The sequence below is a fragment of the Argiope bruennichi genome, chromosome 4, assembly GCF_947563725.1.
Source record: "Argiope bruennichi chromosome 4, qqArgBrue1.1, whole genome shotgun sequence".
NCBI lineage: Eukaryota > Metazoa > Arthropoda > Arachnida > Araneae > Araneidae > Argiope > Argiope bruennichi.
The window spans coordinates 102,070,214-102,142,302 of NC_079154.1; the positions used below are offsets into that span (position 1 = coordinate 102,070,214).

The window sequence follows — 72,089 nt, forward strand, 5'->3', positions numbered from 1 at the left end:
TAAAGGAAAGAAAGTTACTAATTTTGTAAACAATATTATGATATGGTTTTTCTTGAATTTTAAATGATAAGAAATAACATCTTACCTTTTCGTCAAATTCTGCCAAATCGTCTTCTGCTAAGACACATATGATAATCTGGAATAAATTCATAAAGAAGAAATTGTAAAAATCTGTTTTGTTCAAAGCAGTTACAAAAAATAGCAGAACATTTGTGAATGTCGTAATATTTTATTACTGCATACATACATTAATAAAGCATTTCAAGTATCATAGGTTCGCTTTTTAATTCATGTAAATGAAATGATAAATATTTTAATATAATGAAACAATTTGTTTAGTTTGAGCGTTGCATTAATTGTTATTAAATTTATTTTTGGTATTTTGCAAATATAAATATTAGTAATTAGGTTTTATTCTCATTTCGGAAAAAGAAACATTAATCATACACTATGGTGTGTGTAGATTTAGATTTTTTTAGCAGAAAGAGAATGTTTCCTGGACAATTACTTGAAATTTTTGCTTAATGAATGCTTAATAATATAGTTCATCATAGATTGATATTAACAATAATTTTCCATGTTTTATGTTTTAAGCAGCCATGTTTATGTTAGAACCTTTCTATTTTTTTCCATATTTAACTGAAAATTATGCTAGTTTCCACTCATAAAGTATAAGATTAAACCAATTTTTATATTATGAGATTTATTTAAGAGAAGTCGATGCTACATTATATCCACTAATTAATGAAAACAGATTCGTCGTCAGTTCATGATTATCAAAAATTAGATTAATCTAGAAAACAAAAATTGAATTCTTCTGGAGTATCTGGATATGCATAAGTCTAATTTTAGTTAGAGCTTTCATATCTTTTTAATTTTGGAGGAGAATCCATTAGAATTTTTTCAACACAATTGTTAGAAGTTAAGGTATAATAAATTAATCCATTAATGAGATTTATAAGGCATTTTTCATGGTTTCTTTACAAGAAAGTCCATATCATGAAAATCTGACGAAATTCAGTTGCATTGGGTTTTAATCCTTTTTAATGTAGTAAATAAGTTTGGATTCGATCCAAATCGTAAGATTCGTAATCGTTTGATTTTGCGAATATTTTTTGAAAAGATACGTAATAAGATTTTAATATCATTTTTGTGTAATGGGTAATACTTCAATAAATTCAAAAATGTTAGGAGATGTGAGAAAATATTAAGGAAAGCTAATGTGATAAAGAGTACAAATTTATTAAACTAGTAACTTTATATAAGTTACCATTAGCATAAAGTTATATAAGTTACCATTACCTTTATATAAGAGTCGAAAAATTTGATGAAATTCACTTGCAATATATTTTAACATATTTAATGTACTAAATTTGTTTGGGTGTGATTTAAAACATAAGTTTTGATTTTGAGGATATTTTTTGACATGATAAAATATCTTAAATTTTTAATACCCGTTTTGCGCAATGATTAATGTTTCTATAAATTTAAAAATGTTATGAAGTGCGAGAACATATTAACCCTTTCTAGGGCCGTGGGAAGTATGCTTCCCACCAAATTTATCAATCTTCGTATGAATTTATGTAGGTTGGCATAAGTTCTGATACATTTTTTTAGAAAGACAGAAACTTAGATGCTTTAGTTATTTATTTTACACAAAATAATGTGTCTTGATTTGATACTTAATTATTAATTAACCAAATTAATTAATTAATCATATTAAATTTATCTCATAAGCTAATTGAATCCCTCTTCTTATTCTAATTTCAAGCCTAAAAATATTTTAACATAATATGAGTAGAAAAAAATGGCCCTTTAAAGGGTTAAAGAATGTCAGTGTTGTAAAAAGTCAAAACTTATTAAATTGGTAACATTTTTTTAAACGCTGATATAAATATTGAATGCTTTAAAAGATTTGTATGGAAAGTAATAAAACTTCTCAGAATCCTGAAAAATTTATTCATTTTCATAATTTTTGAACACATTAAAAAAATTTATGACATTTTATTCAGCATGTTCTCCAGTTAAATAAGCAGTTCAGATTTAAGAAAATACAATTTAAATTGTTAGTATTAAGTATTACATAGAATTACATATCAGAAAAAAGAAGGAGAAAATAAAAGTTGAATGTGAATGAGAATGTTTTATAGCAAACCCGAAAATGACATACTTTTTTTCCATCAACTTCTTAATCGATATTATATCAATAAACACAATTAATTGATTTGATAAAAAAAGAAAAAAAACTAATTACCTGTATAAGGCAAAAAACAGCCGTGACCTCCCCTAAAGAAGATTTCATCATCTTACCTAAAGAAAAGTTCTTTATTATTCAGTGCACAAAAAATATCTTTCCCTCGCTTCTTAGAACACCTGCAAATGGGTTCCGTTGAGCGCTCAAGTCATCCCCAAGGTTGTCCTGCTGATTTATAGGCAGCGAGATAGGGGTCTTCTTCAGTGAGTGGTGACCGCACCTTCATTTATTATAAGAGAGGTTGTAGCACTTTGATCGAAAATGCATTGGAAATCTCAAGTACCAGTATTCAATCTGACAGGTGATATTATCATTAGAGCGGAAGAGTTATTCAAAATACAGCTTTAAATGACTGATAGATAGAAAAATCCGGAAGCCATTATCAGTAATTGAATGTGAAAAAAATTAATTGATGATTACGTATAGATCATTATTCCTTAATATGTAAGTTATTTGTCGATATATTCAGCTCTTGTTGAAAGCAGAGGATATACGAGCAATACGTTGCGCTTCATTGTGAAATTATGCTTCTCAGCGTTCGTTTTCTAAGGACTAAGATTTGTTCAGTTTAGTTAAAAAAACATTACATAGAAATAAAAAAAAAACCAACATAAATATTATTATAATTAAAAAGGAACATGAGATAATTGTTAATAGAAAGGATTTTTATTGCAGTTTAATGATGCCATGATTATTACTTTTTAAACTGGAGATTGTTGTACTTAGCTGAATGACTGATTCTAAATCTTCTTAAGTATATTGGTAAGAAAGCAAAATTGTTCAATATTTTAACACCAGGTATTTTCTTCCTTCTTTATTTGAGCTAATTAGACTTCTATTTCAAAATTAGACAGTTATTTTTAAAATTTTTTTTTAAAACTTATCATAAATAAAGGCGCCTTCTGCTAAAAAAATAATGTGGCTCTTGACAATTTTCAGTCATTCTTATCAATTAATTCTTTTCCCTTCCCCCCTATATGAAAATCCTTCATTGTCGATTGCTTTTGGAATTTCTGCGATTTCTTTAGTTTCTTTTATAATTGAAGGAAATCCTTTAAAATTCTCAGTAATTTCTCCCAATTTTCTGCAACTTACAATGTCTCAATGGAATTCTAGTATTGCAAAAATCATATGGAAACAAATCAGATAAAGTGTATTGCAATCGCATTTTGCAAATTTATGCTAGCCAAGGATTTAATTTACAGCAATGAGTAGAATAAAATCGTCGAAATGATGGAAGATTGCCTTTTTTTTTGGAACTGAAATATCTCGTAAACAGATTTGCAACACTTTTTTTTCCATTTGAAAAATAAGAATACTAGAAGATATTTGTTGGGCCAATGCGAGAGAGTGACTTTGTCTTTTAACGACTTCGTTTCTCTATATTTTAATTTTCTCATTATTAATTATAATTTGTTTTCTTATTAAATTATCGCCTTGGTGTCTTAATGCTTGGAATGTAAAAAGAACAATGTATGTTTACTGATTCATCGCCAATAATCATCGCCAAATGATTATTTGTGGCCATATCAAATGATCAACGATGATCATTTTGATGATTATTTGGATCCTATTCATTTTGATAAAATTCATTTGATTTTATAACAAACGCATTGCACGAAATAGAGATTAAACTTATTTAATATAAAAAAAATTTAAAAAACATAAAATATCCAAGAGAGAAAATAATATTTTCTATGCTTATCAAAGCAAAGGTTTGTGAATGTATCTGTGCATGTATTGTGTTCAACAAAATCTATCTAACATATAAGCATGAAATTTGGCTCATAGATATTCGCAATAATAGATCAATGCTATTCGAAATACGGTTATGATTAAAAATACATTTTTTCAATGATAAGAATTACTTGCCATACAATTTTTGTTTATTTTTTTTAATTTTTAAAAATAATGTAAGATTATTTTACTATAAAATATCTCATTATCGCAATAAATTCAAATCATTTTCAATGTTGCCACACATATTTTATGCTGGATTTTTCTTCTAATGTTGATTATGAAAGTATGGCTCATTTTAAATGTCGAGTAAGTGTCTGTATAAAGTATACACTAAAGAAAATTTTTTAAATTTTATTGTATTTAAACTTCACTTATCAGCTGTAATGAAAAATTTTAAATATTCGCCCATTTTTTAAATACAGCTGCCCTTTCATTTATATCAATGTATCTATAATAATATATTATTATTAATATTATAGCTAGAAAATGCTTCTTATTGTAATGTTGCTTCCCAGCACAGCTAGTTCCATCGTAAGAAAGACAGTTTTACGTACGGTTCTATTGGATGCTGAATGAATGTCGTATAAATGATACCCTGTCTTGAAGATAAACTTGGCGACTTTGGCGATAAAATGGATGGTACTGGAATCTTCAGAAATTTTGACGTAGGAACAATAGGAGACGAACTATGCCGATTCTTTGAGAACCTTCTGTGCCCCGAAGACCGAAATTGGGTCAGAGTGTGTGTTGATTCGTATAGATAATCAGTTGAATCAGTTGGATCAGTGTTGAGCGCAACTCAAACGATTAATGAATGGAGAAATAAGTCGTGCGCTGAGTCTTGGAGTCTAGTACTGAAGCAGTATTGTGTCTGCTTCAATACTAGACTCCAGCTGCGTAGCCAGTCTTACAGTAATGAGTCGTCATTTAAGTAAAACAAAAGCTAGGAGACACTGGAGACTCGAATTCTGTCTTCTTACAGAGTTTTGTCTGACAACTTTGCGGTCTTTTGTTGTTCTTTACTACAGATTACTACGTGTGAGTTGCTGTTTGTTGTAAATGCTGATGTGTATTTGCTTGTGTACGTCTTGACTGTGTTTTGCCGTCTGTGTGATAATAAATGTCTTATTTGTTACTGAGGTCTGTAGACTGTATCATTACAGTATACTCGTATATTGCAGTCAATTTTGCGAAATTTTTAAGAGAATTTTTCGTAACAATATCTATACAAAATACGAGTTTAACGAACTTTTCAACATGTAGATTCAACCAGTTTTTATTTATAATGAATGTACTATTCGCCTTCTCGCTTTGTTAATGAATTAAAAATAATTCAGCTGATCCATATTTATTTCATCTTGAGCGAGTGGAAATGTTTTTCCTTTTCTGTACGAAAGATGAAGTTTTGTTATGAGCACCGTTTAATTATAACAAATTAAAAAAATATATATATTTTTGACAGAGTTGTAAAAATTTAATTTAAAACCACTTTTAAAGGCGGAAATTAGTTATAAAATTATTTCTTAATGGGAGAATTAATTTATATACAAGAATTAACTATGTGATGCTATAGTTCTAAGTTTAACCGTCTTCTCAGTAGAATGTTTTGAATGATCTTTTTCAAACATAATTTACATATAATAGACCAATTATAAACATTGTCCTGTTAAAATTTAATGAAGATTCGAGCCTTGATAAGTTTGTCAAAGTACGATAATATTTTTGCCATTTTTGTAAAATTTACGATTTATTTTAAAACAACGATAAGGTGCACAGGCAAATTTTTTTCATATCGCCCCAATGTGCGCGAGTATATATCTAATAGCTAAAATGCTTAAAAGTAGTTTTGAAGATAATATTTAAAAATGTTTTTAAAAATGTAATAAAATTAGAGATTTTTTTCAGAAATAAAAATAATATTTATAAAATGTTTATTTTTTTTAGTTCTAAAATTGTTGAAAATAATTTTTAAGCAGGAACAGCCTCAGATGTTATTGTGGAAAAATATTAATATTATGATTAATTTTTTAAATTAAGAATCCAGCGAAAATATTAAAAATTCTTTTCTTAGTCTATACCTACTCCTAAGAATAAATACTCATCAAATTTTGTAGTTCTATACATCCAATGGTCTACACTGTGAAACATTTTGAAGGTATTTTTCATCATGAACACCTCAGGGCGCAATTTATCAATAGTATGCCTGTATATAAACATTGTCTTGTTAATATTTAATCTTTATCAGATATTTGTTTTGAAAAGTTTACAGATGTAGAAACTAAAAACTTTTCTTCTCTTCTGAAGGAAACCACAATATTCAGTGATAATGTATGAAAGTTTCACTGATTGTGATATGATAAATAAACTGTAATAAATAAATGGTAATTAACTATGATAAACTATGATAAATAAATGATAAAATATGATAAATAAATGATAAAATATGATAAATAAATGATAAAATATGATAAATAAATGATAAAATATGATAAATAAATGATAAAATATGATAAATAAGAAATCGAAATTTCTTCTTGAAAATGCCTTAATACGCCTTTCAGTGATTAATATTTTTAATTGATTATATATTTTTGCTTTGACTTGTAGAATTCATTGAAAAAATCATTAAAATCGAGAGTAAATGCATAATCCAAAACTCAATAGACATTAACTCTGTCTATACTTAAATCAAAATTTTACGCTGGAATAATAATTCAATCACAATATTATCTGTTGAATTATAAAATTATTCCATAAAGATGTGATAATGGTAATGTTCCAAGCTCTAAAACTCTCATACTTTACAACTTTCACCTGCCTATGTGATTTTCTTTTTAATCAAGATGAGTTCGGCAATCATTCATTGTCATTGCCTTTGGAGACAAGAAAATATTGGTTATGTTTAATTTCAATTAGATATCTTATACATAACTTGATATTCATGGATTGGAAACTCAAATATTTTAAAGAATCAAATGGTGACAGAAATTAAAGTCATGTTTGTGCAACACCTCTCAGATTTACATCTGTTTTGTTTATTGCGTATATCAACCATACCAATAGAGTTAAGTCCCATAAAATCCCAGACATTGAAAGCATAATTCTTTCATTTATCGTCTAACTTTCGAAGTGCCTTAACTTTATGTTCTTAGATGTTCTTATGTTCACTGATTAAATATTTAACGAAATAATGAAAAAAGTTAAAATTTCAATGCAATAATGTAATCACTTATAGAAAAATAAATTATATGAAATATGTAGAAAATATCTTTAAATTTACCAAAGAAGTTTGTAGAAATATAAAACCAATTAAAGATATATTTTTTTAATTATAAGGTAATATGAAAATCATTTTTGTGCTGTAATATTGCCGGGAGTATTGTATAAAGATACAAGAATTTTTCTTAATGTTTAAATGATTAAAATTATAATTGAAAGTTTAAAAATATCGCAATGAAATGCAATTTTCCACTTTCCAAATATAATGGAAATACTAGTCTAACGAAGTTTTCTATAGAGCACTCACTCAAAAACACTCATCTTTATTAGTAGTAAAGATAATAGTTCATTATCTCCATTAACAGATTCTGAGCAATAAACAGAGTATGATTAATTCTAATCAAAATTTTAGATTGGTACACGTCAAATTCATTCGTGCTGAATATCTTCCTGATATTGTGGAAGAAAAATTAAAGAATGAAAACTTGGTTCAAGTTTCGTCCTTGTTTTCTTATCGGAATTTAGAATTACGTAGTCTGTCCCAAACTACTAACTAGCTCATACACATTGGAGTCGATATCTAAAGCCCAGTGTTATGATTTAAAGTGGGTATTGAGTAAACACATTTTTAATTTTACAAATGTATTTTGATAGTGTAATTCTTTGAATAAAAGAAATTCACACTGCATGACAATTTGATCGTGTCTTTTATTTTTTTAAAAAAATCAATGACTTTTATTGATGATTAGTGTACAGCAGATGAGTGAAGTATAAAGAGTTCAGTCAAATGAAAGAAACTTTCGCTTTCAAACCTCTCGTTCCTCTCATTCCTCCATTTGAAGTTATAATGATGATGAATTGCTGCCCGGTGGAAGCTAAATTGGTCCCTGGTTTGATGTCTTCGCCGCAAAACCTGACATAAAAAAAACAATTTTCGTAAAAAATTCTAAACATTATCAAAACTTTTTTTACTGAAACTTCTATTACATTATGGGTATGTATTTCAAACAATATTATATTTGGTTGGTTATAAGTCGATATTGTGTAAAATATATAAACAAATAAAGAAAACTAGAAAATCAAAATAAAAAATAAAGCAAACCAAAAATCAAGCTTCCTTGGGAGGATCTATTTTCTTGTGCTACTTAATTTCTGTGTTATATTTTTATTATAATCAAGCACTCCATTTCTTTTGATTTTTACTACTGAAACAATCATAAGGCCAAATTGCGGTTATCATAAAAATGGGTATATCTAGGTAAAATAATTTTTGAAAATCTGCCTATAGCAACAGTAAATTCCAAATGAAAAAAGACAAAAATAAGAACATATTTATTCATTTTAAATATATTGAATAAAATTGGCAAGGTATTCGAAAAAAAATGACGAAATGTAGATTATTTTAGGAAGGATGGAGGAATGACATTTTGATAAATGTAGAAACTTCACTATTTTCTTTTTATTTATAGTACATATATTAAATAAGGCATAATTTAAAGTTAATACCGAGCTATAAAGGAAATTCAATGTCAATAAACATATAAAATTATAATATCTAAATGATAATAATATGAAAAGTTCGTGAATAAATATTGAAGCTACAAAGAGAATGTCATTCGTCCTTCTTTTTTTGCTTTTAGCAAGTTTAGAATAAAATATTAATCAGAGAAACCGTGTGATTTTTTTTATCATTATTATGAATATTTTTGCTAAATTGAAATAAAAATTAGAGAATTCTTAAAAATCTAACTTTTAAATGGCAGGGTTTCAAATAATTAATAAATATAATATATACACTTTATAACTGATAGATAAAATATGTAAAAGTAGAAATTAAATCTGTGCAATAATTTTATCCCTTTTATTCTAACATAGAGCTAAACCGAAGAAAGTGAAGTAAATAACACATACATGTTTCCTTCTGCCATGTTCCTGGTTCTGATTTCGACTCTTTCTGTGACGCATCTTCCTCTGTATTTGCTTGTTCGAGACTCCAGCCGAGGGTAGAAACTGAAATCTTCAAATTTAACCATCACCCGTTTTCCTCTGGGAGCCTGTAAAAGTTAGTTTGGTTTTCATTCGGTCTTCATAAAAACCTCATTATTGATATGTATACAATTAAAAATTATTTAGTCATTAATTTAATTTAGAAGAAGGAATTGCTTTGAAATTTTTCTCTTCAAATGCTACTAAAATTCAACGATATTTGTGCTGCAATTCATCCTGAGTTTGGTAGAAGAAAGCTACCCTCACTCTGAGTCCTTCGGAGGGGGGGGGGAGGCACCTCGAAATGAGAATGAGATGCTTCCGGCATGGTGGTTGGATCTCGTCACCCTGGAGGGTACACAAATAGGTGGGGGATCTGACTCCTCCCATCGATGACGGGACGTACTTCTTCGGGGAGGGTTGTACCGTGGCTGGTGACGGCCCTTAGGACTTAACCACAGTTCCCGCCAGTGTTGCTGTTGCGGTGGTCCGGTCATTCAGCCTTATGGTTTAAATCCGTGTGTCTTCATGTCGGGTCGGAGAGTTAGATGGCTGACTTACCCTCACTCTGGCGGAGGGTATGGGATAACAGAATGATCATCGTTGCGCAATAGCACTCTAGAAGGAATCATAGTTAAATGCCCTAATGGCCATTATTACCCAGGGTATAACCCCTTCTGTTGGACATATGTTCAATCATCTGTATGGAGGTAGCAAACCCTACAGTATAACTTTACTCAACAGAGAAGCGAGAACCAACCGCCATACCGGAAGCTACTCATCTCTATTTTTGAGTTGACCTGCAGGGAATGTGACTAAGGAGATAAAAAAAAAATGTTTATATCAAATATTATGACAGACAATGCAAAAATCGTTAACTTTAAATTACTGTATACAAAAAGGAATGCCCGCATTTGATCACAATTAGATACATCATAATTGGCTTGCACATTACCACCAAAATACTTTTTGTCGTGGCGGATTTAATTCAGAATGTTGAAAGTACAAACACTAAGTTTTTGTAAAAATTATCCTTTGAGTGGCCAATCATCTTTAATTTGAACTATGAGAAATGGACTATTAAAATGGGTTAAAATAATTGTAATTAATATAAACTTATTAGTTTAAAGACTTTTTTTGTTTCTAAATGTTTAAGAAATAATCCTATACATCTGAGTAACCTAGAAAACGAGAAAGAAAAAATTAAGAAAAAATTACCGCTTCAGCTATTCGGAGTGTTAAAAAGTAATTTCACTTTTTACATAGTAATTTTTCTTTTCATATTTATTTATTTTAAGAAGGATTCAACTTTATTTGTTTTTAATTAACAAAGTGTGTGTATTTGCTTTGAAATAAATAGAAAAGTTTCAATAATTGAATGAACTTTGCTCATAATATTTATTGCAAACTACTCATACATGATAAAAATAAATTATTGATTTTGATGTACCATTTTATAAATTACATTAAAATTTTCTACTCCTTAAATCTAGATTAATCTGAGTTTTCTTAATATGATGGTTAATATTTAACTATCTCTGGAAGTTTCGAAATTTGCTATTAATTGAAATTCCAAAAAGGCAAAATATTTAACTCTTATATATATATATATATATATATATATATATATATATATATATATATATATATATATATATATATATATATATATATATATATATATATATATTTAGCTTCCTTTTATTTTTTTTACAAATAATTCTTGTTTCGTCTGGAATCTTTTCTCAAATGAATACATTTTAAGTAATTTTTTATTTAATAATTAATGTTTATTTAAAGAATTCGTTACACTGTTTGAAATACCTGAATGATTATAAAGTCAATCTTTTCAAGATAAGTTCAGCTAAAGACATTTCTCGAATACCACCTCATTTATTCAAATTAAAAATATGGTATAAGAAAAAAGATGCTATTTATTCATAACGCAAATTAAAAACGTACCTGCTGCTAAATTTTGAAAATCTAACATTTGAGAAGAAAAGGAACATTTGATTAAATGCAGATATAAATGGAAATGCTTAATTTCCTAAACGTAACTAATAGATAAAATATGTTGTTGTTGCTTATGGCACTTGTCATAGACAAGCCTGCTGGCGAAGTCAGCGATTCAAGCTGCGTTTGTGTACCAGCTTCAGAGTGTAAAGGCCTCTGAGCACTCGAGGGAAGAAATCTGACTTCTAGCTCATAGGAAGATGACACTCACACACTCGCTTGCACAACCCCTTTTTACAGGGAGTTTTTTCATACATCTCACAGATGGAACACAGGGTAAAGAAACCTGGGACGCCCAAATTTCGGGGACGACTCGCTACCCCTGAACCAGGACGCTAGCATCGATGAAATATAAAAACATGTAGATATTGTAATATTTTTAACAGACAAAGAAATTTCATACTTTCTGAAATGTATGCCTCCATTCAGAAACTCATTATATAGTCAAATGGCTTATGGTATTGCCATTCATAACTTTATAAAATCGGGACTAAGCTTCAAAGTAATCTTGAAAATCTAATATAATATGCATGTACATATTTCAATTATTTCAAGTAAAATCAGTTTAAGGCAATATTCTGGAAGAAGCTTCTTGGAGATAAGACAGCTGAATATGAGACAACTGAAATGAAAATCTTATCTTTGTTAAGAGAGTCCGTTTGAGCTAAATAGTGTTTTAGTGTTAAAAGTTTTCTGATATTTTTTCCAATTATATTTACTAAGCATTCTCAAGAACAAAAATAAGATTTATGTTCTAAAATCAGTCTTAAAACTTATTATTATGTATATTATTTTGAACTTTAGAATTTTGTATTTGAAGATAGATAGCATGTAAAAACATAATTTTAAGTATGAACTTTATATCCCATATTTTTTCAAAACTCAAAGGCAATAGCTAATAATCCCATAAAATTATACAGATTATTTTTATCAGCAGTTTTTCCTTTGTGCAATGTAAGAAGGAGATTAAATTTTCCAATGGAATTAAAAATTTTAAAATCGCTTAATGAAAATAATCTTACTTGAATCCACCAGCTGCAAGAGTCATTAGGACTTTCTCTATTTGGATAACCTGGAGTTTGGATGGTTGTTTCTTCAGTAATATTTCCACCGCAAATCGGAGGACCTAACGGAAGATGAAGAAAAATGATGATAAGTTTTGGAAGTATATGTAAATTGAAACTTAGTTAAATATTACGACAGTACAATTAAACACAGAACAGCAGATTAAATAAAATCAATTTGTAAAGTGGAAAGCTCAAAAAATGACACAATAAAAGGCAGTTGCGAGCATTTAGCAGAATAAAATGACACAATGCTTCAATAAATAATGTTTTTTTTAAATAATCCGTCTCGTTGTGGGTTTATTTCTTTTTCTCTCGAGGACTTTCCGTGGAATACAATTCGGTTTTCTATATCCCTACAGTCGAATGACTTTAGTAACGAGACAGTATTCATTGTTATGAATTGTGAAATCCTGTGGCATTTCTGATTTTTCCAGTTTCTCGAAACTGCGATTAAAAGAAACTAAATACTTCAAAGTAGCAAGTGAACTGCTTTTCATATAGTTAGATTTCCATTTTACATTTGGGTCAGCTGAATGTATGCCTTAATATAATGAACGTAATATTCTTCTTCCTTTTCATACCGATTCGGTAACTTGGCTTCCAAATGGATTGCGTTTGATATCGCAGGTTACCATCCTGCATTTGGTTCTGTTAAATGCTCACTTTGTTGCAAATTACGTAACATTCTTTTTCATGCTGATTATATAAACTAGAAGCAATTCATGCCATATCTCCATAATGATTTTATATTATAACTTAGCAATATGTATATGATGGTCTTCCACATTTGTACTTATGGGTAGTAGAATCAAAATGTAAAGGGCAAGATAAACATGTAGTCTTGTCCATTCTTTTGTTATTTTACTGCGTTCATCGCCATGTCCCTCATAGCGTTTGAGCCGAAAGTATTTTTTTTTTTTTTTTTTTTTTGTTGTTGTTGTGGGCAAGTCAAAAGTTTGTAGCGGCGAGTAATGAAGTAAAACACGAAAATGCGGTTTACTATATCATTCCGATCAATATATGGAATATGAGAGTACAAAGAAACGAGTATAAGCGAGTCATTCACATGCTTTGGACGAAGGTACGAATACCACTCGCGAATGCTGGGAAATGATGAGAAGAAACACGTGGGGGTAGAAGCAACAAAATGTGTTCGAAATGCATTTTTAATTTTTGATAAGGCGAATAATTCAATATATCGTATATTTGATTTTTCAATTAAAATCTTTAGATCACATTTATGGTATTATTGTGTCTAATTTGTGAAAAAATGAAAAGCAAATTAAATTTTGTTTACTGATTTTTGCTTTATGTTATTTATATTATGCATTGTCTTAAAAAACTACTAGCGCCATCCAAAAGCAATTTCAGATTTTTTTAGTTCTTGTCTGATTTTCGTTATTTTCCCTATCCGGTTTCCATTTTCTGCTTTTGCTGACGGATCAGGTTGCTAGGATATAATTTTTAATTAAATATCTTAAGCTTAAATTTATGTAAAGTTCATGAAATAATATATTTTAGCATCAAATTAAGATGGACATCAAAATCAAGTTATTTTATCACTAGTTCTATACATATTCTACCTATTACATACTGTGCTCAACAATCTTTCAAATGGAATTTAGTCTTATGACATTAATATCCGTAATCCGTATTGTCGCAAGCTGTGTATTTGTAATATATTTCAAATTGCCTACTTTAATGTAATTTAAATGTAATTTCTTTAATGTAATTTAAATTTTTTGTTCCTCATGTAAATTGAGCAGATAATTATCAGAATTTTTCCTCCCTAACTTTTAATAACGAAAGAAAAATACGTAATTAATAATTCGATGAAACAATGAAAATGGTTGTAATTTATTCCATTAAAAATAATATAGTATTAAAAATTATGCTAAAATTTATTTTAAAATTATCAAAATTCAGCAAAGAATTATATAAATAATTAAATTTTTATTATTAGAAATATTTTTTAAAATTTTACTTACCAATCCCTTTTGTCAGAAACATCTTTTGATTTACATGGTTGTAATATCAGAGATGTATAATTAAATGAGTAATTAAGCTCAAAATGAATACGTTTTAATTGGACATTTGAAATAAATACTTAGGAGCAAAATATGCTGAAGAGGTAATTTATTTAAACGAAATCACTAAACAATCCCTTTAAAAATCTCTATTTTAAACGTCTTTTACATGACTTAAAGAATGAATTTAATTTATTGTGTTAGATAAGTTTTAATATTTTTGTTATAGATAAATAGTTTCAATAGTAGATACTTAAAAACAATTGAATTTATTTATTTATTTTCTTTCCTTCTTTCAATTTTCATATCGTCTCTCTGTAACTTGATGGAATTTGTAAAAGTAATTTATTGATCCAAGACATTTGTTATAGGTTAGCTAAATCTGCTTTCAGCTTTTAACTGATTGTTGTATATTACCATAAAATATCATTCTTCCAGCTGCTATATCATTGCATGTATAACAACATTTTAATATACGATTAATTTTATATTTTAATATGCGATTTTTAACATATTTTATTCCGGCATAAAAGCGACGATATCATTTTCGTACCAAAAAAGAACTATCTAGAATAACTAGCACTCATTATTAATTAATGAAGATTATTTGAATCATTTGATGGGTAAAATCAATATAGCTTTGGAAATAGGTTCAATTTTAAACTCTTTTACTGTTCAAAAAAAGAACAGAATTAAAAAAAAACTTCTATTAACCTTCTTATTCAAAATAAATATTTGTCAATAAAATATTAGTTTGAATTTGCATCAGCTTTCAGACCAAAATATCATTGAAGAAATGACAGTGTTTTTAAAAATTAGTTCTCTAAAATTTTGCATAAAACTAGCTTCCTTCTTGCCCACTTACTGGTTTGCTGTGAATAACGTTTGCTAAAAATTTTAATTAAATATTTTATGCAACTTGGTTCCAACATTTTGAGCAAAGTATCCTTTTTTTTAAATTTCAGATTTTGATAGACGTATATCAAAAATTATTTTAGAAGCCTAACAATATTCTGTTCATTGTGTTATGCATATCCCTAAATTTTTGTCAAAATTTTTATGCATCTAATTATATTATATGAAAGAACAATAACTGTCTTTTTCAAAATTTAAAACTTATTCTAATAATTTTATTAATTGATAATTTCCTCATAAATTTAAAGAACTTATTTGAAACCTTCCTTGTACTGAAATCTACTCAACATGAAAAAATAAACCAAATTTTCATTTTTTGATTATCAACAATGAAATTAAACACCAGGATGAAATATAGTAGCAAGAATGAAAGTGATTTGAGTTTCTCTTCAACAAAGAAATATACTTTAAAATGGTATTATAGTAATAGTATATACTTATAAATATAAATTAAAAATAAAAAAAATATATATGACAAAGTTTATTTTGAATTTTAAAACGAAGTGAAAATTATTTTTGAGCTGTATTATTTTTGGAAGATATGGTGAAAAAGAATAAGAATTTCGGCTAATTTTTAATAAACTGAAATTATAATCAAAATTTAAAAAAGAATTCCTAGATGCGAACTGCCACTCTCCGAAGTACACATGTGCTGAGTTTAATTATTCTCGGCTAAAGGGCTTGATCTATAGAGCATCAGAACATATAGACATTTATATTTATTATTAGCAGAGATAAAGTTAAAGAGTATATTAATAAAGAATTGGACTTACTGTAATATTCATCTGTGATAAGGGTTTCACAGAATTCTCCCGTTGCACCTGGAGGACAAACACAAGGACACGGCTGGCCATTTCCTCGGTAAGGAGCCATGTAACCATCATTTTGGCATTGCTGCGTCTCGTTCAGAAGATTTGGACAAAAAGCTATCAAAATAAATACAAATAAGTATTCATTTTGCCAAAATTAATTTTCAAAATGCTATCGATCTATTCCATCTATCACAAAAACCACATTACCGCTACAGGAATACATCTTGTTGGCGAGTTTTGCATCCCTAAAGGAAATCACTCTTCCACTGCCAAGAAGTCTTTGGTAATGAGGATTTTTTGTCACAATAGTGTTCTTGACAAAGAGCTGTTTGGTAAAAGCCTGGAAAGTAAAATAGATTTTTATTTCAAAATTACTGAACCTGCATTAAAATTCATCACTTTAAATAAAAATTTCCCGCGATTCCTTCATCAAATGTAAAAATTTTCATTAATTAAAATATTATTTAATTTTTTTAAAATTTTTATTTAAGTATTATTTTAATTTGCATTCGATAATGGAAAATTCTTAGTTTTAACAACAAATTTTAACATAAAAGAGATCTTCAGAAGAGCACAAAAAAAAAAAAAAGATCGGTTTTAAGTTTGAAAGAAAACAAGAATAACTAAAAGGCTATTTGGATCGTTAAAAATGTAGGTAAGATTATTAAATTTATTAGGTAAGAATTTTTGTTCTCAGAATCGAAAGAGGAATACATTAGAGAATAGTACACTATAATTCAAGATTTTGTTGAGATAAAGAAAAAATTCAAAATCCAATTTCTTTTCAAAAAGTGATTCGTTCAAATTACCATGAAATGTCGAAAATGTTACAATTTTATATTCTTATCCCAAAATGTGTGGTATACAATTTAACGTGTTTTCTTTTAATAATTATATTATTTTTATCAATTTTATCTTGTTTTAATTAAATCCCTCCAGGCGCTTCTTAACAATTAGGATTGGTTTAGCTCTTTTGATGTCATTATGAAAAAACATGAAATTAGTTTTGGAATGGAACTATTTTTTCCAAATGTTGTACGATGGCGATGAAGACACCTTAGCACTCCGAATTTCGTTGTAGAGTCAAATGGTTGGCCTTCTATTATTTGGCTTGCATCAGATCCTTAAATAAGATAAAATATTAAATTTTGTCTCAAAACCTCTATTTTAATTCTGACCTCTTCCTGTACCGTTTAATAAAGAAAATTACTTAAAATATTCGATGGTGCTAAATTCGTATTGCATTCCAAATAAATAACAAGATCACTCTTTGTTACAAAAGAAAATATTTTCTGATCAAAAGCCTGTGTTTTATAGATTTGATTTTGTGAGGGGAAATTTGTCGAGTAGAAAAGTTGTTGGAGAGCGTAAACTGGAATAATTTTTATGAAGCCACAGAACAACAAGTGTCAAGATTAATAATAAAAAAGCAATATTAACTAGAGAATCGATAGAATATTGTATGAGATATGATCCAGGTATAATAGAAAAAATGATCCTGTAGAGGGTACCACTTTTATTTTTTTGTCACATATCCAGCAAGCAAGATAACTATATTGTGTTTAATTGACTGTATCGTCTGTAATCTGTAATTGACAACGTCGTATTGTAAACGTCTAAAGTTCGGTTACAAATATTCTTTCCTTTATGAATATTCTTCCCTTTATTTATTTTCCCTTTAGGAGCTGAATAACTCCCTATTATCCTTGGAAGGATAAGCTCTTATAGTCATACCCTACATTGTGTAAATAATATCTAGTATTGCATAGTTTGATCGAAATATTGAGATTACTTGAACTAAAATTCCAACTGATATAATAAAATATTACACCAATATCATCTTCTCGGTAGCGTCTAATGGTTATTTTTATCTTCTCTTCTTTATTCTTTTAGCATATACATAATGATTATTTAAATGGGTGAATATTTTGTCCTATTGTTCGAAGAATTTCACTGAAGAAGTTATTAAAATAATCTATCAATTCAATCTCTTTTTCCTTGGATATATTCTTAAAATCAAAATTGTATAATTGGTTTCAATTATTTTTTTCTCTTTAGATGTCTGTATAAATGCATTCAATTTAACTTATTTTATATATAATTTTCCAACTACATTCGAGTATTTTGAAATCGGAAGAACTTGAATGTTTCTGTTCCTAAATAATATTTGATATTAATTTAAACATTTTAATAGCTATATATTACATAACTTAGATATAAATAAAAAATCTAATAATGTGAAACATTTTACAATATTAAAAAAAACTGTTTAATTTCAAAACAATTGTATTCTGTTAGATTTATCAGCAGAAAAATGTATTCCACATAAATATTTCATAACATTTCTTAAGATTCTGTCATAATTACCATTGAGCTGTAATGCATAACTGATGTGTAATCATATTCTACTCCCCTAGGATAGTCCATATTCGTTGAAAATTGTGATGTTAATCCAGACGGAATATTGTTCCAAAGGATTGTGACATACCCATCCCTGTCTAACCGGGATTGCTCATGGAACATACCTATGGCATGTCCGATTTCGTGTACAATAACAGGGACCTAGGAATCACACAATAAAAAATTTTAGAGCATAAAATTTCAAAGTATTGAGAAATGCTGTATTAATTTACTACTAAAATTTTGAAAAAAAGTGATAACAAGTAGTGCTGTGTTACAAGTAGTGCTTACTATCAATCAATAAATTTCAGTAAAAACAGTTTCTTTTTTTAAAAGCTCAAAAAACAAGTGAATCATCTTCTTTTAGGGTTTACACTTTTTACATTTTCGGGATTGTGAAACTACAGTAGGAAAAATGACGTTTGTAGAAAAGAATTCTAATTCATGTTTTATAGAAACAATATTTATTGCCATAGAAATAACGAATATAAAATGACATCTGGAAATGCACATCTATAAGAAAAACAATGTTAAATCATTCTCGATAGTTTGTTTTCTTTCTTTCTACCTTTTCTGCAGAAGAAAGGAATCTCTGCAATTGAAGCAATCTTTTCTGCAATGATTCCTTCGATTCAATCTAGTATAAAGATATTCAGTTCTTCCAGTGTTTTAGACTTATTCTAAGTAAAAATGCGGTTTAAAGTACCTCTAAAGATAACCCCCTCCCCTTGGAAATGTATTGTCGTAGAGAAAAACATAGGAAAAGCAAAAGAGTATATCAGTACAAGAAATACACGATTAAAATAGGTAGTTTGATTTATATCCATGGAAAAATTGGCCGTGTAAGTAATGGCATAACCTTGTTGAATTGATGCATCATTCTTTCCTATTGAATAGTTATTTCTGAATATTTGATTAAAAGCTTTTTTGAATCATTCTGTTCATATAGTTGATTAAGCATTGTTATGGCTTTTTCTTAAAAAAATAGCCAACATTTTTTTTACATGCCAATAACAGACTATTGTTTTAAACTTTATAAATGTCAATTGAAAAACTGGGAAAACAGCTAAGAATGATGTGAAGGCTTAATAATCTCACTATAACATTCTACGTTGAAGTGATACTTGAAGAGAAGTTGCTTTTTAGATATGAAATCAACAAGTTTAATAAGTGTATCATTAGCAAATAGGAGGAGGCCTCAATGACATAGGCCATCTAGATGGCACAGCATAAGAAACCGCTAAAAATTATTTCAAGTCATTTCCCTTACCAGCAGATTATAAATTTAAAGAGACCACTAGATTACTGAGCATTATTCTGAGCAAGGAAGCACGATAAAATAATATCAGAGAATCGTTATCAAGAAAAATCAACTTATCTCTTTCATTTTGTTTAATAAATAAAATTTTTCTAGTTAGAGATTCAAATTTCTGTATAAAGTGGAGAACATATTATTTTGTATCAATATTCAATTGTAAATAAGGTTATTACTTAATTCAAAGGATATATGAACCAAAACATGACAGTTATCATTGTTATTTATATACAGTAATCCCATTTTTTTATTATTCTAATTATATAAGAAATCACATTCTTACTCTTTCGCATCCAGGTCCAATAGATACATCTTGACCAGAAAAAAGTCTATTTTGCCGACCCACTAGAGACCAACAGCTGTTTTGACAAACGAAAATATTATTAATTATCCATGCACATAAAAGAGGAATGTAAGACCTTATAATAAAGGCATTTGTTTACCCGCTTTTATCTGTTCTGAATCTTAAATAATTGAAATCAATAAGCGTTTCGTGGAATCTCAGGCATGTTCTGTTTTCCCATTCATCCATTGCTAATCGAATTTTTTCTCTTGTGTCTTTGTTTACAGCTGGAAAGAAATGAAAAAATTCTATTATTTATTGCACAATAGTTTCAGATATCGATATGAATTTTTTATGAATCGAATCAAATTTGTATCGTAAGTAAAACGTTTTATAACATTTCTGAATCTATAATTATGTATGGATTTCTAAAGAAAAAAAATATTCAGCAATACACAATTTTGCGCTTAAACACACACATGTATACATCTCTCCCTCTAACTTTGTTAGTAATAAAGATCATATGTATAGAGTGTATGTGTCTGTATGTGTATGCGGTGAATCGGATTTCCAACATGTAACTCTCCGCCCTAGAAACCGAGAACTTGCCATAATACCACCACAGCCATGAGCAGAAAGAGAGAGAAGACAAATTCCTCAATTCTTCAGTGTCATGATGAACTTAAAACTTTTGATTTCTTTGGCAGTTTAATTTTAATCACTTATAATTTCTTCAAATCTTATCCATTATAAGGTATAAATGCATTTTTGTAAGTTTTGGTAGCAAATTAGGGGGAAATTGTTGATATCTCTTAAGTTATTTGAATAGGAGACGATTTATTTTTGTATATCAAAGCTTTTGTACAACAAACAGATTTTGTAATTTTTTTTCCATATATAGGTATTTTAACATCGTGATTTAAAATTTTTTCACTCAGTTCTCATTAAGGAAAAAAAACCGTATTTGGTATTCTGCATGTCAGTTTGCTGAAATATAAAAGAGAAAGTTCATATGCGGAAGGAGCTATGTATATTATTTTTTTATACGAAATCCGTCAAAGATAAGACTATCCGTCTTTTTCTCTACATGCTCATGAAAACATCATAACTGTAAAACACAACAAGTGTTAATTTAAATTTAATTTTCTTACAAATTGACTCAGGAAATGAATCAGAGTTATTTCGAATTGATGTCTATGTTTTATATTTATTAAGGGCTCCGACTGATTTGCTTAAACAGAGAATATCATTTATGCTTAAAGATTTAAATCTTCTTCACAATAGGGTTTAGAAAAGAATTTAGCACACTTCCCAGATAACACATATATCACGAGCGCATACAGAATTCAACTTCCTGCTTCCAATAATCCAAGAATATTAATTAGTCACTAAAGAAAAAAGTAAAATAGAATTTGGATTAAAAGCCTTTCAGCAGGTTTCCTATTAGCGTTCAGACGATTCTTCAAATTGTTAATGCATGAAACTCAGTACTTAATTTCATTATTAGAATTTTAATTAAAGAATTGAGGCTAATCCAGCTCAAGATTAGTTATTCATCGGTCTTTCTGTTCGAGAATATGTGGATATATATCCTTGCTTGTTTATGCCTATATTTAATTGTCGTTAAGACACACCAAGCAAGATAAATAAATTAAATATATAACCCTTATTAAGATTTATAAGTTAAAAAGTTTTGATAAAACTTGTTAAAGTAAGAATATAAAACAAATTCTAGTATGGGACAGATAAACAAGGCCTTATTTTGTATCCCCAATGAAAGAAAAACATTCAATTTTTATATAAACGTAGGTTTATTTTGAAAACAAAGTATTCACTGTGAGTGGTCTCATTGTAACTCTCTTTTTTACTACCTAAAAAAGATGTTATCTTCTCTTCTCTTACTTAAAAAAATGGTGTTTGGACATGGCCATAAAAGTCCCGAGTGCTCAGAGTTTCATTTTCAGATTCCCGCTCCATCTGTCCGAATATATCTTGGTGGATTTGCTTCAAAATTAGATACAAGCGTTAAATCCGTGCACCAAAACATACAGGTGGATTAAATCCCTAATTCTTCTCCAAACGTTTATTTCTTATTATTTATTTATTTATTTGCGCTTCAAATGCAAACTCCAGGCATAAAACTTTTTTGTATTTTTTAGATGGTTTCAACATTACAGTACAATAAAAAAAAAATCTGGAAATTACTTACACGAATGAAAATTATAGGCAACTCTTCCACTCGGCCATAGGGACAAAATATTAAGAATTCCTTTTCTAGGTTGAAGCTCATCATCTACGTCATTTCCATCTTCATGATCCACAGGTGGGAGAACCATATCACCTTCGACCAGTGGCTCCCCCTCGTCTGTTTCTGATGGGTTATTTTCTGTAAGAATATCCTGGAATATAAAAAAAATCATAATTTAGGATACAATAATTTAGGATATTTAAGGAATTTGAGAAATGAATATCCCCAGATTAGAATAAAAGTTCATTAGATCTTAGAAATAAAATAGTTGTTTCTTAGAAATTTCATATTTAAATTAATAAGCTTTTTTGTAGAAAGGCTGAATCCCGCGATAAAGATAAGACGCGCCTAATTTTAATTTTAAATACTATCCCTGTTAAAAAAAACAGTATATCGTAATTATACATTGATTTCTATTATATTTTATTTAATATATACTTACATTACCTTATTTTCTGACTTCTGCTAGAAATAGACTTTGCAGTGAATAAAGCAAATAAACAGTAAGTTTGCAAATATGTCTTATTACACCAAATAAAACTAAAATTAATAATTGTATAAGATATATGAGAGATATTTCAAAAATAATCAGATTTGAAAATAAAATAAATTTCAAAAATAATTTATTTATAATCATGGATCATGAAGTCATTTTTTTATAGCCATGAATACTTTAATTCATAGATGCGCTATTTATAAGCAAGTTTTTCTGTCATCACAGCTTTACAAGATAATCAGCATTAAGAAGAAAGTATCCAGAAATGTCTCCCAATATTCTTCATAAGTATTAATACTTTGATTCTTCTCTATTATGATGAAACATGTTTTGGATCCATTTTCTAACAAATAGTTCATTTATTCCATTTCTAGTTCGTGAAGATTACTAGAAATCGTCGCTCTTTCTGTACTATTATTGTAATTCAAGATAATGAATGGCCTCCAGACTAAAATATTTAAATTAATTATGATTGTCTAATCAGAGCAACGTTTTGAAAATAATGTAAAAATTTGCCCAACATATCTTTAAAATATTTTAATGAAATTATTTTTTTTTCATTGTTACCAACATTGAATCATGGACGATATAATAATGGATGCATGGATATAACTTTATCCATTTCTAATAGATGGCGTTAGTAGTATTTCTTGTTACTTTACATTATTTCATTGCACAGATATTTGTAGAAGAAAAGAAGAAATATATGATTTTTGCTGGACATTTATACGAATGTGTAAATCAAATCCGCTTACAAATAATGGTTTCGGCGATCTAAGAATGATAATTACGATACAAAGGGCTAGGATTTATTATTAAATGATACAATTTAATCAAACATTTGATAGTGAATGATACAGGCGATAGTTTATCAATTTGAATGAAGCATCGTAGAAACATTCAAGATATACGCAAAAAACACGGCAAGGTTATTTTCAATACCACAATGCTCGCCTACATGTTACCAGACCACTAAAAGATGGCCTAGACCACTTTTGTGGAACCTTTTACTCCACTCAGGGAGTTCACCAGATATTCTTTCATAATAATATTTGTTTTGCTCTTTGAAACTCTTTCTGCCGAGAGGTTGAATTCCTATGCAAAAATTGGCTTAATAACAAGATTGCATCTATATAAACAGACTTTTCTCTTTTCATGGAATTCGTTTGTTGCACAAAAAATGGAAAACTACTATATTTTCTGAAATTAAAAATTTTGAATAAATCAATCCTTATTTTGTATAAAACAGTTATTTCTTAAATTAAAAAAAAAGGATGAAATAATCTTTATACATTCAATAATATATTTGTTACTTATTTTAAAATATCATTTGAAAATATTTTTTTTTATTATTTTAAAATAAAAAGAATGATTTTAAACTAAGAATTGACAAGATAAACGAATAAAATCTTTATTTATAAATTTTTGTGACATTATAGGCTTTGCATTCAACAAAACAATAATTGGTTTAAGTAAATTGAATAAAAGCATTCAATTTCGTAAAATTTCAGCTAATAAATTGCAAATTATGTTTGGTAACCCAGATAAGATTTATGTGCAGTTTTAGTATATATTAGATATCCCAAACATAAGATTGGAATTTTTTATTCAGACTTTTTCTGAACAAAAGTCAATCACTTATATATTTGAAAAGAAATTAATTATAATTATTACTCACGTAAAGAACTGGATAATCCATTTAAATAAATAATGTTAATTAAAACCCACCTAAAAATTTTCTCATGATCAGTTTCAAAACTTTTTTTTTTACCTTACTACAGAATAAATCTTAAAGAAAACTGCCTATATATTCTATACCAAACTTATAATCTGGTTAGATTCAATAGAAATTAAATAAAGGCTTTTAAATAAAATTATTCTTAAACTATCGATATAACGAAAGAATTGTGATTCTTTAAATATAGCTAAAATCACACATTTTACTATTATGAAATATAAATTTATTATTATGAAATATATTTAATACAAATATCAAATAAAAATGTACTCATGCTACTTGAATAGAAATTTGGACTACGTCATCCCAAAGCTAAAAATGAAACAAATTTTTTATGAAAAAGAAACAGAGTTAAGCTTTCTAAGTGAAACAAAATTCTAGATCCTATCTGAATGTATAATTTTTTTTTTTACTGATGATAAATACTTGCAAAAGAAATTATTACCGTTAATATATTTGAAAATTGTTAAATAGAGAGAAGATTACAAATAAGGGTAAAATTATAATTTAATAAGGTACAAATTAAATCATTTCACTAATACATAAAATTTATTAATCAAATCTTTTTAAATCATTTCCCTCAATACCGCAAATGAATACAGGATAAAAAAAATCATGCGCTATAAATTCGCGATATTTTTCTCTTTCCTTCCGATCCTTCTTCTTCTTTTTTTTTAAGCCTATAGTAATATTTATTACATGCAGATGAAAATATAGATATAATATTTCAAAGAAGGAAAAGAAAACATTTTACTTAGCACCCATTTGTGTTCATTTATAATATTTATGAATTTATCATCGATATCCAAAAATTATTAAATTAAAATATTTAATCTTATATTAAATGGTAGTGAGTGTCATATTTCATCATATTTTATTTTACTTGATTTTCAATGAAATGTAAATAGAGTTAAAAATATTTTAACTGCAATCTTAAAATAAACCAGCGTTACCACTTTATATTAAAATACTTAAGTTTACATGTATTGCTTACCATGTCTGAGAGTGGTATTACATCATCAAAGCTGTCAATAGGTTGGCTCCGAGCAACATCGATTGGATTTAACAACAAGGGCAATGCAATGCTCAAGAACCACATTACATCCATTCCTGAAAGTTCTTAAAGCAAGAAAAATACCAGAAAACCCCAGAATTATTCCAGCCCCAAACCTCTTATAAAGATTACGTCAGAGCACCCCCATAATATCAAATTCAAGGTTCTTATCTTCGTTCACACTATTAGATAGATAGGATGGAGGTTTAATTGGAGTAAAGAGTCAGAGAAGATTTAACATGTCATCGTGTCCAATGTTTTTACGACTTTTTTTTTCTACTTTTTATAGCTGATTGCCTATAAACCCAGAGAAGTCTGACACGTGTTGACAAATAAAAATGACCCCTCCTTTAGTTTGATCATGAAGATTAATTGCTTCTCCAGCAGAATTCGCGAGAAAAAGTTAATTATATTTCTTTAATAATGTTTCTCTGTCTAGATAGAAAGAATTACGTCTTTGAATGAAAAACAATGTGACCTTAGTAACTATTAAATGAAAACCTTAACAGAGGTATATTTTGATATTTTCAAACTTATAGGCAAATTTAACTACGCAGTTGTAGGATTTTTTTTTTCATTTAGAAATGAACGCTACGTTGCCTATGTAAAGAATTTTTACATTCGTTTCTTATACAAGTCATTGAATGAAAAATAATGCTCAATGGATAATTTTTTTTTCTTTCAGGCAAAACATTAAACCTTAATATCGATCTGTTCAGAGTTATATGTAAATTTAAATAATGTCGTAATTTAGATATCTTCAGCTAGAAACAAATTTTATAAATGTGTTTATTTAACGATTTTTTATATAAACATAATCTTCAGACATTTTTAATAGCACCGTTATTATACATTATACTTCAGGTGGAAAAAAATTTTTCTTATTTACCGAAATTATCTAATATATATTTGAGAATATAAATTTAATTTGAATTTTGAAAGTAAAATTATTTAGTGTATCACTAGTAGTAGATATATTAAGGTTCGTTAAACCAAAAATTGAATATCATTTTTTACATACCGATTTAGTTAATGTTGTATGCTTCATTTGCAACATATTTGTATGTATTGTTCATTCAAGATTTTTTCTTTTTTATCATTGGAAGTAAAAAATATATTCTGAAATGTAATTACTTTAAAAAAAAATTTATAATCAAAATATAAAATTAAATAAGGAGTTTTTCGTTAGAAATCAATAATTTTCTTTCTAAACTATATATTATTGCAACTATATTGATTCTGAATTATATGATTCATTAGATATTAGTTTCAGAAATGTAACTGTAGATTTGTCCCAAGGATTTTAAAAGCAATATTTCGTACTTTCATGGATCCTAGCAGAAAAAAAAACGTTAATATAATTGTCTTCAGAAACGATATTCTACGACCATTAAATGACCTACTTCTTCAACGCTTATCTTGTTGATAGGTTTCTTGTGATATGGAATACCTGTATTTACTACCAAATCTCACTTTTGGCGTTTCCGGGTTCGATGTGGCACATTATTTCATTATGATTCCATAATCCGAATACATAAAAGGAAGATTTTATTGCAAAGCTCATTTATTCGTAAATTAACAGCAGGGGCATATCTTACGGTACATCTGATATAGTACGGAAAAATAATATAATTTGGTTTTATTTTATATATTGATTCTTTGCGTTTGAGTTGGCTGGTGTTTTATATTTATTGTTTTTATTGTTTCTTATTTACAAAGATGAGATTTTGTAAAAGACATTTCACTCACTTCCTCACTTTTAGAGACCTGGAATTTTCTATATTTATTTATTTTCCAAAACAGAATATTATTATAATAAATGTAAATGAAATAATGAATAGTAATGAGTAATAAATGAAAAATAAATTAATATACAGTTGATTATTTTAATTAATTTTACACAAGTGGCGCCACATGACAATGAATTTAGGAGAAAAATTGATTTCAGAACTGCACAATTATCATTTTAACAGGCTTTAAATTATATAGAAACTAGAAATATTTTTTAAAACGCTATAATAATGGATTTCTAAACATGTTTATCATTAGGTTTTTTTAAAGTAAGGTTGAGATCCAATCTTTCAGAAAAATTTTAAATGCCTGTCGTCCTCGATTTTCTAATTCTTCCAAAATATGACCTGGATTTGTACTTCCAAAATATGACCCACTTTGTGTTTGTTCTCTGTGAAACGGGCACTATGCGCAATTTAGACCACTTTTAACAGATTCCATACAAAATTTAAGCAAATTTATTATTATTGTTTAAGACTACATATCAAGTTTATTTTATACAAATTGGATGGTGCTATTTTTGAATAAAACCAGTTAAAAATTCAACAAATTAAAAGATTTTATTAAATTTTGACACATAGCTGTAAATCTGATGAAAAAATAATATGCCAAATTAAATCCATTTAATTTGTTGCATTTTTCAGCTATCATTATCAAACCGCACTCGTGGCAATTTTCCTATGATTGATTTCGTCTAAAAATGTATGCAAATTTCTATATTTTTTATGAAGAAACCAGATATCTGTTTTCATTTGTCTAGTTCTTTCCAGTTTTGAATTATTGAAAGCAACAGATAAATACATGTAAAACGAAAAATTATTTTAGGAACCGATGAAATTTGAAATATGGATATTTATTAAAATCTCAAGGTAGAATTTCTTTGATGGTCACAACCCTTTTTTTCCTTATTTATATCTTATACGAGGAAGAAATAAAAATTCATTGACGATGGAATTGAAACAAGAAATATTCATAGTTCAATAAACAACACATATTTTTAAAGTAAATAAAAAGCAAAATTAATATACAACGTGATATAATATTTTATATTCCAGTAATTTTATGTATTAGATGATTTTCTTATCAGAAAGCACTTTAAAAATTAGTTTCATAAGTTTCTATTTCTTAATGTACATAGTATTCAAAAAAATTCTTATAATGTGTCATCATATTGTGGCATACATATAATAAAATACATTTTGTATTTTTTCACTAATTTTTTACTATGATTCATTTTTATCTATTCATCAAAATGCATCATACTATTTATTATGGCAACAAGTCTTGTCTGATTGTCAATGCAGATACATATATATCAGATTAAAGGTTTTGAAATACTTATCAATAACACATCAGAAAATAAACCTAAAAGCATATAAGTAACGAAAAAACAGATTTTTGTTTTTAATTTTTTTTTATTTTTTCATTGATTTGCTCCAAAATTTATATCTTTTTATACTGACCATATAATACCGTATTGCTATTATCATGAGTAAAGTTAAATTTTAGAAAAAAAGTTCTTTTTTGAAAAAATTAAACGTTCATCCTCTCATTTATTTCAAAGATAAAGACCATATTCAAAATCTTTCAAAATAACTAAAATAAGCACAGTTTCTAAAATGTTTTAAAGTGTTTCATTTTTACATAATCAACTTGCTGATTTCACGTATTTCAAATCTTCTTGTTAATTTATTTTTAAATGACTAAACTTCTTCAAGTAATAAAACATTGCTTCTTATGCATTTAAGTAATTTTAAAATAACGTAAAGAAGTAAGCTTCGAAGTTTTAATTTTTAAATGTGGCATTATATGATATACAACATTTGAAAGTTTCTAACAAATTCTAAAGCTTCAATTTTGGTAAGTAAATGAAAAATTTTGACCAATCTGCTGTAATAACTATTTGAACAAACGTTTTAAGATTATTATATTTGTTAAAATATTTGCGAACAAGAATGTTGCAATGAAATTTTATAATAAATATATATATATTTGTTTTGTTAGGTTAATACTGATTTGCAATGTTAGACAGTATCAGGACATATCTTGTTACTTCGTTTTATAGTTAAATATTGCAAATGAATTTAATTTAAAATATGCAATATTAGTATCTACAGTTTGGCAATCAACAATTTTTATAAACTTTATTTTAACTGGTGTCATGCATCTAAAGATAAAATTTGCAATATATTTTAGATTCACTTTTTGATATGTTTCTGTTTCCATTTCTTTATTTTCTTCACCTTTTCCACTTATTGGAGGAAGACTTTTGCTCTGGTGGAAAGATCGACAATCCCTTCTATTTTACGATATCCTGTCCTTTAACTCTCCTCAGAAAACCTTAATCTTCGCTGGAAGATCTTTAGTATAAAAGATTCCTTAATAATTCATCACAAAAAAAGAATCATGAACATGATTAAATTCTTAATTGATCATAAACAATTATTCCAATTAGACTAATCCTATTAATTTTTAGGAGCAATTTTCTATTATTTTATTCAATTATCTAGTTTTTATTGTATTCGAGATATTTTACATTCTAGTTTTTACCATTTTTGCTAATGTTATATGTATTTGTATTTCGTCATCTGTATATTCCTTTGCAATTGATTGCAATGTAATTTTTTTTTTTACTAAAATTCATCTATACCAAACCGGAAAAGGGCCACATGAGCTCTGGAAATGATGCTAAGTGTTAAGGTATTAAGATATGATATTCATTGAAATTTTATTCACTAATGCACTCGTGATGAAAATTTCCTATCTTAAAGTTTTGAAATCGTAATTATCTTCATCGATTAATTTAATAAAACTTTTAATCTTCTCGTGATTTTCCTTGTTATAGTGATTTTTAACGAAAGTTACTTCCACAATTCTGAAAAATTTTCAATAAGAATTAATTAAAACAAAAAAAAAAGTTAAAAAAAATAATTAAAAAAAATTAGTTTTTTATTCGTTTATAATACTGTTCTTTTAAAAACTATTTTTATTAATTTTTTTCTCATATGAACGTGGGGAAAAATCTGAATAAATCGTATTGTGTTATTTCTTTATCCGCTTAAAATTTCAAAGATAAAAATACCTCATTTTGGCCTTTTATGCTCTAAGTGTAAACAGTAATTGTAATTTTTTTCTTTAAATTAAATATTTTCACTAGGGAATTTGGTGTCAAAATGGAGCGTTTGAAGCTGTTACTGTAGTTGTTAATATTATTCTTCACTATAGGGAAAGAGATTTCAACGATGAATTTTATTTGACTCAGTTAATTAAATTCGTTCTTTGTGATTATTTAAAATTCCCTTAATTTTCCATTCAAATGCAAATTAAAGACAGGATTATTTGTAAATTTTGCAACTACAGAGATAACGCATTTATTTATACTTACAGACCACGAATGAAATAATATTTTCCGGTTACTAAGAATAAATCGTTATTTGCATGTTCGGGTAGATTCAATATACTTTCTGTAAGACTTTTTCTTTTTTGAATTGTATTTCATTCTTCTCCTTCTTTTTCTTTTTTGTAAGATTTGTTTCGAGTTCGAGAATAGGAATTTTAATAAGGTGACATTAAGATCGAATTGACATTCGATATTTTAGTTGTCATATCAGTATTAGGATTGTGTATGTTCCAGAATGCCTCCTTCCATTAATTTGATTTAACTTGAGAATTGAATTTTATTTATTGTTTTATTGAAATGTTTTATACTAAAATTGCATCATATATATATATATATATATATATATATATATATATATATATATATATATATATATATATATATATATATTGAGTTCTTTTATGAGACTGAAAATAATTGATTGTGAGTTTGGACAAAAAAAAATGATTTGATCCTATTATTCCATTTTATGTATTAAATGCAAAGTAGTTTTTGTAAGTGATGAAAAAAATTTAAAAAAATGACAAAAAATGTTTTTAACAAATAATTTTATTATTTCTCATAGCGTGGGTAAGAGAGAAGTAAGAACGATATCAGAGAACTGATCCGCTTTTTCATCTATAAATGATACTTTGGCTTTAAGTCCCCGTCCTTCCATAACCTGCTCATTCGTATCAATAATAATGATAAATTCTCTTCCCGCAGATGTAGCCACCGTTCCAGGAGGAATGTCTTCTCCACAAAACCTGAAAAAAAAATATTTTACTAAAAATCCAAGCATTCTGTAATAAATGTAATGTTTTAAAAAAATAGATTCTTTTTTTTTTGTGAACAAGAAACTTTTTTATTTTAATTATTTTTGACTTTTAGTGTAATATTTAGACAAACTTGTGTGCCTCTGAACTTTCATTGTTTGAATTGCAGAGAGCTTGAATTTACATCTGCCAAACTTTCCTTTTTCATTTAAAGTCATGGTCATTTATGCTTGAAGGCATTTTTGCAAATCATATAATTCGGCCTCCTCCTCTTTTTTTTTAAAATTAAGTTTATTTTCTTTTGCTCAACGCTGAAGTCATTGCTGTACTCTTTCTTAATACGGAAATCATTGCTGGTCATCAGCCGTGCTATTTTACTAAGCTGTACTGCTCTACTGCTCAGCACTAAAGCTACTTCTCGTCATTTGCCATATACTTCATTAAGCACTACTGCGCTATTATTCAGCACTGAAGTCATTTCTCATTGCGGGCCCTGATACTTTAGTAAGCTGCACTTTATTGGTATTGAAGTGGTTTATGATTCAATGATGAGAAGCATTGATCCAATAGAGACAACATTTCGAAGAATAAAAAGATATACTTAAATGATGTGTACATATGTACACTGTAAATGTATGTAATGTATGTGTAATATGTAAATGCATACTGCTAAGACACTGTAAAAGAACAACGAGGAAATTCTAAAGACAATTAGCCAAAGATCCGCCAAACAGACTCAGGAAAACATGAACTAGAAATAAATTCAACACAAATGGGACTATGCTGAATGCTCAAACACAATGTTTTGAAAAAATCAAGTCAAATGAGTTACACGGACGCTGAAAACAAGTTGTTTAAAATGTATATCTACCACAAAGAACATAGCGTCATTAGGGTGCTCATCAAGTGAGAATTCCAAAGTTTCGTTTCTATCATATTTTTAGGCGATTTAATCTGAAGAGTTGTATTCCGACATTAATATAAATCTTCAGTAAACATAATTCAGATAGAAGAGTTGGGATTTTTTAGAGAAATTTGACGAAATGTGAAAAAGGCTTGGGGTTTTAAAGATAATGTAATGGGGGTTCTCCAAATGTGACATGCCAGTTGCAGTCGTTGTGAAATTGAAGATAGCATCACCAAAAATGTGCTTAAATTCTAAATAATTTTTTTAATGTGTGAAATTCCATAACTTCGTAATATTAGCATTGTATAATTCGGAATAGCCGATAATTTGAAACAATGAACTAAATACAAGGTAAATAAATACAAGTATTGAAAGAAAATTGTATGATATTTAATAAAGAGAATAATAATAATAAGCATTTAAACTCTTATAATAATTTTTTGCAAGATTTTGTATTTGTTAATTCAATCAGCACATGCATTTAAAGTTAGAATGAAAAATAAAAATTTTCTTATACTTATGTAGGAAAAATCATGACTTACATATCACCATCGTATCTGTTTCGGGTTCTGATTTCAACCCTTTCATGGTAGCATCGTCTGTAAAACAAGCTGTCGTTTTTATCTAGGCGGGGATGGAAACTGAAATCCATGAAATCCACTTTGATTCTTTTTCCTTCTTCAGCCTGAAAATAATTTGAAATAATTCCATAAAATTACTGTACTGAATTTCTGGAAAATCAATACTTAGAAAAGAGAAACATTCTTTTCTACACACTAGTAAAAAAAAGCTAAAATATCAGCAGCAGATTGGAAAATGCATTAATTTATGTTTATAATGAAGTTTATCATTACGACATATTCAATTAAAACCTTTCTGGGGGGGAGGTTAAATATTCTTTCAACTAAATTGCAAATTTTTCACAATTTCATTAAAAATCAATTTAAAATGAGTACTAAACAATTCTTAATAAGAATTTTTTAAAACCTAAAACACAGCTTCATCTTTATATCTTTTACCTTCCAAATAGTTATTGGATAAAAATTTCAAGAAACTGCTTAATGCTATTCAACAGGATAAAATACAAGTACACACTTTTTTTTTTTTGCAAAGAATATGATAATGTCTGGATACCAAGCATCTTAATATCAGAGCCAAATGAAATATTAATTAAAATTTAAATCTAAGCTAGTGTTTCTAAATAAATATAAAATTCTATAATAACACAATAATCACTAGCTTTCTTCAGTTAGTTATATGAATTAATTTTATGGTTTTAAATCTTTCTGATCTGCCAGTAAATAAGGTCAAAGAATTCATTTTGAGTAAGCGTGCGATTTTTGCATTTTGCATATTAAAATTTTAAAGAGCATTGCTTATAAGAGATTTATGCTATTTCTAGAACAAATATTTGAAATATTTCTCTTTAAATATTTTTTTATCAACATATTTTCGTCAGTTCCCAAAGTATTGCATTTTTTTAATAAAACGCTATTTAATTTGTCACCTGGATAATATTATCACATAGAAAAGGTTAACAGGATACGATGGATATATTTAGCTGATTATTTTCTTAAAAATCATAACAGAAGTTAGAGAGCTATAATTATTGTCAAACTAAGAAGAAAACAATGCATCGTTTATTACTTCTGCGGTAATTTTAATTTAATGAACCTAAAGTTATTTTGATGCTGTTCATATGAAAGCAATGACTGTTAACAAAAACATAGTTTTTTCTTTTAAAAAATGACGTTAATGCAGATGTAATTTACAGCAATTCTCTTATACGACACTCCTATAAATATGAGGCACTTGTTATTTAAGGGTGAGTCATTTTTTTCCTGTGAAGTTAAAAACCTTCGCTCTTTCAATATATGATTTAACTAGTTAAATACATTTCCTATCTTAACTTTGTAATTTTCTCCAAAACATATAGTTGATCCTTTCTCACACATAGGAAAATTAATAATTGTATAATTTAGTGATGTTTATATGATTTTCTATATTCTAGCTACTTCTATAAAGCGACAGGTGTCCGATTAGAATGGGTTTAGTTTATTTATAAATATCCTAATAATGTTTCTGAATTCTGAAATAAATTCATGCATTTTTAATCATATTTGTACGGCATTTTAAAATTTCTTAAACAATTAAATTTATAATCTGTATCTGACAGTTTCGAAAAATATTTTCTAAAATTTTTCAATTTTGGTATAAATTGCGATCTATCATTTTGCACTGAAATTTAGTTTCCGTCAAAGGAAAGATTTTAATTTATCTACTGTATTTTAAACCGAGAAAGCAAAGATAATTTATAAAAAATTAAAAATTTAGCATTAATCTGTATTATTCAAATATCAGAAAATCTTTATCACGATTATTCTTTTTTAATAGTTATATTCCAGAAATACGAGTATTACTCGCGCCGGTGTTGAAAATATGGAAAACAAATTTGAACTGAAATTTGTAAACTTTAAATTTTTATTAAAAATGGACTGTTAATATTGCTATGGAATTTTTTCATTTGTTCATTTAATTTTTTTACAGAATAATCCACTTTTTGCCTTTACACCGAGGATTTTTCATTTTGTTAATTAAATACAAAATAGAAATAGATTATCCAACACTTAATATGCTTGTTCCCTTTGCAACCATGCTTATTCCCTTTTAATTTGTTACTAATATTTTTCCCATATGGAACACGTATTTTAACTAATAAAATGTTTCATCATTAAATAATATATAAAATTTACATATTTTATACTTCATGCATTGCAGTTGGTAGCTAAAGTATATATTTTTGTTTATATAAAACAAACTAAATATAATATGTGCGACTACAAAATATATCTTTGAAAATATTTGAAATTTTTCTAAAACATATAATTTTAATAGTAATAATGAAAGATATACATATAACTCTAGTGAAATTTAAAAACCTGTTATGAAACAGCCATATGTATTGCATGTGAATAGGAAAATGTTTTTCAAACGATAGCTGTTTAAAGAGAAAAACTCATTCCAGTATTTTAACTCTTGAGGAGTGAGGAATTTGTATTTGACGGCACATAATACAGCAAACTGCTTCATATAAATAAATTATTTAGTTCTTTGAAATAATTTTGAAATTTTATTTCATGCAAAACGGATGCCTCAACTCTATTTTCTACATGAAATTAATGAATACGGAAAAATTAAATTATTTTTACAAGAGAAAAAAAATACTTTTATATATATATAAAAAAAAACGTTAAAACGAAAGACAACATCTAATATTTTTTGCAGAAAGCGCCTTTTTGATCAGTTGTTTATACGCTGAGAAAATTTCTCACTTGAAAGGAAATGTAAGTCTGTAAATAAGTTATTTGAAGAATAATGCATATTATATTTTTACATAAAAAACGTCAAATAAAAAATGAGATGATTTCTAAAGCAAATTAATTTTTATAGAGAAATGTAATTTACTTTAATAGTAATATTTTTTTTCTTATTTATGAAAAAATGGAATCAGCTATGGCATCTTCATATCAATGTTCCAATGCCAAAAACTACACTCTATTATTATATTTATATTTCCCACATAACTAAATTTCAGTTTTTGTACTGAGTTTTACTTTTCCTATTATTTCATAAAAGTTTATTAATTCTAATCTATTGTTGAGGAAAAAAATGATTTGTTTTGGATAAAATTATTTGGGGAAGAGAAATTCTCTGAAATGAGAGTACCTGTATCCACCAGGCACAATTATCAGCAGGCGGTTTCCTTGTCGGATAACCTGGAGTTTGAATTTCAGTATCTGTCGTAATGTTTCCTCCACAGGGTGGAAACTCTGAAAAAAAACCAATAACAATTTTTAATGGAGGAATAAATTGAATAAAAGGTTTAAGTTTCTATGTTTCTTCAAGTCAAATTTCTGGCATTATCATTTGAAGCAAAAGATAATTTTTCTGTTCACTAGATTTTTAGAATTTAGGTTTCGAAGAAATTTGAGTTATCTATAAATTGAAAGATTGTATGAAACTCGAACTTCGTTTTCCTTACACTGAATAATTAATTAAATAGCAATAAGTAAAATTTAAACATCTTTGAAAATAAGAGTTTAAATGCAATCATAGCAGTAAATGAAAAAAATAATAATAATAAAGTTTTAACTTTTCACAATTTTGCGTTTTTTTAGGTCTGTAATAATTCTTATCATTAATGAAATCAAGGTTATTTGCAAATTACGTATTTTTCATGGCGAAAGAACGTGGTTGAAATTTTTGATATATTTGCTGTATTTCTTTCTTTTTGCATTAATAGATTCGTTTTTTTAAGGAATAATTATTCAAAATATTCGTTTGTAAAAGGAAACAAACAAATTACATTCTTTTCTTTGAACAAGTTTAGCATCACAGTAATGAATCAAATTTTTTTTCAATGGTAAACAGAAATACAGCATTCTGGTAAATTCTTAATTATCAAAATATGAAAACGATTGTATCTTGTTACAGAATTTATTCCATTATTTTAAGTTTCAGTACTTCTAATTATATTTTTGAAGAAGCTATTAAGGATACTAAGTAAAAAAAAAAATCTTTTTGAGAAGTAAGGAATTGATGCATAATACTCATGAAAAATGGGAGTTTTGCGTAGAAAAATAAATGCTTTAATTAGATATATTTTTCATACATAATAAATATATCTAATTTCGCATTCTGAACGTACCGTAATATTCATAAGGTTCATTTATATTTTCACAAAATTCGCCAGAAACACCTGGTGGACAGACACAATGACATGGTTGATCATCTCCCCTATAAGGCGACAGAAAACCACCATTTTGGCACTGGCTGGCATTATTAGGGCAAAAGGCTAAAAATTTAGTGATGATAGTGTATTAATATTTATAGAATCAATATAAATATGCTTTATCACACTATATTTGCATATACAGTACACTCCCGATTATCCGCGGATAATAAAAATCGCGGATAATCCGAAAAAAGCTAAAAACGGGTATAGCAAAAGAGAAAACAGTCATTCCAACTTTGAAAAATCATTTTATGTACAATAAAACGTAAAATAAACAGCAGTAAATGTTTAACTAACGCTTAATATTTTAATATATCACTCAAAACTAACCTAAAATGCATTTTGTTAATGAAAACAGAAAAGTGCTTTGTACTTACGAGAGGCGTCAAGGATACACAGAAAAATTAATACATATGTACTATTTTAATACTGTAATGTATTATGTAATTACAAAAGCATAACTGTAAAACTGCACCTTTTTAAAGAAATCAGTCAAAAAAAAAAAAAAAAAAACTGTGCGTCAGGCGCGGATAATCGGGAGTCTACTGTAATCAATTTTGGATCTTGCAAATGTTTTCTTCTAAAATCATTTTTAGTATTAAAACTTCAAACTTGAAAAATCTAAAATATGTTCTAATTAAAACGATACATATGAAGGTTGTAGTAGTAGGTTTTATCTAGCTTTCATAATTTACTATCAAATAAATGAAAGTTCATTTCAAACAGAGGGCTTTAATTTCGCTTTAAGTTCCCATAAAACAGAATTTTATTTATAAATTACATTTTTTTTCTTTTTTTAAATGCTAAGACCCATTGCATTATTCAAAGAACAGTAATTAATATTTGAAAATTTTTAAATTATAATCGTTCAATATGTATACGCTTGTTCTTATTTATGGTAAGATAATAAGAAATTATCAAATAAAAAATCATGGGTACATTAAATACACAGAGGCAGTTGTATGAAAATTTCATTGTATAGACATTCAAATATCATTAAATCATCATTTAAATACTTCTTCTAAACCTTTTCAGCATTTCTTCACATACATGCATACTCATACAAACAAACAAAAAAATGCTGAGAAAACCGTCATAAGCCTGGGTTGATTTTTTTTTGTTGCAATTCTCATTGCAATAAAAATACTACTTTGACGATAGAAAATATTAAACACTTGCTTGCAAAAGTATTTTAATGATTACTTCAATTTTTTTACCCATTAAAAGGATTTTTACGACAAAAATTAGCTTATTCTTCATAGTTAATATTTTTTTTTTTATTTCACTTTTAAATTCCTAAAATAATTTCCTGATTATTGTTCCTTGACACAATAAATGTTAAAAAAATTAAGAATATCCTAGAATATGTTTAAAAATGATTAAAATTTGAATTGATGGTAAGTATTGTAAAATTATTAATATAATACACAAATTTTTAGATTAGAAATTGGTCATACATATTTCGTTCAGTTTAGACATAGCATTTTTTTCAGATTGAAACTTTATGTAATGTCTCCATTTTTACTTAAATCTATTTAAGTTTTCCTCAAGATAATGTTATTTCAATATTATAATATACTGCCTACGAATAATATGCTGATCTTCAATTTTTTTTATATAAAATCTTTCCTTCTGTATTTTTCAAAAGAAGATTTAAATTTTAACTTAAAAAATTGTGTATAAGTGCATTTTTCATAATTTTTTTTCTTTTTTTTATTGTAGATAATTCTATTTTAACTGAAATTTTAGTAATTATTAGAATTTTAATAAGTGGAATAAATTCAAAGAGCAATTAGGTTCCTTTTTAAATGAAAAAATATAAAGGGCTAAAATGGATTTTGAAATCAATAAAATCCCCAATAATTTTAAGCAAAAAAAACCCCACTTAAACTAAGAATTTATTAATGGCATCTTTATTTATGCTAATCTTTTAATATTTTTCAAGAGGGGAAAAGCAAATTAATCACAACATTCATTAATTCTGCGCATTGTCATCTGGCATTTTAAGGATATTTTTATTTTTGCACTAACATGAGCATTATTAAAATAATTTATTTTTATATATTTTCTAACAAAAATTCAGAAAATTTTAAACTTGTATATGATTATAGCAATACGACTGAAACAACATTAAAAGTTTTTCCAACATTTTTTTTTCTCTTACCATTGCAAGAATACATTTTATTCACCAGTTTAGAGTCACGGAAACTTATTTTCATTCCTGATCCAATAAGAGTTTGATGAAAAGGATTAAGCGCAGCAATGGTATTCTTTTGAAAATATTTTTCGGTAAAGGCCTAGAAAATGACACATAATTATGAAAAAAAATCATTTTGATAAGGAAATGCAAGTTATTAGACAATATCGAAAAAAATTCCTGTTGCCAGAATTATATGATCAGTCACTTGGCTACAATTTAAGTTATAAGGTAAACTATTTTTTTTTATTTATCTATATATTTTTAACAGTTATATTATACAGTTATATACCAGTTATATACCACAAATTATACAAATGACAAGCATGTGCAACAGAATAGAAAAAATATACATGAAAGAAACACTTACACAAATAACAATAATTATTTAAATTAGATTTTTTAAACATTATTTTTCAATTTGCAAATTAATCGTTCCATTAATTTGTTTTTCAAATAAAAAAAACACCGCCATTTCTTCTTACAATAATAACAGAACAACATTTCCATCGTTTTTCCCATTTCATTCATAGAAATATATTTCTATAAATAATATGAAAATAAAATTTTTATTAGCTCTAAAATGTATTTTTATTTAAAAAGTTTTCAACTTTTTTAATGCAATATACCATTTATTTGGAGTACATATAATAATATGTGACTTTTATCACTAAGTTGGCAATTCCAAGCCTTTCCTAACCATATCTGTGTGCTCTTTTTTTATTGTAACTTTATACACAATGCGATAGTCAAATTGAAGAAAATTTAAGAAATACTGCTTTATATAACAAAATATTACAAATCATAGTAAAAAACATTTCCTATATCTTTTAAGTAGATTACACAAAGCGCGAAATCACAAAAAGAGAAGATTTTTTGTTGTTATTTTCATGCTTGAGGTATCACAGAAAATGTTGCCTTATCTGTTAATTATTGTAAAAGCTGAAGTGGGTTTAGTCCGATGCTCAAATGCTAAAGATTTTCATTTTTCCACCAGGGCTAATTCAATACTTTGTATACTTAAAAAATAAAGAATTTTCCTAAACGAACAACCAGTTATATGCCCGTGTAAATTTTTGATCTGAATGTTTAGATGGTCCTTGAGATACCTAGAAAATTCTGAATTTTAACGAAGTATAAGTTCTGATCAGTATAAAAGATGAATATCATCCAAGCGTCCCTCAATAATAACAACGATGAATGATTTTTTTCTCATTAAAATCTTAAGACTTATGTTATCTTCTTACCCGACTAACATAGTATATGCAATAAATATATTTACATCTAGACTTTTTTTACCAGTAATAACGAGTATTCCTTTTGTATTTACATATATTACTCTTCGAAATAATAAGAAAAACCAATTGTTGTTCATAAGAAAACATGGTTTTAAAACTTAAAAATACTCAAAATGTGTTCAAAATTGATCGTATTCTAGAAGAGTAATGTAACATCAACAGATGTAGCAAATTTCTATAAATTTTATTCAATATTAAACTACTAAGAGATAGTTCAAAGTTAGAAGAAATTGAAGAAAACATTCATTTTGGACAAATATAAAATAATTCATTAAAATATATTGATAAAATGAGCCAAATGAAATATATTGGCCTATTTAATTACTGAATCTAAAGAACCCAGTCCGCAATGAAATTTTTAAAGCAATTTCATTGAATAATTGAATCTGAAGAAAAGATGTTAAAATATTTCAGAAGGCTCTTAATAAAATCTTTGACTGTCTGAGATTGTGAAAGAAAAGTCTCAGATTGCGTCAAAGTTAAAAAAGGAGGAAAGTTTTTTTTTTTTTTTTTTTTTTTGAAAACTTTGTGTTGATTTTACGGCATGTTACTTTCATGATATTTAAATTTTTCTCAACAACTTAAAATTTTGATGAAATAAAAAGCTGAAAATAATTTCACGTAGAATAATCATTCTGTGGCAAAATAAAAATTGAAAAATATATCACTTTTTTAATTCTTTATTTTTCGTAGTCCCCAAGTCTGTAACTCGCCTCTTTTTTTATTTACCTCTGCATACACTACTTAATTTTAATTATTGTAAAAATGTATCAATAACATCACGAGAAAAAATACATAATTAGCTCATATCAGTAGCTCAAAAATTGAAATGCTATTCTGTTTGGATTTGCTAATGAGCATGCAACTTTCTGATGCAAAATGTTACAAAATAAGCAAAGTCAGGCAATAATTCTTAATTATTTCTTCTAATAATGAGTGGGACGAAATAAAAAACAAATAATAACAGCAAGAGCAAATAAATAACAAAGAAAGTTTTAAATTCCTTCCAAAGATCAGCATTTTAAGTGATTTTTAAATTTTACTTCTTTTGCAAAATTTCAGAAATTTAAATTATTATTAGAATTTTTCTTTATATGAATTCTAATAGAACAAATCAAATCAATCAAAAATATTTATTATTAATAAAGTTGATTAATTAAAATGGAGAAATGAAAGAACTTGTTTATACCATAGGACCGTAATGCATGATAGAGGTATAATCGTATTCTACTCCTCTAGGGCTTTCAATGCCTCTGTCAAATTGCGAATATCGTGCCACCGGCATGTTGTGCCAATTGATATGAATGTAGCGATCTCGATCGTTGCGGGATTGTTCATGGTACAGCCCTATGGCATGGCCGATCTCGTGCACTATGATGTTCGTCTAAAAATAAGAAAAAAATCCGAATGTGAGAAATTGCATTTATGGAATTAAAGTCATTGTAGTTTTATATATAAATCTATAGCTTCTTACTAAAGCTGAAGGATTTAGTTTCTGGATTCTATTTGCATTTAAACGAACCTTCTTTTAAAAAACTGGAAATAATATTTTTATTGAAATAATATTTTATTAGCTTGGAAAAATATTTAATTTTTTAAGGCTTTTAAAATTTTTTAAAATTTACTATAAAAATATAGAAAAATTTTGAAAAGTAAATATACTATTATAACAAATTATTATTGAATAATTTTATCTGTTACTAAGAATAAGAAAGATCTTTCAAAACAAAATTCAGCAGTTATTTAAATTATTGATTCTTTGTTATTAAAAGTACAGTGAAAAAAATGCTTTCAAATTTGAATTTCAAAAAATAATTTGTATTTATTTATAAATAAATATCTATAAAATGGGGTAAATGTCTTTTCAGCCAGTTTATATTTAATAATTAGTAATATTAAAAGGCGAAAATTAATACCAAATTATTATTAGTGAATTTTCTTTTTTATGCTTGAAAATACATTATTAAATATATAGCATACAATATCGCCATATCAATTTTGGATACTGATAATATTTTTTCTAAACTGCTGTAGTTTGGTGAGAAATAAAATAATGTAATCGAAAAATTACATTACGGAGATATATTATTCTTAGCTTTAGTAAATGATTGTTCTATGAAAATTGAAACGAATTTTATTGTTAATGCTAATTTTGACCATTGAGAATTTAATAATAAATCAATTGAAACGAATTTTATTGTTAATGTTAATATTGACCATTTAGAACTTAACAATAAAACAAAGCCTGATCTTTAATTTGGTCCCAAAGGCAATCTATTTTCACATTACGTAATTAATTACGTTACAATAAGGGTATAATATTTCAATTATTTTTTCCACATAAATAGCAATGATCAATTTCCTAATGCATAGATGTTAGCATTCTAAGATAATCACAATATCAATCACAACTGACTACTCCGACACGCCCTGAGACACACGAAATATTCTGAATAGCTGGAACGTCGCGACATCATTTATAGAAACTATGGTAAAATCCTAGAAACCATCATCGTTCACGGCACAACCCCCTCCCGTAGGAAGCACACCTCGTTATCGCTAGAGTCTAGCCAACCCCATACCATTTTTGTATCTAATAGAAAGGCGGGAATCAATAATATTGCCAGAAACTTCTTATCTCCATCTTTAAGGAACCCCTCCCCCGAAGGGGATACATTCTAAGATAAGAAAAATTAATGCTTTCCTACATTCACAAAACTTTCTTTTATAATTTTTTTTACATTCGGAAAATAAAAATACATAGTTAAAAACTCACTCTGTTGCATCGAGGTCCAATGGAAACATCTTGACCCGCAAAAATAGAATTTATCCTACCTATCATTGACCAGCATCTGTAATATGAAAAAAATATGGGATATAGTTTTTCTTTTTGTAAAATTAATGAAGATTGTTTTAATTGTTAATTGTAAGTGTTTTTCTTCCTTTAACTCACTCACCCTATCAATCATTATTTTACACAAAATGACTTGATCCAATTGTCCAAAATAATTACATTATTGACGTTAATACAACAAGTTGCTTTTATACACAAAATATCCTAAAGGATCTTTTAGTGTAGATCAAGCATAGAGGAATAACGTTTTTCTGTAGAACACAGGATCATAATTAGAAAAAAGATCGGTTTAGGGATCTCAGCCCAACTTAGAGTTGATATGCGTTACACTACGTTGAAATTCTGGGAACAATTTTTGCCAAATGTAACCCTAATAAATTTTTGTTGCAACCTTAAAAGCTGTTATTACCACATTTTGTAACAGCCAAAATAACGGACTTTTGATGAATTTCTGGGGAAGATGGCACAAGTTTCTGAAGTATTTGACGAGAAAACAGACATTAATCTTAAGTCTAAGCAGGAGTCTCTTTGTCAGTGAATTAAGTACAATAAAAATATCCATCAGATAAAATTTACTACAGAGATTCAAAGAAAGAGAATAGAATAATCACAAAATTTAAAATTTAAGAAATAAAATACAAGAACATTGCATGATTTAGTGTTTCTACAAAATAATGCAAACATTTTATTTTAAATCATTCTATCTACAATCCTGGAGACCAAGAAATTTCTTTTAGATTTAAAATAGATAGGTGAATTAATTCACAAATGAATACTTTTAAAGTATAATCAAAATGAAAATGCTTTGAATAAAAAAATATTTAAGTGCTTACCCTTCCTTGTCTGCTCTGAAACGAAGATAGTTGAAATCCAGGGCTTTTTCATGAAATGTTAAACACGTGTGAGTTTCCCATTCTTTCATAGCACCAACAATCATTTCCTTCAGATCTTCGTCAACGGCTTTGAATTTTCAACAACAACAAAAAAAGAAAATTACTGGCATGAATTAACAATTTTTTTTGTTTATAGTTATTAATAATGCGCTTTCTTATTTCTTATTTTGAGATAATAGTAGATAATAATTATTAGTAAAAATTAAAACAACTTTTATTGTTTTTTCTGTATATCATTATTAAAATAAAAGGTATAACATTCATTCACGTTAATTTTCTTTCACCCCATTTTTGTATAATTTGAGCCTATTTTATTAAAATAAAAGCAAATTAAAGTGAAGTATGTTTTAATTGAAAATGCATTTTATTGCATATTATTAATTACAAGTGTTTTATTATATTTTATTATCATCATATGATAGTAATTAGAGATAACAATTTTCATGGAAATAAAAACAAATTCTGAGGGAAAATTTCCAATATTCATTCGAACTTTTAAACTGATAATATAAAAAGAGCTTAAGTCTTTAAAAAAGATTAAAAATTTCACTTTTAAGCATCTTAGTCAATTTAAAGTAAGAAATTTCTATCAGCATCTTAATCAATCAATTTTAAGCATATTAATCTTTTCATTTGTCATTTATTAAAACTTATATATGTAATTTAGCTGTGAAATTTTAATCAATTTATTAATTATATTTCAGATTATAACTTAAAAAAATTCTCAGCTACATTATTTCGTTCCAAATATATCCTCCTTCTTTATGCAACTATTAAAAAAATAAAAAATATACGAATTACAATTAAATAATTATAAACGTCTGAGTATTAAAAGTTTTTCTTAAATGATTGAAATTAAAATATTTAAAACAAAGTTAGTTTTTTAAAAAATGAAAATTAACTATATAAGAAATATAATATAAACAGTTTTTTCTTTCTTTTTTCCAGCTAGGCATTTAAAACTAAATATTGATTCATCAAAACACAATATCTATTATTTAACTTTATAAATATTTTTAAAAGTCAATCTGATGAACTTACAACTGTGGAAATTGTACGGAACTTTCCCTTTCGTCCATAGGGTTAATATATTTATTATTCCTTTGGTTTCTTGATGTTTGTCCTGCTTTCTCCGACTGCCTGGTGGCAATACAATGTCTCCTTCTACTATTTCCAATCCATCTTCTGTCCGTGTAGGATTCAGTTCGGTCAAAAGTTGCTGGAAAGGAAGATAAATTAGTTCATTATGGTAAGAATTAAAAAGATTCTTTTTAAATGTCTGTTTTAATTAATATAGAAATTAAAATTATACTAAAATATTAGAGGGTCTTCTGTCTATTTTAGAAAAAGTTCTGTCTTATTTTTTAAAAACTGCTCATTCGCTTGTTTGCATTTTGAATCATTGTTATTTTTTCGTATAGATAGTATAAAAGAAGTATAATAGATGTCAAAAAATTCGAAAGCAAGCTGTTGACAAATCTCCACGTTTTAGACCTCAATGAGTTCGAAAAACACTTTTTTGAAAAATATCCGTCCGCTTTGAGCTATAAGGATGTTATTTGATTTACCGTCTTTACATCAAATCTGTAGATTTATGTCAAATTTTGAGCAAATTCCATTCTGAAGGAGTCTGTTATTTAATCTATTCGAATATAATTTAGCATGAAAAGCTACAAAACGAAATGAAATAGTCAAAATTTGGTGCACAAATTTAACGTCTATATTATATATACTTATCAAAATTTGAGTCAAATCCGATAAAAGGTTGAATATCTGTTCATCTATACTTTCAGAAACATGCAAGCGCGATAATTACAAGTGCAGTTTTGTATCAAATTTTTGTTTCAATTGATTGAGAAAAACGCATCTAAAACCTAAATTCGATTTCCGGATACTACTAATAGTATGTTAATGAGTAATCGCCAAAAAACTTGTAAAGTATCAAACGATGCATTCAGTAAAAATACTAAATTAACTTCAAAAATTAGTATTTCATAATTATTGTGCGCCAATTCCATGCAAGGCATTATCTGGGATAACACCTTTATTAAAACGTATGCAAGAAAGTTTTGGGAAAACCACTCCAACTGGTTAGGTCATTTATTAGGTCAGAAATCAAATTATGAAGACCGTTTTAGTTAATATTTGAATTAAAATAATATGAAAGGATAGTTGGACATTTTGACTATTTTGATAAATGTTTCATTTTTTATGAAATTCAGTTTTTAAATTGCATTCACCAGCTAGTTTCTATTTTAATTTTCCATTCCATTATAACTTCCAAAATAATTTATCGAGAAGTTATATTACTTTGTTTTATAATCATTTAAATCAGAAACTCAAATCATATCTAGTGTTATGTGTATTTCTCTCTTCCTTCAAAGAAAAATAATAAAAAAAAACTTTAAAAATCCAGATTTTAGTTTTAAATATTTGTAAAAAGAATTAAATCTGTATTTTGAAACAGAGAGTTCCTTGAAATTACTTATTTTATAGAAAAAAGGGGATTTTCTTACCACTTTTAAGAGAATTTTACTTTTAAAAGGTAAGCGACTGCTTAAAATTCAATTTTTGTGGAAATCATAAAATTTTATAATTCAAAATTCTTAATTTTTTATAACCTTTTTTTTATAAACAATTCGAATTTTATTTCTACGTTCATTCTTCGATAACTTACATTTGTATTTATATTTGCATAATATATGTTTTATCGTTGTTTCACGCCTTTAAATTCTATTTTATCTGTTTCTATTTTATCTTTTTATGAATTCTAGTAAATTATCTAAATATTTTGTAAATACATTTTTATCTCTGTTTAGCTTTCCTACTTTCTAGATATCTAGAAATTTCCTCTGAGCCATTCTTTGAAGTTTGGCGGACAATATTTTTATACTATTCCATATAATCTACAATTTTATCCATTATCAAATAATGGTGCTTATTTTACCAGCTGGTTATAAATAGAATTTTAAAAACATCAGTTTTAGGTAAATAATATGAAAATTCAGCCTCTGTTAGAGGATTAATTTTAATTTAATATTTATTAATGATTTTAACGTCACACAAGATAAATATTCCTATCCTTCACGTGTTTAAAAATGCTTGTAATATAAAGTTATAAATAATTAAATAATTTTATTTATTAAATGAATTAATGAATAATTCATCAGAAAAGGATAATAAATAGAGGAATTGTGATTAATAATTTATTTGAAGTGACATTTAAAATTTTAGCTATTAATTAAACATTAATTTAAGATAATTATACATAAATATAAAAAATTAAAATAAAAAAAAGGTTTATTAATCTTTCTAGAATAGAATTTCAAATCCCATTAAAAAACTTACCAATCCTTTTGATGAAAAAAATTCAGGCTGGGTGTCATCATCTGCTTTTACTTCAATTTCTAACAAAAATGAATTTAAGAAACAAGGAAGGAGGAAAACCACTAAAGAATGGATTATCATTTTGACTGAAGTTTCGCACCTGAGCAAAAGTTCTACGATCCCCGCTTTCATATTCAAAAACCCCATGACGTCATAGAGGGCCCACATGTCGTTAGGCCCTCCTAATAAGACGTTAATAAATGCCGGAGCAATACAGATGCCCGATAAAGATGTCACTGCAGTTTTTTTTATTTTGTTTTATTTCATCCTTCGCACTAATCTTTATTCAATTAATGCTGCTGGCTCGATAAATGCTGGAAAGATTGGAGCCATTAGTGTCTCAATTAACATATTTGCCTCCTTTTCTCTATATCAGTGAGATTCATAAAATTGATTCATGTGATAGAAATGAGACATCGATTCTTCCCTTGTTTGATTAATTGATTTTCAATAGCGCAGAATGAAGTATAAGATGCTGAATACATTGTCCAAAGAATACTCCATACTTTCCTTTATGAGAAAATCCTGCAAAGAAGAAAATTGATTTTTGTTTTCATTGAATTCCACAAAAAAATTTAAATCACAACAAGTGATGGAAACAGCTGCGCGTATATATTATGTAACCAAGTGTTCTTGATTTGTATTAAGAAGAAATTCCTAAAAGTGTTTGATGTCGATAATTTTTGGCTGAATGTATTACATTGTTGATTCTTGATTCCATACTTTTACTATTTTTCATTGATAATTTTCGTAATTGGAATTTTGGATCTGAACTTCTATAATTTTTCGTAAATATTTTTGTGATTTCTTATCACAAAAACTCGATCAAAAATGTAAATGGTTTCCCTACTATAAAGTCAATGCATGTGGAAATAAATATATTTAAAAAAATATAATCGCCGAAACAAAAAAGGAATTACTCAGATTTAATTTGATTGAATTCCAATTTAATTCAACATACAATCGTAAAAGAAAGTGGACTTATAAGACATTAGCGTACTCTTACACCCATTTTCGTCATAAATTTCAAAACTATACCCAACTTTATTTCCGAAGGCCAAATTTAATTAATCTAAGAGCTAAAACAGCTTTAAATTTTAAATATTAAAATAAAATTTTTGACTTTTATTCGTTTCTTGAAAAGTATCATAGTTATTGATCTGAAATATACTTGCATGGAAATTTAAGATATTCTACACAGTTTAGACAGGAATATTTCATTTAAAAACAATTTTTTAAATAAAACACAATTTTTCAAAATTAGAGTTTAAAAATTTTTCAAATAGTAAAACACCTAACTTTGGGATAAGTCGATGAAAAAGGCCATTTTATGTGGGCTTGCGAAGCTTCATCTCATTCTTTTGACTAATTTTACCACTAAGTTTTTTTTTATTATCTCTTCCTCTTAGAAAGGATTCCTTAATTTCAAATTGCCGATAATTTTTTTTATTTGGCTCTAAAATGTTACTATTTTGCATTTCTTGTGTTAAATATTATTTTCCATCCTGTTGTAATGTAAAAATATATAAAATAGTGATTCCAAAAATTAAAAAATTAAAAATACTTTATATTGCCATAGTGATTTGTTAATAGTTGTACAATTATATATGGCGAAAAATTTCTTCCTTTATGGTAAGCTAGAAGGTTTACTCTCCGGATCGTAGAATATCGTTCGCAAAATATAAAACATCTCTGAAAAATGGGGATTTTATTTCCTAATAAATATTTTGTAGGATTATAATTATATAATTTTATAAACGTATTGATAAAATTATTCCTCATTATAATTAAAGTATATCTCCATATATTTTTACAAGTAAAAGGTTATTTTAGATTATTTAATATTTGTTGCTGTTTGGTTTAGGTGTGCAAGATTTTTTTACAAAATTTTAATTTTCCTACAATTAATCTGCCAGAATTGTAATTATTATAACGAAACTGGATTAGATACATACATCAAAACATTATTAGATTATCATTTACTACTAATTTTCTGGATACAACATATATCTTATATTTTTTCATATACATTCGAAAACAAACAATTAGAAATAATATTAATTAACCAAGTGAACCCTTTCTAGGGCCGTGGGAAGTATGCTTCCCACCAAATTTATCAATCTTCGTATGAATTTATGTAAGTTGGCATAAGTTCTGACGAATTCTTTTAGAAAGACAGAAACTTAAATGATTTAGTTTTTTATTTTACATAAAATGATGTGTCTTGATTTGATACTTAATGATTAATTAACAAAATTAATTAATTAATCAAATTAAATTTATCTAATAAGCTAATTGAATCCCTTTTCTTATTCTAATTTCAAGTCTAAAGATATTTTAACATAATATGACTAGAAAAAAAAAGGCCCTTTAAAGGGTTAAGTATTGATTAATAATTTATAATACTAATTTTGCCAATATAACATTTTACTTTTTTTACTTCATATTAATTTGTCTTTCCATGATCACAAAAATAATTTTATAAAAATTTTAATAATATAGCAATTAGTTTTTTTTTTTTTTTTTTTTTTTACTATAACTGCAAATAAAACCACTTATGGCAGTGAACATCACTGTGAAGACCATTGATAATTCGAAAAATGTCAAGGCGGTAATCCAGTTTTGTCATTTATTGTCATATTTCTGCTATCATACTAGATACAGTATCTATGATCTTAACTTTGAGAAAATAAATATCTTCAATTGAAATTGTGAACCCTCTATCCTTTATGAAGCTTCTCCCCCCCCCTAAAAATATCTAGTGGAGTAATGTTAAATGAGTGTGAATATCATTGGCGCCATTTTCGTTATGACTGTTGGCGCCGTTTTCATTATAACTGTTGGCGCCATATTGATAACAGCTGAATGTAAAACCACTATTTCAGTATTAATTGTGTTATTTTAGACTGAAAAAAGTTAAGAGCATATCTATTCCATTATAAATGTTTTATTGTTTGATATTCATATATAGAAAGATATAGTTGGGATTTTTTTTTTTTTTTTTTGACGTTAGTGTGAACATAAGTGTTCAAAGCTTGCTTCTAAACATGATATTTTCTTTCGTATTCCACAATTCTGGGAAAAGAAAACGAATATTTTGAAAAAATTTATCCCTTTCATTGTATTTTACCCTAAATTTGATTCACATCGATATATTTGCCGAAGTGATCATTTATTAATTTAAATTTATATAGTTCATTCAATTGTTTGAATCATTGTGTTCATATGTATCATGAATGTTACATATGTTTTTTAAAATTTAATTTATTCACATTTATTTCAAGGATGTTCAAGCAATAAAACTCATCACAATATCAATATTAAATCATTATCTCTATACCTTCGCATTCAAAATAAGTCATAAAAAGTGAAACATTTTTTTTCTATCTAAGATAAATTAAATCATTTTTAATTCTAATTTAAATAAATCAAACAAGTATTGGAATTCTGAAAGATTCTCGTTGCGAAACAGAAACGTCAAAATTTTTACAATTGGGGAAAAGTATAGAAGTCTTTAAAATATTATAAATAATTAAAGCTTTTATCTTTTCAGATGGTCAGCTGAAAAATACTTGTATTAAAGAGGCAAAAATATGAGAAACTTTTAAAAATGAGCAAATATATTAAGGCGAATTTTATAATTCACAAAATTTTAATACAGAATTTAAATAATTTTAATACATAAATATAAATAGACAGCAATAATATTTAATGCTTACAAAAATAGGAAGTCACTCTACTTCATGCGATTGTAATTACTGCATTTTTTTTTAACTTGAAGAAATAGAAGCACCTCAATAAAATGATATGTAATCTAATGTAAAATCTATATTTCAATGAAAATACTTTTATTGTAAGCAGAGAAAAGTCAGCTCCATAATTATAAATATCTGGTTAAAATATCTAGCAGATTTATATTATTATAATTTTTATAAAAGTTAAAGAAATGGATGAAACATTTGAAAAGAATAATATAAATATAATGTATATTCTATGATCTGGTGAAACGAATTTTACAATGTGTATGCGAAATTGTAAATACACATTTAAAATTGTTAGCGCTTAAATTAGGAAGAAATTGTTTTGTATGATTTGATTTGATTATAATTTTTATAAAACTGGAGAAAATAGAAGAAACGTACTTTTTGCTGTGATTGAAAAACAAACAAACAAAACTATTGACTATTCCAAAACTACTATTAAACAATTGCATTAAAAATTTTTTTAAAAAATTAAAAAGATATTTTTGAAAAAGGATTCTGAAAAAATGAAAACAATCTAAATGAAAGGAAAAGTATGAGAAATATTGCTTTGAATTACGTTCTGAAAATTATAATAATTAAATCGTACCACAATTAAACTGGAATTGGTTCAAAGTGGAAAAATTATGATGCACGTTGATTCTATTTGAAATTATCTTCGAGAAATTAAGCACAAATTTCGATATTTTACATACTTTTAATTAAAATTTGAATAAAAATATTGTTATGTCTTGCTTTTCATCATTGTTTGAAGTATAGTTTTGCAACAATCTGTATATTTAGGTCCCTCCGGTTCTGTGATAGAACTTCAACAACCATATACAGTAGCTCTCAAAATTGAACATACAGAAATCTCTTATTTAAAGGTGTAAAAATGTAATACAAATTCATCATTTAAGCTTAATATTTTCAGAAACGTTAAAGTATGCATTAAGGAGTATATTGGGCAAAAATAAGCACGGAATTTTCATAATTTTTTAATTATATAACTCTCATATGGCAGGGACAAAATATGAAGTTCAAAATTGAGTATACACTAAAGAATTTGTCAGTTGATAAAAACTTTTTTTTTTGTTGACAATTTTCTTTGAAGCATTCTACAATTGCACTCGGAAACATATTAAGTTAATAATAATCCTTTACAAATGCAATAGTTTTTTTCATCACAATTACCCTTTCAAAGAATTCTAGGAAGAAAATTTCTGAGAATATTTATTGTTTAATCATCAAGTGGTCAAAAGTTGCCAAATCCATTCAAGAAATTGCTTGGTTGATTGAGAAAAAGTATGGTTGTTTCCAAACTATACTATAGAAATATCGTAATATTAAAAATGTATGGCCAATATTTTAGAAAGAGGTTGTAAAGAAATTTTGAGCATTACTGCAAAGAAGAAGATTGTGTATTTAGTAAAGATAAATCCAAAGTTAAGCTTCCCAAAACTTGTATCATCCTTCCCAAAACTTGTTCTCAGCAACTAGAAAAACTTTCAGCTAAAACTGTTAGATATATTCTTCATAATGTAGGATTTCATGATCATACTCCAATTTGAAAGCCATTCATTAGTTCCATCAAAAGAAAAAAAAAGATATTTTCTTTTGAAAAAAAAGCACATTTTAAAGCAGGAATCATTTAGAACAGTATTATTTTCTCTGATGAAAGCAAATTTAATCTTTATGAACTGATGGAAAGTATAATCTATATGTAGCGGAGGGAAGTTGGAAAAAATCTGAGTCCTAAAAACATAATAAAACGGTTAAGTATGAGAGTGTATCCGTCCTCATGTGAGGTTGTACAAAAGTAAATGGAATAGGAGAACGTGTTTTTAACTGATGACATTATGAATATACTGGTATATCTTGACATTTTAAAGAAAATAATAATTTAAAGAAAGTAATTTCCTTAAAGCAACATTTTGCCTGTTAGGTAAAAACATAGTTTATATGTTTAGGTGTATAACCAGTTTGGAGGACCACTGTATACATATTATCTCTTGATTTTAGACGTTTTTTCAGTGTAAATATATGTCTGCATTCTTAAAGCAGAAAAAATTGTAGTCTTTCATCTTTGTTTCATATGCGCAGGTCCCTGGAGCTTGGATTGGTCATGCCCGCTTTCATACATTTCTGGCGATCTTTAAAATAATCTAAACTTTTTAGTTGAGTAAAAGTACTTAGGTTTTAAGAACAGGAGAAACTAATACATTGTCTAAGAATTAAAATTATGTACTAGTTAATATGTATCGAGCATTATTTGGCACAACGTTTATATTCTACATCTTAGAGAACATTGTAACCTAAATCATTTGAAAAATAATGGGATTAACCTTACAATGCACGATTTATTTATTTTTTACAAAAATATTTGAATAGCTGCAAATTATTTAAGAAAATTATTTTGAAATGTTAAATTATCTTTTTCCGTCAAATTGAAAAAAAATTAAAATACGCCAAATAGTTACATTATAAATTAAATAATATCCCAATGACACAAATCACATTAAAACAATTCTACAATAAAAATAAAATTCACTTTTTACCAATATATATTTTTAAGGAGCAAAAAAAGTATTTTGAATGCATTTTTAATGATAGATCTATTCATATAACAACCGTCCGGGTGTTTTTCCAAGATTCTACTTTAAATCTAATTCCAGTACTGCTATTACAATTTATCAATCTTTTCTATAAATTCTTACCAAAAAGCATTTAAAATAGGACTTCTAAACATTCATTGTTACCTTTGAAACAATCAAGTGAAGCTTATAAATGAAAATAAAAACATGTAGCCAAATCGATGATTGAAGAAATATTTTTAACGAATAATCCTTTAAGCAACGCTTTCTTAATAAATATCTAAAAACATTTCTTTATTTATGCCTTTACCGATCTAATGCCATCTAAATTTTTTTCATTCTATTACTTTTTCATATACAGAATTTTGTTTATGCCAATAATTAAATATAATAATTTGTTAATTAATTTTTCTTTTGCTAATAATTTGCTGAAGAAAATTTAAATTTTGCATAACAAAGGATATTTTTAAAACTGAAAAAATAATAGAATTACAGTTATATTAAAATTTTAAAAATGACGATTGGATTATTTTAATTAGAGAGCAGACGATAATTTTTCAGCATTTATAAATAACTTTTCCTTTTTGTGGATGGCAGCTGGAATAATTATAAAAGTTCCAAAAACTAAATTATTCCATATTTTAATTTTAGATGTTTGTATAATATTGATGTTTGTCTTCATATTGATTTCAGATTGATTTTTAGGGAATTTTAAAACTTTAAGCCAGTTGATGGAATTTTTAAAATTATTTAAAAACTAGAACGAAATTCTTTTTGTTTTTGATAAACCATGATAAAAAATAAAAATTATATTTTGACAGTTTATTAGAACGAACGATTACTTAGAGATTCGATAAAAAAAATCTGAAATTTCATAGCATTTAAAGAAATTAGAAATTGGTATATTATAGCTGCTGAACTATTAACGATGTATCAAAAATATCTTTTAATACGATGACTGAAAATTCAGCCGATAATTCTTTTAATGAAATATGGATTTCCTTTATTGGATGTGCAAACATAGACACTTTAACTCTGAAGTTATTCATCATGGATGTATGGAAAGTTGGGAACGTTAGATATAAAGAACAGTATGGGAAAACGGAGAAGGTAAAGTTTTTTTGTATAAAATATAATCATGGAATATGGTATTAAATATAGACTAATGTGAAATGTATTATTATATCTAAAAATTAAAATTAATATTTTGAAGTTCATTCTATTAGAAATGCTATTTTGAAATAAGAAAATGTGTTTAAACTAGTTTAAAATATTTTTACAAAATTTTTTGATAAAAACAAAAAACGTATTTTTTGTTGTTTTCTGTCCAGTATTTTTGTCTATGTTGAATCTGAATAAGGATCAATTATCACCTACTCAGTTATTTTACAGAAATGCATAATGTCTACATTTTATGGATGATTGTTTCATCTAATTGTAAAAATTTTAGAACCGGCATTTTTCTTAAATTCAACTTCACTTTTAGCAACTGAAATTCTTCAATATCTTACTATTTTCTGATCTGAATGAACTTATAAATGATTTGTAAAATGCAAAATCATATTGGATTACGTGCAAAATTTATTAATTTGAACATTCATTTCACCAATATATAAAATTAGATTTCATAATGTATTATGTATGTGTGTATATATATATATATATATATATATATATATATATATATATATATATATATATATAATATTTTTTAGATATTAAAATTGCACTGTTTCTAAAATTAGTTAGAGAGAGCAATTAGATGATTAATTCGAAATTGGTGAATAAAATATTCTCTTGCAATTATACAGAATGAAGTGGGCACTGTTTTTCAGTACGGTAACTCAAGTGTTCAGAACTGGTTGGTTAAGTACATGGCATTGAAATACAGTGTGACCATCATCTGCTTACAAAATGCAGCTAGCTAATAATTAAGAAACCAAGAACAATCAGATTTGTTTAATTTTCTGTGTTTGATGTTGTCATTAACAATAGTAATGATATTTAATGTGCTAAGTGTTTACTGTGAGTCTAGGATGAGTAGAAGGACAAATCCTGCCCACATAAAATGATAATTACTGCATAGGCTGTAATTTCAAAGCACCCATGATACAAAAAATGTTCATACAGGGTAATTAAATGAAATACAGAAGTCTCTTCACTTGTATTTTTATTCTTGATATTGTATTTATTTTACCAAAATTAACTCTAAAAGGATTACGGTCTTAAAGATTTAAAAATGAAAATTTGAAACTATTTATTTAATTGCAAAATATTTATTCTCATTCAGATTTTAACTATATATTTCATTATTCTTTTAAGATTTACCTAAGATGCTCATCAACAAAGAAAATTAACTTTTTATGTTTTCCTTTTATATCACTTTTTTTCTTTAAAAAAAAAACTCTACTAAATAATCATATCAAGAATTTTAAAAAATTTGACATTTAAAAAAAAAATTATTTAAATATTCTCTATTTATTTCGCTTCATGCCTTCAATTTTCTATAAAAATCTAAATTTTAATAAAATTTTTCTTTTAATACTTCAAGATAGTGTTAACAAATTCTCAACTGATGTACTGAAATCGAATGTGGATATACAGGGTTTTCTTTGTTTGTCACATTTTTGTATTAGAACATAATCATTACATATATTCTCTTAATTGTTGTATATTTTGAATGCTCCATATTTTCATTACCACAATATCGTAAACTGAAATAAATTCTAAGATTAATTTATTCTTTTTGTATATATCGAATAAGATTGCTATATTTACTGCAATAAAAATTGAATTATTAATGCTATCGTAGTAACTAGAATAGAAACTATTTCAATATTCCGTTTTATTTGGTTATCATTATAGTTTTTTAACAAGCCAAATGTTTTGGGATAATCATAAGGAAGAAAGAGAATGTCAATTTCTTGAATTATGAAATTTTTATTAGTAGACGAAGAATTATTTACTTATCTAATATGTTGTGCGAAACATGTGAATAATGTGATAATGGATTCTGAAAGCGAAGAATGATGTTCTAGACATAGATGTTCCCAATTTCAATGTTGTCTGTGTTAAAATGTGTTATAATGTAATGTTTTTGTAGTAAAAATATATTCTTTCCTCACATCTGAACTGGGAAACGATAGGAAAAGTGACATTTTCAATGTTTCAATCAGTGCTGATGTAAGGTTAAATAGCATTTGCATCCACTTTTGAAGCTACGGTACAGTTATTTTGAGCATCTCATAATTTTAAATCGTGGCCATAGAATGTGGTAACAATCGAGTTGACTCAACCTTTCGAAGATCTTTTACTGCAGTAATGACAGGATATTTGTACTATATCGACGATTTTTCCAAGAACCACTTCCATATGAATAGCAGTTCTTAGGTAGATTCAAATCTCGAGCTTATGATAATCTGATCTCATAGCTGAAACTACCACAAATATGTCGCGGTTTCAGCTTAAGGTAATTTAATAACAGCTTTAAAAAATTAAGTCAGTTCTTTTTTTATATAAATAATCAGGTTAGGCTCATGCCACATGCTCACAATAAGCTGAACTGGAAGATTACAGGTTTTGTTATCCCGTATTTTATTTATATTTGATCACTAGCACGACTAGTGTACAGCGTTCGATTGCATTTTTATTTTTTTAAAAAGTCCCAAATAATCTCCATCAAGGCGGAATATAATTCAAAAAGTAATAAAAATACATTTAATACACCCAGGGAGGAATGTCTGTATGATCTAGGTTAAATAAGCTTTAACTTAAAAAAATAAGTAATAGCAACTTTTATGTTCACGTTGGCTATCCAAAAGAGACCTCTAAGTTCATAACCGGATAAGGGGAATATAGAAGGCTGAATTTTCGCATTTAAATAAAAAAAGATTTCATCTGAGGGGAAAAGTTTAAAATAAAAAGTTGTAAGTGCAGAAAGATCTGCGAATTTAACTTTTAAACATTACAATAATTTAAATAAAATGTTAAAACTTGTATGAGCCCTTCTCTACCAATTAGATGTCGAGGGACGAAAAACAGGTTCTATTTGAAAAATGGTTTTCTAAGATTTTAAATGGATCACAATGGTCGAGTTTCGAAAAAAATGATGAAAAATTTGTAGTTTAATTTTGACATATTTACTAAGCCCGAATTCATTTTACGATGACCGGCACGCTTGTTAACACCGTTGTTTAAGGTTTTTCGAAAATCAATCATGGCAAAATAAGACTTTTTTTTTTTTTTTTTTGAAAAATGGACTATTATAATACAATTGGAGATCGTAAACAAATACTTTTAGAAAATACGATATTTTTCTTCTGACCGCAAATTTTAACTGAAAGCAAAATACTTATAGGCACGTTTCAATAACATAATTTTTTTAAGTGAAGTTTTTCAAAATTAATGCAGATATCGATGTGAAATTTTTCTCACTAATTTTCTTTTATGCAACTCATAATTGGAATTCCCAAAAAATTTCTCAATTAAAAAATAATGCACTTTTTAAAAATTTACACTTGACTTAATTAAACTCTTATAACATTTGACATCTCAGTTTAGAAGTCTTTTTAATATCTATAGCTTTTAATTTGAACTTTTATTCTTATATTATTAATTTTTTTTTATTTAAAACTCTAAAAACCGTTGTTCCAGCCCCCACTCTACTTCCGTTATAAGGTAACATGTGCCAGAATAAACTTAGAGGAAAGTTTTGTATTCAATAATCAACTAAATGACTTAAAGCAAAAAAAGTTGCTATTATATATTTTCTTTACTTTCCATTTTAACTTTCCTAACTACTCGGCCGCACTATTTAGTCGAATATATCAGATACGATGCTGCTACTTTTGAACTTCCAGAAATTTGATAGCTCTCACTCTTCAAAGTTTTAACAGGACTTATGTATGATCTAAGCTTATAGAATTTTCAAAATAATAAATTGCTTTCAATTTTTCTTGTAAAATGCCCAGCTTTTGATTTCAAAACCCACTAAAAAAGAGATTCTATTAACATCTATTGTAATGTTTTCCTTTGGTGACTACATAAAAATTTGCAACATTTAATTGATCATTTATATTAGTTATAAATTTAATTTCTGATTAAATTTTGAAAATAATTTGAGGTTGGGTTTTTTTAAAAAGTGTAACCAATGTTCAAGTGTTTATATATGTCTCAGACTTCTTTGGTAAATGTTCATGTTTACAATGCACTAAGAATTGTTATTTCTTACGATTTATTTGAATGAAATGAAGTACAGTGAGGCCTTCAATTCCTCTTATTTTGATGCAAATATGAAGATAGAAATTTGTCTGAGAAAAATATTTATTGTAGTATTTCTAGTAGTTGGAGTCATCGTGTTAGGGTGTTTGATGGTTAAGGTTTGCTTTGGACTTCAATAAGCAGGCCGGGGTAACACAACCGTTAATAAGTTAAAAAATTTATTTATAGCATTTAAAACATAACAGTAATAAGGACCTTCAAGCTACACCTATATGAGACTGAAGACATTTTCTGTTTATGAGCGGAAGGGGAAAGAAAAAGTGAAAAATAATTGCAATTTTTTAATATGCAAATTTGATGACAGTGCGTTTTGCTTACGTCACACTCAGTCGGGTGACGCAAATCACGACACAGCTAGAAGTTAACAATTTCTGATATGCATTCGAACCATGACTGACATTCATTACATATTTATCTGATGCATTTTTATTTTTGCATTAAATATTTCTAAAATTTTATAATCTTGAACATTTCTGTTTTTTAACCTCCACACATTACCTTCCATTTTAATATACTATAAGTATAAAAATTTCAAATACAATACTAATTTATTTCAGTAAATATATTTAATGAGCTTTTCCAATTTGTTTTTATATTTCAGAATCATTTACTTTAAAATCTTTATTAACTTTATTTTTAATTAGGAACTTTTCAATTTCAGTGAATTTCATTTAATTACAGTTGTTAAATAAACAGTAAATGCACTCTATTTTTAAAATATAATATATGCTGTATATGTTATTTCTGTGTATTAAATTCCGCATTCTTGAAAATTTAGTAAAGTTTATCGAGGAAAGATTTATCTTAATACTACATTATTCCAACAGATGGCAGCACAAATTCTTAAAAACATTGCAAAAATTATGTGTACTTTTTTTTTTTTTAATGCACGTTAATAGTTTTTATCGCACTTTGCTTAGAAAGCAAAAAAAGCAAATACAAGTTTTTGATATTTTTTCTTACTATGAAATAGTATCTCCTTATTTTTTTTTCACCATTGAATTCTTAAATCCCTTGATATAAAAGTACTGTTTTGAGTGATTTTAAATTTATACAATGATTCTTGAAATGCGTATATCCTTAGATAACATGATTCTACTTTCTCGTATACGAAGTATGGAGAAAATATAGTAATCGTCAAAAAATTCGAAATCAAGTTTTTGTCTAATCTCGACCTTTTAGACCTCCCCGAGTTCCAAAAACACATTTTTAGAAAATGTCACTCTGTCTGTGATAAATATAACTGAAAAACGCTTTGAGCTACACGGACGAAAACACAAATTCGATTTTCGGTTACTATTAATCACATGCCAGGGATAAATCGCCAAAATTCTTGTCAAGTATCAGACGATCGATTTAAAAAATCATTAAATTCGTGCGAAAGGTTAATACTTGCATGCAAGATATTCTCTAAGATTGCTTCTTTATCAGAGAGGGTGCGAGAAAGTTTTGAAGTGACAATTCCAGCTGATTTATTCTGTAAGCTGTGAATTTTTAAATGACCTGTGCTTTTCATAATTTTTATTCGAAAAGAAATTATTTATTTGAATTTTATCGACATAATTTTATTTTATTTAAAAAATTATATTATTTAATTCATTAATTTGTCTGAAAGAAAGAACGAAGAAATTCTGAATACAAGTTTGTGTTAAAGACTTTTTAAGCAGAATTTGCTGCAAAAGTCAAATAAAAAAAAAGTCAGAATTATAATATGCATTTTCTAAATTGCTCATTAATGAATAAAATATAAAAAGAGGGTTTACATTAGTAATACATTATAGATTATAATATTTGATAAATTCAGATAACGCAGTAATTAATATCTCAAAATTTTCTTTTAAAGTAACAAGTTAAAAAATAATGTATTAGTGTTCGGAAGAAACGTCCTCTAATTTCTTGTTTGCAACGAACATAATATTTAAAATCATGACCCTCCTTTTTTTATAATCAGCTATGAATGAACCATAAAATTGAATTATTTTATACTATTCACCTTTGGCGATCAGCGGGTTAACTGGAGATATTGGTTATATTTAATTTCAATTAGATTGCTTAGACATAATTTCATGTCGATGATTATGTGAAATTGTCAAACATTAAAATAGTATTATTTTAATTGTTTTACAAATGATCTTTTTATTGCGCATATGAACTTTTCTAATGACAACCATTTCCATGACATCATAGTTTTGTTAAAAGTGTCAATGTCCGATTCATCTATCTTCTAAATTTAACTTTATAGCAAGTTCACTTCTTTATTCATCCTATAATTTATATAAATATTAAACAGAATGCTTAGCCAAATTTCAACTATGAAAAAAACAAAAAACACCCGTGATCGAATATTTGATGGAACAATAAAAATGAGTTAGAATTCATTCATAAAAATGAAAATATTGTTGGGAAATATACTTAGTGATAGGTTTAAAAGTTAACTAATTTTAGATAAAAGTATTTTACAACTGAAAGGGATCTTTGGAAAAGTAAACGCTTAGACTTTAAAATGGTGTAAAAATTATTTTTATGCGAATATTTTCGGAAGCTATCTCGAAAAAGCATCAAAATCTAGTTTAAATTTTAATTGATTTAATTTCTAATTTAAGTTTCAATTAATTCAGGTGCATATTCTCCCTCTCCAATGTCTCTTTGTACTAAATTCGGGAGCTCTAAATCAAACGATCTGAGCTGTAGAAAGCCAGCACATACACATTCATCTTTACTATAAGTAGAGAATGAGAGAGTTACTCTTTGTTATAATTCATTAATTGTTTGGCATTAATAGGGAAAGTAAGAATGATTTTACAGAATTTTAAAAAAAATATCCTTACATTGTTACCATAGATTTCCATATGCTAATGCAAAAATAGAGTTGTTTAATATTGTTTTTAAAGATAAATAATAGGTAGCAAAATACCGATAGCAATCTTTTAGTCAAGTAATAATCGTTTAATGCTCAAGGACTTTATGTCTTTCTCTAGATTCCACTGTAGAATCCTAAGTCTATGCGGAACACATTGGAATTAGTTATTAGAATTAGTTATTATTACACTTAACTCTCAAAATAACCGACTTTCTTCTATGAAGTATCAAATATAAGTTGAAAAAGAAAATTCTAAGAAATATAATAAAACTGATATTACTAAATAAGGGCGAAATAATTTGTATAGTTTAAATACTTAAAAGTAAGCAAGAAATTTAATTAAATATTAGCTAGAAATTGAATCTATTAAAATAATTTAAGAATTATTTAAAAATAAAATATTTAATATCTGTTCCATAAATTAAAAAAAAAATCTTCGCAAAATCGTAAATATTTCCATGCTTTTCTTTAAATATAAAATACTGATACTTTCATAAGAAATCATATTTCTAATGTGATAGATTAATTCAATTCCGAAATCTTACGACATATTCATAGGATAGATCTATTTAATTCTACAACTGACAAAGTGCAATTTGAAAGGCGTGAAAGTATGTCATCAAATGCACTTTGAATTGTACAATGCTGAGAAGTTCACTTTCTTTTTTTATAGGAGATATGTGCAGTGAATTCCTATATTAAATAAAAAGAAACTTTTCACCTGTGTTTCATAGTTTGGTAAGAATTGTTTCGAAAATGTAAAAGAGCAGGCATTTCATACTTGCAATTGTCTTTTCCATTGTTTGTAAAAAATATTAAAATTCTAGTTTTATCCAACTCATTCAATCAAAAACGAGTGCTGCTTAAAGAGATTTAATTTGGTTTACCTATATTTACATAAAAATTAACATTTCAAATAATGTCAATTTGCATGACATCTCTCTTGTTTGGTGAATATATGCCAACCAATTGCAACTTAGACAATATAGCTTCGAGGCGTTGACGCTCTTTCTTCCCCAGCAATACGGACACTAGACTCTAAAATTAAGTAGAAAATATTTATTAAAATAAAAATAACCTGTTGAATTTTACCTAGCTGATTAAAGAAACTGTTTAAACAAAAAAAAACTAGAATGATTTTTCAGTGTATGTATATATGATAAAAATATTGAAAACTATGAAAAAACTTTTTTATAGTCTGTGTATTTCCTCAAGGCGGTTAAAGGTCACATTTATTACCTCGTTACTGGTACTAGACAACCAATAACGAAGTAGAAAATGTGACCTTGAATCGCCTATAGAAATTACACAGACTATAATATTTTTACACTTTTTTAAATGAAACAGAAACTTTCAGCTTATTTTTTTATTTATTACATTTGTATCATATTTTTAAAATTTGATGAAATTTTAAAAATATTCTAAATTTTTTTTGCAAAAATAATCTGTGTTAAAAATGTTTCTGTTGAACATTTTCACGTAATATGGAAAAACATCATCAAATAGGCTTAACATGAATTAAAAAACAACCTGAGAAATGTGTTCTCTCTATTTTGGAAAATAACTTTGTGAGAGAATGGAGGTCGTACTTTCATTTTATTTCAAAACTGGTGAACATAAAAAAATAAAATATTAAATATTCAACATGTTATCAATTTAATGCATGTTTGCGGCGGGCGATTATCATTGCTGTGTAATAAAACGCAAGCTCATCTAGATATAAAGCGAAATAAAAATTACTACCTTACATATGCTGATAAATATTAAAATATGCTATAAATTGTTTTGGAAATTTTGACTTTTAACTTTGAAAGATTAAATTAAAATTAATCATTTGGTCTTAAATTTTTATTTATTTATTTATTTGCCTTTTTATTTATTTATTTATTTGCCTTTTTATTTATTTAAATATTTTTTTTAAATGTGAATTAAAAAGATAAAAAATTCGTTCAAGATATTTAATTTGATTTCACTTTAGAAATTTTTTTAGTATAATTAATTTTTAATAACTCTTTTTAAAATTAGAAATTAAAAATTTTAAAACAATCTAGAAAGCATCTAAACACTGATCGTGCAAGGCAACAGGTTTTGATTTTTCTTTAATTATAATTATTATTGAAGGATAAATTTAACTTTATTACGAAAAATGCTCACTACTTTTTCAAGTTTTTTCATCTCTTAAAGATAATAATAAGTTGAATTCATTGACAAAATGAACCAAATTAAAATAAAATTCCATAGTTCCCATAGTGGAGTTTGTTCCCATAGTGGAGTTTTCATTAATTATTTGACAAGATATCTTCATAAGCATTAGTTCACTACCCTAGAGCAACAAACCGGAACTCCATTTATCACTTTTTGTACCGTGCATCCCGTTGCGGAAAACCCCACTCCATAATATCCAATAAGCAGACCAGCGCCACACAGTGGGAGAACACGTGTCAATACCGATGATTGCCGAGGTCGGGAATGCTTCACCAGTTAAGTGGGCATCCGAGGGCGATTAGCAAATTCAATCCGATCCCTCTATCACTCGGGGGAGTTGAGGGACTAATGTGAAAATGCGGGAAATAGATTTAAGGTTTAACTGCATTATTTAAAGCATTAAAAGTATCATTCAAAAGGATTTCATTTATTCTTTATAAAGGACTCTACACTGATATTTATTTATTTGATTGGCGTTTATCGCTCAAAAACAGGTTGTTCATTTTAAAAGTTAAATCAATAGCCAACGAAACTTCAAAGGTTAAAATTCTTAATTGAAACATTTTATACATTTTCTACTTTAAAAGATAATTTCGTTTGCAATAGAGAATCACGAAATTCCTCGCTCGCTGCAGTTATTCAATATTATATACAAAGGAATATTTTTGATGATGTAATAACAAGGGAAACGAAATAAAAATCTTCCTCAAGAAGTATTTATAGCATATTCGAGTAAATAACATCGCATTTAGTATTTAATCCTGTGATCGTAATTAAGCTGTTAACTATTCGTAAAAAAATATTTTATTAACATGATGATGCACAGTTTCAAATTAAAAGCATCCTAGTGAGTAATTTTTAAAACGATGTAAATATTTGGATATGAAAACACATTTAAGGCATGATTTTAGAATACTGTTTTCAATTGTATTCTTTAATATTTGAATTTCAAAAGTAACATAAAAATGTAACCATATAATTGAACTATTTTGAAATGTACATTCAAAAATTCAAAAACTTTTTACAATGACTGGGATATGGCGACTCTTTTGATGCTGAAAAGTGGTTAAGAATATATAATAGAAATATTAATTTGCTTATAATATTGTTTGGAAAATATGATAATTTAACTTTTTTTTTCTACTGGATTTTGCGTAAAAAGTGGGGTGTCCCCCCCCCTAAACTGGAACACAGTAAAAAAAAAAAATGTTTGAAACTAAAATAAGATTTGCAAAAGCAAAACAAGAAAAAACTTGGGGAAAACTTTTTTTTTTATTTACTATTTCCAACTCATTTCAAAAAGCCCTTTAACCCCCCCCCAAAAAAAAAATCATTTTAATTCATAATTTTTTAATGTCATTTAAATAAAGTTAAGGATGAACAATGTTAATACAAAATGAATTGTTCATTTATAGGTATAACGTGCGAGGCCAAAAACTACAAATAAGAGTTTGTCAAATGTACATTTAAAACGCATCTGAAAATATGAACCCTCGCTGTACAGCTTTAGGCTATTTTAGCCCTGTTCCCCTCCCATTTTCTGATTCCCTCCCCAACCCCCGATCTCGAAACAGCTGCTTGACACGTGCCACTGATGGGCACCCACTCCTCTTCCTATTTAACTCATCCAATGCATGTTACTCTGTAGCAAGAGATGAGATGCTTCCAAGAGTCATTTCCAGTCATTTTTTTTAGTGGTGATGCGGAATTAAAAGAAGAACGATAGTTCCAGCTTTTCTCGTTTTCGATATGGGCAAGTCTCTCCCCTCTCTTTCTCTTGAGTCATTCATTTTGTTCAATAGTCATTCAATAAAATAGTATCCGATTTGACTGGGAGAAAGGGATGGCATGAGATGATGATTTCCAATAAAGGTATACACTTTCTTTTTAGTTTCTCATATGTGAAATATACATATTGAAACTTTAAAAAAAAATCTAATGCGAGATTTAGAATAATTTTTACATTTCAGACCTCTCTGATTCCGAAAAAAACATTTTTGAGTTCTTGCTGTCTCTCTGTGACTCAAGAACACTTTGAATTAGATGGATGAAATTTGGTGCGTAATCTTTACACCAAATTTGTAAATTCCTATCAAATTTCGATTAAAATCCATTCAGAGGAAATCTGTGCAGCTATCAGATTACTGATAAAACGATTAATTACGAAATGAAAAAATCTAGAGGAATAAAATTAGGTAAACCAATCTGTAACCAAAAGTGTAGCTCCATATCAAATTTGTCAGGAGGTTGATTGTCTGTTTGCCTGCATTTTCCATGCATTCAAAACTCAAAAACGAATTAAATTGGATAAGTGAAATTTGGCATCCAAATTTAGCATTTAGATTGTAGCTTTGGATCAAATTTGAACCCAATAAGGAGGCCATTGTTTATCAGTAATTTTCCATGCATGCAAACACGATTACTCGAACACCCATCTACTTATATAAGTGAAATTTGTTACGCTGTTTTAGCATCTCATCCTTATCAAAATTCGGACGGAATAGAAACAAAATTTGAACCTCACAAGGGAATTGATCACCTGCTTGCCTGTTCTTTTGCAAGTATGCAAACGAACTTATTCGGGAAAGCACCAATTTAAATTAATGGAATTTATTATACCATTTTGTAACTAAAATTGTAATACTTTGTTCAGTTTTGATTTCCTTTGGTCGATAAAATGTATCTAAAATATATATTCATTTTTTAAAAAAGCTTTACTACAGAACACAAATTTCCCCTATGCCGAACTCTAAAAATAAAAATCTGAGCACTTGTAGAGTTCACAACTTTGTCCAATGTCCATAATTTTTATGCCGGAAAGGGGAATAACACATTTATTACAGAATGGAGAAAAGTTTCGGAAAAATCATTCCGATTGATTAATATTGAAATTCTACTATTCGGTGTCTCAGAAATTTCAAAACTAAAATTTTATTTGGGTTATTTCAAATATAAAGAAATCCAGGAAAGAAAAAAACAACCAAAGGCAGAAACGATAACATGAAATTATTACCATATCATAATTTTTGTTTGTTACTTCTTGTCTTTAAATAGTAACAATACTCTCATAAAAACATGCCACACCAATTCCCTAATTTTAAATATTTTAACTGTTTTAAATTTTAGTATTTTTTATTGCTCGTAAAATAAAAGACACTTGACTTCTTTTTCTTGGTGTATTTAATTAAAAACAGGATGTCTATAGCTTTAAAAAATTTTTCCGAGTCATTTTTTTTTCAGAAAAAAAATGATAGAAATGCAAAATTTAAATTTGTACAACAATTTTAAATAGTGAAAGGATAAGCGTTAATTTCTACGGTTAGAATTCTTGACTAGAAAAGAAAAATAATTCTATCACTTCAAATATGGCTATCGATTAATTCTTGTTAATAATTATTTTTGATGTTTTCAAAAATGCTTGTCTTAATACATTAGATTAAAAGAAAAAAAATATTTACTCTACATGTGTGGACAGTATTATTCCATCAAAGACTATTCTGCTGACTTTCCTCCCTGAAAACACGAGAGAAAAAAAACAGATTGAGGGAAAAACATTTTTTTTAATTGATCAAAACAGTCTTTCTTTTTTTTTTTTAACTGAAAGTTATGTATATATTTTTTTCTTTTTATTTTATTGGATTCAAAAATTTTAGGCATTCTATGATCAGTAGAAGAATACTATCAATTTAACGAATTTATAATGATTAAAAAACATTTAATCATTGAACATTTCTAAACTCTATTAGAGTAGATTTTCTGCTTTTTACGAAGTGGATAACATTCAATCACTTTAATAAGATTCAGTAGCGGAGTTCTATTTTGTGTAATATAGAAAGTGTTCCAAAATGTTTATAATTTCTTAAGAGAATTTCGATTTACGCATAAATTAATATATTAAGAAAGCAAAACTTCGAATTTAAAGAGCATTGATATATTTCCATACTTTCATATATATATACATACATATATATATATCAGAAAAATGAACCATTGTTTAAAAAATAGCTAACTATAATTTTTTTTATTAATATATCTTCTTGGATTGAAATGTTAACTGTAATAATTTAAATAAACACACACACACACACACACACACACACACACACACACACACACACACACACACACACACACACACACACACACACACACACACACACACACACACACACACACACACAAGACACAAAATCCAACACAAAACTTAAAAAAAAAAATGTATGAAAAAAATATCCCTAGAATCTTTTTAAAATCCTCCCTTAAATCTGAATTAAATAATACAATATAAAAAATGCTTGACACTAGTTTTCCCATAAAATTTATAACAGCAATAAAAATATTTCCAATTGTAGTCTAAAATTTGCTGAATTATTGTCTGAACTTAATGTCATTGTTTATATAGCAATAGTAATCCACAGAATCTAATAAATTGAATCAACATTTTATTATTTATGAAAAAGAACGCAGTTCGATTATTATGGTTTTGTTAAAGCTAAGCCAGCAGATGAATAAAATAAATATTTTACATTGATAGAGTTCTGTAAAAATATTACTGTATTGAAAAGGAATAATTTGCAAAGTTTGTGATTAAATTATGAATTAAATACTTTAACGAACGTTATGTATGCACATGATATTATTAATTAACAAACTGAATTCTGCTTCGAATATTTATTGAACTTAAAAACAAAATATGGATATAAATAGTAATAGTCATAAAATCCTTTTTTATTTGTCAAAATTACAGAAATAAAATAATTCGATATATTTTAATTGCATATTAGATATGTAAATCAAAATCGAAGCAACGTAATATAATTATTATCGAAGCAGCAAATCTTATTTCGCTTGATATAATATTATCCTAGAGATATTGATGTATTCAATTTTTGCCGATCATAGACAATAGTAATTAATGATATTTATCAATTAAAGTAAAATAACAAAGGAAAAATTTCTTTCTCATACTTAATAATATAATCCTATTTTTTTGAATTATTCCTTTTCCATATGAAAAATTTCCGAAGTAAATTTAGTATTATTTAAGAAAGTCAATTGCAGGTTAAGAAAATGTATTACTTATAATGCAGAGAATATATATTGTAAAATGTAGAGAATATATACTGCGAATACATGTTCAGCTGAAAATATGAACAATTAAAATGTAGAGAATACATATTTAGCTACAAATTAAGAATTAATTTATTTATAAAATATGAAAAAAAAATCCGAGATAATGTTGTGGGGTGAGAATACTTAAACTATTTTTGAATCTTATTTTCTAAAGTATACCTTTTTAAAATTCTATTGACCTAAGGTATAAAACATGCATTGTCAAGAAATATTTTTACATTATCTTAAAAATACATAAAAAAAACTTTTTATTATCCTGCATTTAAGTGATAAATATCTTTTTAATTTGAGATATCTTCAGATGAGGTTTTATTTTTCTTGTGAAATCTCATTGTAAATATCTTGCCTTCTTATAAATTGACTAAAAAACAAAAAATAATCATTTGTTAATGGAGTTCCAAATATGGATGAATTATCCATTTGGAAATAAAATAAATCAGTGAATTATTGTGAAATAAATCAGTTATAGTTCTAATTATAGAGTAGAAAGGGTTAAAATCTGTTATTTATTTTAAAACTACAAAAAATGTCAGTAAGGAAAATGTAATATTTTTTTTTATTTATGTTTCCTAGAAAATTAGAGAGTTTAAAAATTTTGCTCATTTCAGAAAGTATTTATCCAATTTTCTGTATGAAATATAAAATGCCTTATCGCTAATTCGGGCAGCATCGAAATTGATAGTTATGGTCTAAAATCATCAATTAATGTCATGGAGAAACGACAACGAATCAGATTAGTTATAAAGTGAATATTTTTTTTAATTCCAACATTTAAAATTTATAATATTATTTCATTATTTCAATACTTAATGCGGATTAAATGTTAGTTAATTCGAAGTAAATACGAAGTTTCAAACTTCGTATGGTCTTTTTTTGATTAAAAGCAACTATTATGGTCTGGGTGAATTGTCATGAAAAGTAGCAAGATGTGGAAGAAATGTATACCAGCAATTTTACTGGATTAAGTTTTTTGGATTGGCTATCCAAAAAAAGTTCTTCGAGTTTGCACTCGGAGGTATTATCGATTAAGATTGATAAAGCACAGATGGAATTTGAAACGATTTATCTCAGAAAATTATTTAAATAAAAACACCTCAAATTTCAGTAAAAAGCATTAAAAATTATATCTGAAAAGGGGAAGAAAAGTCCTACTTCGTACCGAATGATTCTAGAAATAACTTTGAATAGTAGATTTAACAGTAGAGGTAACAGAACTTAACAGTCATCGGGAAATGTATTCAGATTTAATAATTGTTCAAACTTCAAACTCATTCTTAATAATTTTTTTCTGAAAATGAAACATTATAATACCACCTAATAAAGAGCAACACTCTTAAAATAGGATTAGATTTCCTTCAGTGAATTCTGATCGATAGAAAATATATGCATTTTTTAACAACTTTGATTCTTTTTTCAATAGAGTCAAATTTTTCAAAAAATAATGCGGATATCGATCTGAAATTTTTACCAGTTATTTCTTTCTATATAACGGGGACTTTAGAAGAATTCTAAAAGTTTTTCTCAACTTTAAAAAAAATGACAAATATTTTTCTATATTTGTACCTTTTAAAAAATTGTCTGCGAACATAAAAAAAAAGCTATTGTAACATTGTAATTAATATTTTTAGTACCTTAAATTTTTAATTTAAACACTTCTTCTTAGTAAAAATTTTTTAAAAAGGCTCGAAAAACCTACGTTTCAAATTCCAACCGCCCTTACTTATCCGGTGTGTGTCTGTTTTGATTGCTAACTCAACAATTTTAACCAATAAAATTACGTTAATGTTTTTTCCCATGCGAAATTACAATTCGACAAGACTATTAATGCTACATTATAGAAAAAATGAGTTTTTCAAACTGGGAAATTTAGCACTGATATCTACGGATATTTTAATTCAATCTATTGTAGGTGAGGTATTTATTTCTTTGAATATATATATGTAAAGCGTACTGTTAAATTCTTTAATTTGTCATTTTAGCTTTATTATTATAATGCTTTAAACCGTGTATTCTTTACGGAAATATGGAGAAAGCAAAGAAAAAAAATACAGTAAAATCTTGCTGATTAGGATTCATTCATCAGACTAAGAAAGAGGTTAAACGAACTAATGTTTTTCAAAGATACTTCACAGATCTCATCTGATCGATGTTCTATATTTGACGAATTAATTTTACTTGATATGTTTTCTTGATAATTTACAAAAATAAACTGATTTCTAATAAAGTTTTCGAATGAACCTTTTTAATATTCTCATATCAAAAGATTTTCCTGTGATTTAAATCCAATTAAACACTTTAATAATAATTGTGTTTTTATTAAGTTCAACAATAGTTTATATAGTTAAATGATAATCATTCACTCATTCGGACGAAGAAACACAGCGAAAAAAAAAAAAAATGAAAATGGGCAGTAGTTATGATGCGACAGTTTTT

General features: G+C 26.9%; 3 protein-coding genes across 3 annotated transcripts in view; all 3 read right to left on the minus strand.

The window, feature by feature from the left end:
- Window positions 1-2,378, minus strand: part of LOC129966389 (blastula protease 10-like) — a 13,471-nt gene extending 11,093 nt beyond the window's left edge. The window contains exons 1-2 of the mRNA XM_056080812.1: window positions 2,255-2,378; window positions 86-136 (exon numbers count right to left, since the gene is read on the minus strand). Of these exons, the coding sequence (XP_055936787.1) occupies window positions 86-136; window positions 2,255-2,305 (102 nt within the window). The 5' untranslated portion in view covers window positions 2,306-2,378. The remainder of the gene's footprint in view (window positions 1-85; window positions 137-2,254) is intronic.
- A 5,523-nt stretch (window positions 2,379-7,901) lies between these two features.
- Window positions 7,902-25,641, minus strand: LOC129966753 (blastula protease 10-like). The gene is made up of 10 exons (XM_056081311.1): window positions 25,508-25,641; window positions 22,241-22,430; window positions 20,192-20,318; window positions 20,032-20,107; window positions 18,401-18,595; window positions 16,241-16,373; window positions 15,995-16,147; window positions 12,235-12,338; window positions 9,125-9,267; window positions 7,902-8,126 (listed from the first exon to the last, which is right to left on the minus strand). Exons 1-10 carry the CDS (start codon window positions 25,619-25,621, stop codon window positions 7,997-7,999), a joined length of 1,365 nt encoding a protein of 454 aa, XP_055937286.1. The 5' UTR covers window positions 25,622-25,641; the 3' UTR covers window positions 7,902-7,996.
- Window positions 25,642-31,317: 5,676 nt separating this feature from the next.
- On the minus strand, window positions 31,318-48,012 carry LOC129966390 (protein SpAN-like). The gene is made up of 10 exons (XM_056080813.1): window positions 47,806-48,012; window positions 45,499-45,676; window positions 44,398-44,524; window positions 43,487-43,562; window positions 41,900-42,094; window positions 39,380-39,512; window positions 37,129-37,275; window positions 36,147-36,250; window positions 32,963-33,105; window positions 31,318-31,504 (listed from the first exon to the last, which is right to left on the minus strand). Exons 1-10 carry the CDS (start codon window positions 48,010-48,012, stop codon window positions 31,318-31,320), a joined length of 1,497 nt encoding a protein of 498 aa, XP_055936788.1.
- Window positions 48,013-72,089: the final 24,077 nt, after the last annotated feature.

Bases quoted from the DNA above. Each gene is read 5' to 3' on its own strand.
- LOC129966753 (XM_056081311.1), bottom strand. From the start codon at position 25,621: ATGGATGTAATGTGGTTCTTGAGCATTGCATTGCCCTTGTTGTTAAAT. The intron at 9,268-12,234 runs GTAAGATTATTT...TAACTTTTACAG, and splicing joins CTTGCAGCTGGTGGATTCAA to GCTCCCAGAGGAAAACGGGT. The intron at 8,127-9,124 runs GTATGTGTTATT...TTTTTATGTCAG, and splicing joins AACATGGCAGAAGGAAACAT to GTTTTGCGGCGAAGACATCA.
- LOC129966390 (XM_056080813.1), bottom strand. From the start codon at position 48,012: ATGTGGGCCCTCTATGACGTCATGGGGTTTTTGAATATGAAAGCGGGG. The intron at 45,677-47,805 runs GTAAGTTTTTTA...CTTCCTTTCCAG, and splicing joins TTTTTTCATCAAAAGGATTG to CAACTTTTGACCGAACTGAA. The intron at 31,505-32,962 runs GTAAGTCATGAT...TTTTTTTTTCAG, and splicing joins AACAGATACGATGGTGATAT to GTTTTGTGGAGAAGACATTC.